Source organism: Ostrinia furnacalis, unplaced genomic scaffold, assembly GCF_004193835.3.
Source record: "Ostrinia furnacalis isolate ACB-3 unplaced genomic scaffold, ASM419383v2 OfSCF1351, whole genome shotgun sequence".
Lineage (NCBI taxonomy): Eukaryota > Metazoa > Arthropoda > Insecta > Lepidoptera > Crambidae > Ostrinia > Ostrinia furnacalis.
Genome location: NW_021131590.1, coordinates 87,688 through 155,857, shown reverse-complemented (window position 1 = coordinate 155,857; position 68,170 = coordinate 87,688). Strand labels below are relative to the sequence as shown.

The 68,170-nt window shown below is 38.3% G+C and overlaps 2 protein-coding genes across 2 annotated transcripts; both read left to right on the top strand.

The window, feature by feature from the left end:
• The first annotated feature begins 9,087 nt into the window (after positions 1-9,087).
• Positions 9,088-39,809, top strand: LOC114352395 (serum response factor blistered). The gene is made up of 3 exons (XM_028303987.1): positions 9,088-9,616; positions 34,810-38,912; positions 38,955-39,809. The coding sequence occupies exons 1-2, from the start codon at positions 9,215-9,217 to the stop codon at positions 35,242-35,244; spliced, it is 837 nt and encodes a 278-aa protein (XP_028159788.1). The 5' UTR covers positions 9,088-9,214; the 3' UTR covers positions 35,245-38,912; positions 38,955-39,809.
• A 391-nt stretch (positions 39,810-40,200) lies between these two features.
• On the top strand, positions 40,201-41,751 carry LOC114352396 (uncharacterized). The gene is made up of 3 exons (XM_028303988.1): positions 40,201-40,440; positions 40,526-40,838; positions 41,535-41,751. Exons 1-3 carry the CDS (start codon positions 40,298-40,300, stop codon positions 41,571-41,573), a joined length of 495 nt encoding a protein of 164 aa, XP_028159789.1. The 5' UTR covers positions 40,201-40,297; the 3' UTR covers positions 41,574-41,751.
• The last annotated feature ends 26,419 nt before the right edge of the window (positions 41,752-68,170 follow it).

Genomic DNA, 68,170 nt, shown 5'->3' with positions numbered 1-68,170 from the left:
TGGTCGCGCGTTCTGTCATTGGTCGCGCGTTCTGTCATTGGTCGCGCGTTCTGTCACTGGTCGCGCGTTCTGTCATAGGTCGCGCTTCCTGTCATTGGCCTATACATGCGCAGTGATCGCCATCGCCGACGCGAACTGCACGCGTTGGTTTGGCTGAAGCTTTAAACAACTACAAATATAATAATTAATTGTATGATGTAATTATTTAAACATGACATACTATAACTGTATACTTCTATAACTGTACAAATGAAATTATTCACTGCCGATATGCAATAATATTGAAATCAACAACTTAAGGACTTTTTCGTATTGAATTATGTCATTATGTATACATTTGAATGTGCGTAATCAGTTCTGTGCATGAATGTACATTTAAATACGACGCGTCGTCTGTTTTGAGCTTCTACCGTCCATAAAGTACGTACCTACATAACTCTAATAAAATGAGTATATTATGTAACATTAAACATTAGAATTTTGATTTTAATAATGTAACATTTATGCACACGACTGTACTTTGCCTAAGAAATAATAATTTATTAAGAACATTATTATTTGTTGATTTGGTTCGTGTTGTATGTAGATAGACGTCTAGTGGTAAGTACTTAATAGTGTAATTTGTTGCGATTATGTACAGCGTGTAAATAGTACACTAAATATACTGTGAATAAAAGAAGACATATCAGTTTGTAATTATGTGTTTTTATTTTTCCATAGACCCATAAGGCCCGGTTTCCACCAAAGCGGAGCGGTGTGTTAAAGAACCAACCACTTTTCATTATTTCCACTTCTCGTCTCCGCTACGTAGAGCTCCGCTATTTGACGACTCTCCGCTCCGCTGCGCCTTGGTGGATGTTTCAAGTGATAAACCAGTTTCATAGGTGTTATTTTTCTTTTTTTTTTTTGGTTTGTATTAAATATTTTATAAAAGGAAATTTATGTAGAGATTTACAAGTTTATCTTTCAAACATAACACTTTATTTCTTAATACATAATATCAATCAGGGAGTTCAAAGCGGTGCACAGTGTGTTATGGGACTGTATAAACGGACATTCTCATTGATTTGATGAAACGTATAGAGCTCAGTTATACAAACATGATAGTAAAACTCCCGTTTGAAAATTCCACGTAGTTTTCGCGGTATAAAAATTCAAAGTTACCTATTTTTTTACTCCAAAATTATGCAAAAATATTCTCACTCGTTAACTAATAACATTTAATTCAGAAATGTTATAATACTTCATAGAGCTNATAATATTAGTTGGGATTCATTTAAAATTCAATGCTCATCAGTCAGTATAAATATTAAAAATGACTGCGAAATTGAGTAAATCATTATTCAGTTTTTTTAAAATTATCTAATAAAAGCTTCTGTGAGTGTCAGAGATTTTGCGGTTTATTAGTTCAGTTAGCCTATGCGCAGACCATCGATTTTTCGCCGGCCGATAGTTTAGTCGGGCAGTTGATCAGTATGGGCATGTAATATGGAAGTGCGCACATTACACCGATTTGATTTGCCCGATTCTTTATACAAATTAAAATCGGGCCCAACTATCGGCCAACTAAAAATCAATGGTCTGCGCCTAGGCTTATAGTTCTTGCAACTGATCGCTATCGCCGACGCGAACTGCACGCGTTGGTTTGGCTGAAGCTTTAAACAACTACAAATATAATAATTAATTGTATGATGTAATTATTTAAACATGACATACTATAACTGTATACTTCTATAACTGTACAAATGAAATTATTCACTGCCGATATGCAATAATATTGAAATCAACAACTTAGGACTTTTTCGTATTGAATTGTGTAGATATACTCGTCGTATATTATGTCATTATGTATACATTTGAATGTGCGTAATCAGTTCTGTGCATGAATGTACATTTAAATACGACGCGTCGTCTGTTTTGAGCTTCTACCGTCCATAAAGTACGTACATAACTCTAATAAAATGAGTATATTATGTAACATTAAACATTGGAATTTTGATTTTAATAATGTAACATTTGTGCACACGACTGCACTTTGCCTAAGAAATAATAATTTATTAAGAACATTATTATTTGTTGATTTGGTTCGTGTTGTATGTAGATAGACGTCTAGTGGTAAGTACTTAATAGTGTAATTTGTTGCGATTATGTACAGCGTGTAAATAGTACACTAAATATACTGTGAATAAAAGAAGACATATCAGTTTGTAATTATGTTTTTATTTTTCCTTAGACCAATAAGGCCCGGTTTCCCAAAGCGGAGCGGAGTGTTGAAGAACCACCCACATTTCATTATTTCCACTTCTCGTCTCCGCTACGTAGAGCTCCGCTATTTGACGACTCTCCGCTCCGCTGCGCCTTGGTGGATGTTTCAAGTGATAAACCAGTTTCATAGGTGTTATTTTCCTTTTTTTTTGTCTGTATTTAAACATTTTATGAAAGGTTTATGTAGAGATTTACAAGTTTACCTATCTCTTTCAAACATAACACTTTATTTCTTAATACATAATATCAATCAGGGAGTTCAAAGCGGTGTGATTTTCAATCCAACACAAAAACTGACTGTCAAATTACGCGAAGAGTTACTGAATAAAACAATCGTTATTTAACTGCCTTTTAACATAAGAAGTTAACTTTAGTGATACCGAATCGGCGGCTTAAATCTAATCGAGGGTGTAATCGGAAAGCGTCCATTATAATTAACATGTATATCAAAATGATTATTTAGTTGACGTAAAAGCTCCAACTTTGGTTACAACGAAAAATGTAATACTTTCAGTTCAGTACCTCGGCGGGACACAACATAAATGACAAAATCTGATATTTTTTAACGAATTACGGAATTTCCTAATTTTCAGAAAATATATCCGACGGTTGAAAAAATGGGCCTAAGTAACCAAACAGTGAAACAGTAGGAGATACTAGAAATTAAAAACGTGACTTTATCCACTCTTAAATCCAAACCTAGGTACTATTAAAAGCTACGCTTTAACCCTTAACCAGGCTCAAAAAAAGTCATTGGTTTTCAACCGTATCTTCACAGCATAAAGTTTAAATTAATGTGGGCTCTATTTAACCAAGGCCTGGTTAAGGGTTAGGGTTGGGAACTTTTTAATACTTAGGTACCTGCTTCCTTAGGACCTAAGACAAAACCTGTAGAAAACATTCCAAACTTCTCGCCTCCAAGATCCCCCCAACATTGGTGCACATACGTTCCAAAAACACAATATTTTAAGAATCATCGCATTACACCGATGAGGCGTCCCGCTGCGTCCACTCAATACCTCACCGCGCGTAAACTCGCGGAAACATGGGGACGTCACGGCACTCCTTTGATATACGCGTATTGGTTATGTCGTTGATATGGGGATAAATTTCACACTGTATGATGTTGCACTTTCCACATTTTTGCAAGATTTTAAGTAGGTTTACTGGTTTAGTCATGCGGTCGTGTCAAATCTTAAGTTGATTTGGCTAGCTTCTTAGATTTTTTTACAAATATGTAGGTACCTTCATTTTGGGCGTGCAGCCCGCGTTGGTTTGGTCGAACCTTGCAAAGCATTTTTTACTATTTTATGTAATTACTTAGGTACTCAATAAAGTAGGCAGTTAGTTAATATTTTTGTCTATTTAAGTGCAATTTTCCGCGTACTTGATTTGAAAATCTTACACTGTTTTTATTATTTTCTAATTTAGCCTTGGTTCATTCAGTGCAAGGCGTTGCCAATACGGCCTTTATCACTTTTAGTTCACTATCATAGCACGTAAGGGCCTCGTTGACTCTATACTAATCCAGTAGTCGTATTTGTCTCAATTTAATTACATAACTATGTATTTTTGTATTTCTGTAAATGCACCGAATTTAGGTTACGCTAAAGCAAACCGAAGTAAACAAATGAAAAGGGTAAAAGTATCGTAAGTCACACAAAGTATTCGCCGCCTCCGATATAAACTTCGGCGGGCCATCCGAGATGGGCCGATAAGCGTTCTCGCTTAATTACAACAGTATTTGATTACAGTATTGTCGCTACCGAATAACTGCTCAAGTGGTCAGTGAATCTGTGGACACTGACATGAGCGGTGACTCTACCTCTGTCAAGTGTCTGTGTAAGGAATGTATGAAGTAGGATAAAACACCGTAGCGTCCGTAGCATCGTAGAGCAGGCAGCAGATAGATATTTAGAACATAACTTTATTCTACACCCACCACACACGACTAAAAAAGAAGGAAATATACGCCTGTATTCATAAACATTGCTATGAGGTCTCACAGTGCGCGTGGACGCACAGGGTGACACAAGAACCAATCACAGAGCAAATGCGAGATGGTCTAACCTTTTTTCAAGGATTTCGTATTAGAAATTAAATGACAGATTCATGTTCCTTGTGTGTTCGTTTTACCATCTTCGTTACGGTAAAATAAGTAATATGGTTCATGTTATAATCACAATTAATGGCACATATTAGGATAAAATATGTGAGTAGGTATCTGCTAATTACGCCCCTAAACAGGATAAATGAACAGTATTCTTAGTGGCCGGTAAGAGCCGATTCAAGTCTAGAAATTCCTCATTAGCTAGAGCTTCGGATTGGAAAAACACTGCGTTAAAAGTTCTTTGTTTGTTAAAAAATATTCTGAAGCAACTCTTTAGATTTAAAGAACTTAGTAGGTAAAAAAGAAATAATCCTAAATATGACAAGCGTTTAGAACTTTAGACCTGCCGCTTACAGTCTTAGACTAGGCACCGATTTTTAGTTGGCCGATAGTTGTGCCCGATTTTAAATTGTAAGAAGAATCGGCCAAATCAAATCGCTGTAATGTGCGCACTTCCATACATGCCCATACTGATCAACTGCCCGACTAAACTATCGGCCGACGAAAAATCGATGGTCTGCGCCTAGGCTTAGACTGCAATAATTCGCACGACAATAAAGCGTACCTACCACAAGGCCCTCCGCCCGCTGCGTAACTCTAAAACTCACTTCTATTAGCAGGAAAAGATGTAATCTGCACTGAACAAAGCGGCCCAGCAGCCATATATCGGTAGTGTTTTACTTACGACTGTACTATCACATTGTCGCGGCGATATATTTAAGGCTTGTTCCTCGCAAATCCTCTCGACACTCTTGCTTTGTGCTCCCGACAGCGCGCGCATTGTACCTCCAGAGGTGTTAATGTCACCCACAAATATGTACCAAGACAAAAACAAAGTAAACCGAAACAAGCACCCGGTCCGCGATTTATTTAACGCGTGCGCTGAAACAATTTTAATTAGTGTGGCAGGCTTTTAAATGAATAGAGACATAAACAGTGTTCCCGGATTCCGATAGTCTCGGTTCCCTATTGCTGCGTTCCCCAATAATTGGGTACGAGATGACGACATTTCTGCGATGCTCGGCATTTAGATTCTATATGTCCAGCCAATTGTTTAAGGGCTCGCCAGAAATTGTATGCGTATTGTGAAAGCCCTATTTAGGTTGCTGAAGGTATTGTGCGGGCAACAATTATTAATTCATGGGTAGAGTTTAGTTATTGGAACAATTAATTGTATAATAATTTATCTCTACATGCGTAGACGTGACGTGGGGAACGCGGAAACGAAGATCTCTTTACGTAGGTTAGTTCGTAAAGGAAAAGATAGTTAAGTACTTAATAAGTGCAACGATGTAGTTTAAACCACAATACTTACTTCTATTCAAACATCAACGTATCCTTCTTTCGGAACGGATGAACCCTACCTTATCGGACAGACAGAACTATCCCTCCATGTAGGAAATCTATTTTCTTCCCATTTTCTCCTGAATTAGGCCTGAATGGACCTACATATTATTTGACATATTGGTTACACAATTACATTAGCTTCTTGATTTATAAAGAAAGCAATTATTTTCTACTTAATGAACATCTCAGATTTATTGATTCTTAATCATAAGCAGGTAGGCATAGTAGGTTAGGTAAGTAGGTGATGTCAAACTGGTAATTCAAAGCCAAGTCAACGACTCGCAAATTCTTTGTCACACAAATCAGCTCTTCGTATGAATTGTTAATTTGATAGACATAATCAGATTTCAATGTTGCATGAAGACAATAGGTATCACCAGTCCGGCGGTGACCAGCGCCAATCAGCCCTAAAATGGAGAGTTCATCGACTTGCCATCTACTTATGACATGCGCGTGCGACCGCCATATTGGCATATTCATTCAAGGGTATGCCAATGTTTGGACTTCGATCACGTTCCTACCTACCTTTAATCTTGTGGGTTTCATTATTTCATCTCAAATAATCGTTTGTATTCTTTTCCTTTTTCCAAAACCTAGTCATCGTCATCAGGTCATCTAGTATGCACTGCAGAATGAGGCTCTTCTAATTTACCAGAAGCAAATGGAGGATTTGGCCATACAGGTCCTTATCCCTTAGTCGTCTGTTATGATATCCATGGGAAGTTGGAATCGGAACAGGCTAAGTACAGGTAGAGACAAAGTTCTAGAAAAATCATAAAACATACCCATAAATTTCAGCGCTCCTAATAGTTGGAAACCAAAAAATTTTACAAGCGAGCGAATCAATAGGCGTAAGAGGTAAGTATTTTTAAACAGTTAAGGTATCTTTTTTCATAATGTTGCATCTTACGAGCGTATTTACAATATACATTTAAATTTCGTTTATTATGAAGAAGTAACATGCATCGACAAGCCTGATAAAATCTGTCTCATGTCGCTCCGACATGTGCCCCCTACAGCTCTGATCTTGCGCCACTGCCATCCCCGATTCACTGCTTTAGGCCAGGTATGCGCTACCGGCTTGCAGCCAAGTAGATGACCATTCCTGACTCTTAAGAACATGGGCATAAAGACCATTACAGTGTCCTGGTGCTGGCTACACTGATAAATATTTCTGTCGATATAAACAGCTTCCGTGCGCGTTACAACAGCTATCGCACTTTTAAGTCTCGCAATTTGTATTAACGGACTAATGGCGGACGCATAGTGTTATTTGTAGCTTGTGATGAGCAAATAATAAATTAATCGCCCTTTTAGTTGAATTGAATTTGATCGATGACTCGTTAACTTGTAAAAAAATTAGGCACCTAATTATTTGTAGTACCTACTTGTTATGTTCATGATACATGCTGTTAACGACTTACCTTCCTGTCGAAGTGTTTTGTTATTCAATTTCGCAGTCATACAAAATGTCAATAATTAGGAACCTAAGAAATTCTTCGAATACTTAGAATGTCATAGCATAGATATTTGGATTACAAACTACAGAAGAAATACAAAACTAACTAATTACAGAAATCTAAAGTTAAATTTAACTGGAACTGGAAGTAATATAATGCAGATAAGGCTTCCCACTCCGCATTACCCTATTTTATGCTTTCTTTCTTATCGTAAAGAAAGCATCATGCGGCGGCCTAGGTGCATAGCACCTGATTTTCAGTGATCGCCTACGTACTTACCTAGGTACCTCAGTAATGGAGAGGCCTTAATTATTTGCCGTAAATTAATATCTGTACCTACTATAAGGTAAAAGGTTAATTAAATGTAGGGACATTTTCATGTAATTTACTTTCATTGAGGTAATTTCAGCATACCTACCTACTGTAACCCTTATTATAGTAGGTAAATACCTAGTAGAGACTACAAATTTAATTTGTCATAATTGCAACGATAATTTTATCATACCTACGTTAGGTATTGAGGTTTTCCTTAAAAACGTATTTATTTATGGTACCTAGCTGTGTTAAAGTAGGTACACACTTCTATTATTCATCATTAGACCGGGACAACTATGCTGAAAAGCTATTATGGTTTATCCTGTATCTTGAAAATAGATGCCTTGAAATATCGCAATAAGATATAAAAATAACTCCAAATCATAGTCAACATTTTGTCTTGCCAGTTCGAATCATTTCTTTTCGCTCTGCTAGCCAAGACTGAATTATTTCAAATATTTCGTTGGCTATTACATGGCTAGCTGTAGTTATTTATTTACCTTCATAACCATTTGCATTAAACAAAGCTGTGGCGTAACGAAAACATTACAGAGTTGAACGCACTGGCTTCGTGACTAAGACAATAAAATCGCCTCGAAAAGGAAAAACGCCGCTCGCGCAGCCCTGTGGGCGGCTACTGTTAGAGAAAACAGTCATTTTTGCTAATAACGCCATAAAAACTAACATAAAATGACTATCAAATTGATATTTTAAGGAAATACAACATTCGCACAATTTGATGGCAAACGTAGGAAACAGCAAAAAAACTACGTCAATAAACTCCAAATAACTAATTGTGCTGGATATTTGTTTGGTTTGGTTATTTCGGAGCTCAACCAACATAAAAGTTGCCAGAACCACCCATGTCCCTCGACTGCGAAAATTTCCCGAGCTGCAGTTAAAGTTGTCCACCTAATAGCGCAAGCGCCAACTTTATGCTGAAACTTGTAGGACTGAAAAAGTTTGAGTAGGTGCCAAACTTCCATGTAAAGTTTTACGGTAGGACTTTTGTATAGGTACAGTAAGTAATTTAACTCAGTGTTTGACGTTAGATAAATTGACCTAACTGCATCGTAAATAATTATGTAAGTAGGCAAGCATTATGCGTAGAAAAAGATCACTGGCATAATAATAAGAACCAATAGGTAGGTTGGTACCTCGCACACATATCCGAGAAGTGACGTGACAAAGTTTTTAATTATTAGATGTGAAAATCGCCAGGTGCAAGTAGGAGGGATTTCAGTGGCCCCCATTTGACCGTCGATTGCCGTATTTGGCATGGCTCGAGTCTAAATATGGCTCGGGCCTGCCCACCGCCCCGCCGCGCGCGCGCTTCGCTCCACTTCCGAGTCTATTATTTCTATTTACGAAATAAACTGAAAATAAAAGCTCTATTTTAATACGGATTTCGGGGACTGAAAACGTTCGCGAGTTCCCGGTGCACCGCTTTTCCTACGGATGTGTCGGGTTACGATCGCCCGCGGTAGCCCCGTCCCTTTCGCGAGTGGTTCTCGTTCGGAACTGTGCGAGCGAGACGGTTAGAGGTGGAGGCGCGCGAGAGGGATCCGCGCGAAGTCAGTCGCGGTCCGAGCGGCCTAGTCGTCAGTCCCGCCCTCGGCTGTTTCGCGTTTTCGGTCAGTCTCCGTTCGGCGTTCGGACGGTGAGGTGTGCATTGCGCGTGCGCGCACCGGTTACTGTGGCGTACTGCGAGGTTATAATGGACGCGCCCGGCGGAGCGCGGGAGCCCCGCTTCGGGTCGCCGTACGGTATGGGACTCCTCGGGGAGATGCCGGATATGTACGGCGCAGGCCGGCCACCGAGCTCCCTCGGTGGCGGAGCCCTACGGCCGGGCATGCAGCAGTGTCCCATGCCCCGCGCCGGCATCAAGAGACCATCAGACCAGTGCTACGACGAGAGACCGTCCCAGAGCGTGGGCCTCGAACACTGCCCCATGCCGGACATAGCAGACGATGGATATGCTTCCCTTCAACCCAAGAAGTCTCCCCCGTCCAATGGCAAAAAGACCAAGGGTCGCGTCAAGATAAAGATGGAGTACATAGATAACAAACTGCGGCGGTACACGACTTTCTCGAAGCGGAAGACTGGGATAATGAAGAAGGTGGGTTGCGGAGACCGCTTTTGGCAATATTCCATATGGGCCAGTCGGGGAATTCTCGTTGTGAATGGCTTCCAACATGTGTGAAAGTGCATACAGATTCTGAATTTCACAATACCAACCAGTGAAACTAAAGATATCTTGTGATTAAATAGGTATTTTAGTTTACCCGTTCAAAGTTATGTGGTGTTGACTTGTGCGAACATCCATATAAAGTATTATTTTTCAAAAATATTTGCTGACAGTTATTGCTTTTATGAGCAGGAATAATTTTAACATACTGCTTAGATGATTATCATCTGATATACAGCAGCAGAAAAGATATTAAACTCTAAAATACAGTAGCGGCTGTGTTAAAACTTCAAAAGCCAAATTAACCTAGTTTCTAATTTAGAAAACTAGTATTTGACATTTTATATGTGTTGATAATATCTGACTCCAACATAAAACTCCTAAGTGGTTTAATTAAATTATCTCTCCATAAAATCGCAAATAAAATTGTGTAACATTTTGAAGAGAAAAACAAATATTATTTTAACTTTTAATGTGTTTTTTCAAATGAAATCACTTAAAATTAAAGTATATATGTGATAAATAGTGCATAATTATCATACATAGTTGAGCCATTCACTTGAAAACAAATTATTTTCTAATTTGTTTACGTGTATAGGTTATGTTCTACTGAGTGACGAAAATACATGGTATATTGCTGGAAATTGGTCAACGCTTTATTTTATACATACTAGACCATAGTTTTAAGTCCGGGGAAGGTTTTAAAGTGAGATTTAACCGAATTTTATGTGATTTTGTGAGCATTTGTGACGAAAGTTTTGACAGGTGTCAGCTGATATGAGGTTAGTTTCGAATCGTTTTTTGGTGATTTTCTTGGAATAATTTGCAATTCTAATTGATAAGCAAATTGAGATAAGATGCATAAAGCTATTATGTAGTCATTCTGCCCAAATTAACTTATTTTCGTAGACGAACAATAGCTAAAAATGACATTTGAGCTTCCAAAATATGATGATAGATGGCGCTGTGTGTTCCGTTTGGTGCGTAGTTGGTGCGACAGTAGGGATGTACTACGAATACTTTTTATGGCTTAATCGATTTTGACAACAATATAAAGTATGTATATTGTGTTAATTTAGGAATTATTTTTTGTTGGAAAATATGATACATTTAATTACATAGAGTCCAACAAAGCCGCTTTCCGCTGTCTTTCCTTATGTATGCTTAGATCTTTAAAACTACGCAACGGATTTTGATGCGGTTTTTTTAAAGATAGAGTAATTCAAGAGGAAGGTTTACGTATAATATAGCCTGACCAGGAACATAAAAACCCTCGCCATGTTGCGGAAAATTAATGGTACTAATTTCTTTTAATGGCAACAGTAACTGAAAACTTCATTGACATGAGTCACCTTGCATGTCAGTCTATTGCTGTCAAAGTGTAAACAAACTTTATTTTAAATGTGCGCAATTGATTTTGTGAATTAAATTGCTAAAATCTTTTATAGTCGTGAAAGAAAAGTGGTTCACAATGTGTTAAAGTATTTGTCGAAGAGAAATACTATGGGTTCGGACAATATTTTCATTGAATAATGTTTCCGACAAAGGTTGTCAAATTGACTGACATGTTTATCGTATAGTACGGTCAACTATGAAAATTAGCTGTGGTTTGTTTCAACTACCTATTTTAAAGTTATTTGTCACTTTGTAAATGTTGAGTTTTATGGAATTGGGAAAGAAGTACCGAGTTTGAAGCGTTCATGAGCAGACATTGTAGTTGAATATTCAAGTTCAGAATTTGATTATTGATGAATAATAATAAAATCCTACTTGCTCGATTGATGGTTTCATTTAATTTATTTAAACCAGTTTACCTATAATATAATATGTTTTTGTTAATTTATGAAAATATTAAATTAGCCTATAATCCTGAATCCTGATACATAAAGTTAGCCTATTAATTTAATACAAGTACGACTGTACCCAGTGTTGCACTATCAAATGCAATTGAAGCGCCTCTATGCCAGGGTTTTTATGCTCCTGGTCAGGCTATACATACAATACAAATTTTAGAGAGAAATTTTGATAATTTTAGAGGTTTCTAATGTGATGTCGTTTCGATTTTATCAGTATCAGCAAAGCCGGGGGCGGTTCGCTAGTTTAGAAATAAACAAACAAAATACAATGGGAAACCGACTGTCTATTGGAGCCGTAATTTTTAAATTTCGATAGATTAATACACGGGAAAGTAAATAGAATATGTAATAGTTGTATCAGGTCAGGTTTCATAATAATGTTCGTTGTTTTCACATACCTAAATAAATTGTTACAACGTTCTTATTAGGATTATCAGATTCCAATAATTATGTATTTTACTTTTCTTCAATTGGATGGGACAATCAATACATACCTACTTATTATTACTTGTGGTCTGCAGATAAATTTAAATACAAGTTTATTAAGTACTAGCTGACCCGGCGAACTTCGTACCGCCTTAGCGTAGAGATTTTCTTAATATTTTTTTCCGTAAGAACCATCCTTGGACTTCCACAAACATTTAAAAAAAAGAATTATCGAAATCGGTTCAGCCGTTCACACGTGATGCCGTGACAACGCGAAACGGGTTTCATTTTTATATATATAGATATAGATACGAAAAACATTTTACCTATAATATTGGATAATTTTGGTTTCGATACGTAAATCGCAAGTCATTTTAGTTTGCATCATGGTACAGCTACTTTNTTTTTATGCTCCTGGTCAGGCTATACATACAATACAAATTTTAGAGAGAAATTTTGATAATTTTAGAGGTTTCTAATGTGATGTCGTTTCGATTTTATCAGTATCAGCAAAGCCGGGGGCGGTTCGCTAGTTTAGAAATAAACAAACAAAATACAATGGGAAACCGACTGTCTATTGGAGCCGTAATTTTTAAATTTCGATAGATTAATACACGGGAAAGTAAATAGAATATGTAATAGTTGTATCAGGTCAGGTTTCATAATAATGTTCGTTGTTTTCACATACCTAAATAAATTGTTACAACGTTCTTATTAGGATTATCAGATTCCAATAATTATGTATTTTACTTTTCTTCAATTGGATGGGACAATCAATACATACCTACTTATTATTACTTGTGGTCTGCAGATAAATTTGAATACAAGTTTATTAAGTATACGAAAAACATTTTACCTATAATATTGGATAATTTTGGTTTCGATACGTAAATCGCAAGTCATTTTAGTTTGCATCATGGTACAGCTATTTTGTAATTGTGCACTTTATAGGTAGGTATTAAAACATTTACTAGTAACAAAAAGCAGCAACTCTGGTATTTCATTAAATTTTAGATATTATACCATATTTTTAGGATTTACAATGCGAAAAGGGAGACGACTTGTTCGAAATAAAAAGAATAAGCGATAATTTATTATTAAACTTCAATGAGCCCTTAGCAAAAAACAGTCACAAAAATAGCTCTTCCTATTTCCATACGAACATTCCAAGCTCAGGTTCATTAAGCTAACCAGACATTGTCAATCCGTGCGTGTGGAGACGTCAAGCGGTCTCGGGACGTCCGTCAAAATCCGCCATTAGGCTATTCGAATAGCTAACGAACGCGGTTTACGCAAAACGATTCACGTTGACAGCCAGTGGGCTTGCGCTTTCTGGGAATGTCATCTTTGTCTTGACCCGTTGATGTAGTTTGTCGTGCTGCATCGATAGATCATCTTTGATCTTATCCAAATTCCTCGACAAAATTTTCTCCAATACCTATGCCTATAGCTCAAATCATAATAATATTCTGCCAAAATTAAAAATATTATTTAGTTCCTTCAAGGATTTGGAAAAAAGGGACTGCAATTTCCATAATTTGTGAAGGCTTGATTTACATATTTCTATTTAGATAGATATTGGATAGTCTTGATAAAATTATAACATATTATTTAACTTTTAGGACAACATTGATCAGAAATAGCAGGCTCTGAATTATGCTGTCTATCGTTGTATAATGCTAGTGCACTTTCCTTTACCAGTAAATCAATTTTATACCAGTATAGAACGATCCCATTTTTATAAAAATCTGTTTCAAGTTTCCGTTTTTTCCGGCAACATCTTAGCTCAATTCTCTTTTTTGTTTTTATGCCTTGCATCTTCAAGATGTTTATTGTCGTCAATATAAATCAAGGTTACTAGATGTTATGTTTTTGCTTAGCGAACTATTAATTTGTGATCCATGTTTTGTAAACGATTAATTATCAGACACTCAATTCTCAAGCCTTATTTTATTAAAAAGCTTATGTCTCGGCAAACCTTTGATAGATCTCATAACGAAAATCTAAATACCTAGTTTCAACTTAGTCATTCCATGTACAAACCGGCACCATTTGTCAATTTCAAAGCGTCTTATCGCCAACAAACATACATTGTGTAAAAACTTTACGGAATATTTGTGGGCAAACATGTCGGGAGTGTACTAATCGCTTTTATCTTAAACCACATCTGCGGCCGCGTAGCGCGCACGCAAGCGGCCCTGTCGCGCAGCGGGCGCTGGTATCAAAGTCGCCGCGTGCTCTGTTGTAAGGATGGGACAGTCAGGGAAAAATCGACTAAGTAAATTTTCTCTTTTCAGTTTTAATCGATTAAGAAAAGACAGATTTTTCTTTGAAAATATAGTTTTTTTGTAAAAAAATATTTTTAAAATTTTTGCTAGTATCTTTCTTCTGTATTATGTTATGGTAATCAAACATTATAATTACCTAAAGTCACAGAAAAAGGAATAGGGATTAAAAGCTAAAATAAAATATACTAATTAGATTAATAATTACTTTGCAATTTACGTCACGCTGCAGACTTTTACTATCCTCATTCAGTGTCGGTAGGGCGGGCTGCAGAAAAAATCTCCACGAATCGATTATCTTCTCACATCCCTACATGTTGTCCATGCGCCCGCGCATCCGTCCGGCCTCGTTATGCTGGTGATGCGCCTTTTTTCTCTCGAAGCAACGAGTTTGCGGTAATTAAACGGGCTTTCTCGATTTTTTCAGTCAATCTCTAATTAGGAGGATTTCGGGGACCGTTATACGATTTTGATTGTAAAATTCGGTGACAGATTGCTATTGGCTTACAATTTAACAAGCTTGCCCAAATACCAATATGTTTAAAATTACTAATTGTTTATTAATTTTCCATTAGTTTTAAAACTATTATCCATTGTAGACAATGTTGATCATGTTCGCTCATTCCTTCTTAAAGTAAAGATAAGATTTTTATGAAAAAAGCTACGTCTAAATAAACCTTTGAGCAAAGTGCAAACATGACAGTTTCCTTTGAAACGTCCGCTTTGTTTCTTGCTAACCTTTTGCCACAGCATTTTGTCTAAGAGAAAACTTAGTTGAATATTAATCATATTATCGAAACTTTAACATCAAACGGATCTACGATGAACTGATCACCTCGTGTTACCTGGACTTTAATTACGACGCCCCGGGGGCCGTCGGGGCAACACGACCGCATTTGTTGTCGGCGTGCCGGCATTGTGCCGACTTTGTCGTGAAATTGCCGACAATATGTTGTTTGGGCTCTTTGATCTAGTAGGGGAACGTCTGTTCTAGACAGTTGCCCGCTGGAGAGCCGGGTACAGCCCTTTGTTTAGATATGGACGCACCAAGTTCTTTATGACGTTCGGAGCGAGCTACAAGGAGTTAATTGGGATCGTGTGCTGTGCTTAGCTGAATAACCACAGGTATTACAGTTTTCATAATATTTTGCTCTTTCATAAGCAGCGTTCTAATAAGCAATCAGTAAATTGGATTCATGTAACTAGTCCTGATAATTCATCCGAAATCTAGTATTAATGACGACGAAATCGCACATAATGGCTTGTATTAGTCAACGATATTCAAGAATAGATTAAAACCTCTGATCAGACTAAATATCACAAAATCAACCAATCAGGTTTGTTTACACTCCAGTTTAAATCGAGTGCTGAACATCGTTTCAGAGCTCGAGTCTTAATCGATTACAATTAAAACGATTGAAGCTCGTCTATGACAACCGAGAGCACAAACACCGTCGCTGGTATTGCATTATTAATCTAAGATACTATGCTCCTGATATTTGCATAGTGGTTCCTTAATGGAAATTATGCAGCAGCATACAAAGTAACTTCCCCATGAATGACTGAATAAGTGGACTCAATTGGTTGTGTATTGTTACTTTAAAATATAATATCTTATTATAATAAAATATGTGATCGTATAATCGAGCGGAATATAAAAGCAGCCTTTATTTTATCTAAGAAAATATAATAGCCCTCATTGTTTAGCGCATTCCTCCAAAGCAGGGGAATAAATTATACAGTCCGATATAGGCGACCCGATATAGTCCTTAAAGAGGACATTTTAATAAATTTTAAATAACGATTATCGTTGTCTAGCGGAGTCGTGATTTCGTTAGGTTCGTGGTTCGGTCCAGGGCCGGAATAAGTCGTCACGAACGATTACTAAATTAATTAGGACCTAGCTCGGATGTAGATTGCGGCTGCGATTATTTTCCCACACGACCTGACGACGTTTAGATCTTAAGATTTTGTTTGTATTGTTTAAATTATGTTCGTACGCCAATATGGTCCTTATGTTTTAGCGTCTTCAAGCTAATATTCATAGATAATAAGCTCATTGAGACGTCGCGCACTTGTCTCGGGATCAGATAACAGAACGTATGTTAGAATATCTAATCAAGTGCTCGTTGTAATTGAATTAGCATGTATTTAATATGCCAGCGTTTAATCGATTGGATTTGTGTTATAAATAAGAAACTGTTAAGTTGATTGTTGAAAACCCAATTAATTATATTTACACTGCAATCCCACATCTTCCTAGATTGAAGAGATTTTGCGCTGCGGTGACAAGTTTAGGTGCGATAATCAGTCTTCAGTTTCGAGTATTCTTTTGTTCATCAAACTGCCCAAATATCACTTCACGCTTCACGCTTCGGAGTCTCCACTGCTGACTTTTTAAAGCCGCTTGCCAATCATGTAAAATTTAAATTCAAATAGTTTATTCAGTACATAGGCCCTTTCTAGGGCACTTATACACGTCCCAAATATAGCTTGCTCTACCTCCACTTCTGGACAACATATGGGCTGGTGCTGAGAAGATGTGGCGGAAGAAACTCAGTCACTTTTGTCAGCCATTTTTTTTCAAAAAAATATTTGTAATAAATCATAATATCACTGTTCCGTCGTAGGTAGCTAATAAACAGTGCTTGTATTTAACTTAAACTCTTGAAATTTTTACACTCCGACTTGCCACCTTGCATTTAAAAAGCAATGAATTGTATCGATATTTAATATCGTTGCGTGCAATATTTTTCTCTTTCATACCTTCCACAGTCGAAAATAGTTTCTTCCGTACACGATAGTCATCTGCAGCCCTAAATTCAATTAATTCCCACAAAATTTCTCAGATGCTTAGCTGTGTAATGGAACAATTATATATTGCGTTCGCTAATTAGGAGGCGGTGCGCCCGCGCATCTGCGACCCATATCTCACGAGCCGTTTTGTAATGCTAATGCGCCCGACCTGTGTGGCTATTTTGTGTTTCGGTGGCTAATCTGACACCGCAGAAATGATAGCCCCGATTATGATGTTCGGAGATTACAGCTTCATTTGTTTATGCTGCGGTTATTTTTGATTTGGGATTGCGAATAATGTAAAAAGATTTGACTTTGGTTTTAGTTGGGTTATAAATAGTAAATATCAAGTAATTTAGAAATAACAACAGCTTAGAAATAAACTATGTCATTAATTTGAATTACATATTTTTGACTGTATTAGCACGGTAATACTATCTATACAGTATTCCAACTCGGCCATATTTTTGAAATAAATGTCAACAGCCCCGCGGTACGTCACGGTATGACAACATGCGATAGGGCTGCTCACTTATGGTACCCATTCAAATTAAATCTGTCCACTAAGAATTTCTGTCTAGTTTTGTGATTGTAATTTTTTTTTTATTTAGACGAACAAAAGACTTTGTGAATGGAATAGGATAAAAATGCGTGTTGTTTTGTGATTAGTAGATTTAATTTTAAAAAATATACTAAAATAATTTTGAATCTACTAATCATAATGAGTACTTAATGACCTGTTACTTTAATTTCGGGCTGGCGAAGTCGTGGACCAAAGCTGGTTTTATACAACACTAGCGGCCGCCCGCGACTTCGTACGCGTGAATCCCGTTTTTCCCGCTAATTCCCGTTCCCGTGGGAATTTCGGGAATTCCTTTCTTAGTGCACCTCTACGGTACCTAAGCTACGTCCCTTCCAAATTTCAAGTGCCTACGTTTAGCCGTTTAGGCTGTGCGTTGATCTGTCAGTCAGTCAGTCAGTTTCTCCTTTTATATATTTAGATAATTTTCATTTCAAATCGAACTGACTGAAAATGACCATTTTTGACAGTTAATGACTAGTTTTTGACAAGTTTGATCGTTTAAGACGGTCAGTCAAATTCAATCACCTTAGTCATTTTCAACACTAGGCCATCGACGTCCGTTCGGCACATTCGCGACACCCCTAACTTCTGGATCTCGACCACGTCCCGTGATTTGAAATTCGAAGGAAAACTCGCGTTTCGTCGGTTTATATGAAGTTACAATACTGTATGATATTATTACCGTGGTATTACAGCCCCCTTAGACAAAACGCACTTTTTGATCTAATCGAAAATCGAATCCGTCAAAACTCCATACAAAAAAGGGGCTTTTCGACCACTTTTCGACTGGTTTGCGATTATAATTTGCACATTGTCTAGACCCACAGAACTGTTACAATAAATAGGTACAGGGACCATAGACACATTTCTGCAATTAATCGGCAATGATAGTGATGCGACCACTTAATTTGAGTCGAGAAAATCATTAAACGAAATTGGTCGATTTTTCTTAAAATATTTTTTGTGTCCTTGCAAATCTTATCGTATTATTTATTATTATTGTGGTTTATCATTATTTTAACTGTTTATCTATAACTAAAAAAAAACCGTCAATTTAATAAATTAGTCTTAAACCATAATGTAAGATCATAAATATTATAAGCAAATTAGTATTTTTTCTTTATTTATAGTTTTCTGGGTTGTTAAAAATTAAAGAAAGTATTCATTATGGTTTCACAAATCTCATTGCCTTGTTCTATGACCGAGTCTTTTTTCCTTCTTCCACAATCGAAAGTGCCAAATATGGACACAAAAGTACCAGGAGTTCATAACCAACGTGGCGGTGGTAGGTACGATACGATTCCAGAGAACCCATTCTGGAAGCCATCTTGCGGCGGTGGGTGGTACTAAGTAACGCCGTGACCAAATTTCAAGCGAAGTGAAATGTAGTTCGTATTCACCCCGTCTCTGTCTAATGTGGCGATAGGGTTCAAGTACCTACTTTTTATTATGAATTTTCCATATTTCTTTAATTTTCTAGGAAGAGTTAGCAAAGATTTTGAATTAATATTCCAGATTACAGTATCAATGATGACGTTTGAATTGATACTTCAAAATATTTTGTAGAACAGTACTTTATAATATTTGTCAAATGGAAAGGTGTGAATGTAGGTGGGAACCTACGTAACAGTCAATAGTCCAATAGCAATGCCAGCATCAAAATTTTCTGGAACGATTCACGCAACTAGCGCTGTCAGCAGGACCGCCTTTGCGCTTTACAGAGCCAGCTACCAGGGCCTCAGTACAGCCGAGGAGTTATTCAAACGCGTCCAACTTTCAAAGACCTCGGGCCGGGGGACCGTTTCCCTGCAGCTAAGCCCGGCGCGGGGGGCAGGGGGGTCACGCCTAATTGGTCGGTGGGAAGGGAACGTGGCGGCCCGCCTCCCGCGACACCTAGCGTGAACGCCTCGCCATCATGCGCCCCTGGTACTCGACTGCCATTATATGCCAGCCGCGAGGTGCCGCTGAATGAGTGATTGATCGAACTCTACTTTTTGTACGTTTACCACTGTTAGCTCTGCAGGTTGAAGTAGAAAGTACGTTCATAATTGAATTACGAGAACCAATTTGAATTTCGCAAGATTGATCGTACCTACTAAAAATCGCGACGGGGGTATTGGACAAGTTGTCATTGCGTTCGTTTGATTAGTAGTGGCGGTTTGTCTCGAGTCGGGGCGACTAATCGTTGGATTTATCGGTCGGACACCAGTTCGTTAGTCGTCGGTCCACATCAAAGGGACCTCCACTCACGACTAAAACGTTCACGAGCGGGTTTTCGAGAAAACTGTGAGCTATGTGCACGAATTATGAAGTAGTTACAGCCAGTAATGATGTCCAGATACGTAAATAAGCGATTGTTGACAATCCCCGGCCGCTTGTTTGAATCTCATTACAATTTGGATTGTTCAAGAAACCTCTTTGTTATCAGGACGAAAAGAAACATCATCAAGATAAGAAGGGGGAAATAAAATAGATTCAAGTAATTAAGCACATAGATTTGTCTCAACCTATAGTTCCTATTATGATGTATCTTCTTAACTTACTTTTCACTGAAAACAATTAATGTAAATTAAAAATGTAATACATCACAAACGACATCATGCAACTGCGAAAACGTGAATTTTAAAATATAAATTGAAATGCATTGCCCATCAAAGTGATAAATTATGTTGTGAAATTAATTTGTGGGCCGTTAACCGCGTAATAATAAATTAACAAACTCTTTAATTACATTTGAACTGTGAACTTTATAGTTATTTGTAATAAAAACCTTTTAGAAGCTATCAAAGCAGATTAATTTGAAATGACAGCTGCATGAATTCGCGTGGACTATGATTCTTTATGTACTATGATGTTAAATAAAATATTGTTTTGATCTGTGTCAGGTCTACTTCACAACAATAATTTATTGACTGGTCCTTGTAATAATAACCATGTTGTTATGCCTGAAAATCTTTAAGCATGGGCTACGACTGACGTACTCAATAGGTACGTTTATTGTCTTTTTCATTAGAAGATTTCCATTCCATATCTCTTGATTTTTAAAAAAAAATTCTTTATGTCAACATTTATTTGCTATGGGATTTTATAAAGTCAATTTTCTTCTAGATACGCTACCATAGTGAGCTCCTAAACGTCCTAGTGTACTTACCAAGTTACTAAAATATTGATCTCATGGAAATTGATGATTAATTTTAGCTGTCAGTTTCGTTTTATCTATGGGTATTAAAATCAATTTCAAAAACTAAATAAGAATCAACTTACTAAAGATTTGGCTGATCTAAAAACATGAACGGGACTAATTCCAATGTAACGCAATATCCTTAATTTCTCAAACACAAACAACTCTACTTTTCATCGTGAACGTAACCGATCGTATTATTATCAGCGAAATACAGTTGATTAATAAATTTAATTAAACAATCTACTGGTTATCACAATGCGGCTGGTGTCCAGCTGGCAGTCATTATTGCCGCGTGTAATGAGCGCTGTGGACAAACAAACATGCGCGTGCGCACAGTATATGAACTGAAGCGGTTTGGACTTAGGCGTAGTCGTAGGTTAATATCCATTGCTAAACTAGAATTTTGGATCATCATCATTCATCATCATTTTAGCCTTATGACGTTGACTGCTGAACATAGGCGTCCCCCATTTTTATTAGGTAGGATAGGATATTGGATCGAAAATACGAAATGTCTTGGGTTCGATCAAGTATTTTTACGAATTTAAAATTGCTCTTTTCTTATCACTCTGTAGTTAAATGTGTGAAAATGAGACTTGGACCTATACATTTTTCTACATAACACATCATCATCATTTTAGCCACAGCTTCAGTTTAGAAGAAATAAACTGATTACAATTACGTAGAAAATCTACATAATTGTAATCAGTTTATTGCTATTAGATTGACTTCATTTGAGCTCTACTCATGTCACTGATTAATTTTTGAAATCATAGATTTTCTTTTTACTCACAATTGAGAAACTTGGCCTGCATCTCACCTGATGGATACCCCTTTTCATATCCTCCTTCAGTCATTTCATTAAATACCATATTCGCGTTCCAGCTGCGCGTCACAACATTCACATTTATTAATTAACTTGACAGTAAATTAATTAGCAAAGGTTCCGGAATTTTACCAGTTCCCATCATAGGTACAGTCAGCTCCGCTTTCGCCTATGCCTGATACCATTTTAACACGTTACCAGATCCAGTTCCAAGGTAGCTCCCGTCAGCCTGTGGGATACGGCCGATAAAGCCGTGTGCTCGCATCCGTTCCTGGATATCAATTAGATTGGGACGCCCTGGACGCGACAAAAATGTATTAACAATGATACTAATGATTAACTATAATTGAAATTAAAACGTCTATTGAAACGTGAAGACTCGATACGGTTGATTTTATTAACTTTGGATTTGTTTTTGTCTTCGAAAAGATGTTTTAATAAATTACAATGAAAATCAATTGTAATTTTACATTGTTTTCAACACTTTTGAAGAAAAATACTAAGCCCTTTACGAAATAGATAAATAAACGTTTTTAGCGCCACATAATACCAGTATTAGAAAATGCAAACTATGAGTATAAAAATACAGCTCAATTTGTTATAATAACCGTAATAATAATAATATTTAAAACTACCTACGTAATAATGACACTCTTGGTACTTAAAGAAAACTCTCCTCCCTTCAGGGAAGAAGACTAATGACAAGAAGTTTGGGACAGTTATTTGAGTTCTCTCTTGTTTTTTTTTACGCTGAAACTTTTCAAATTACGATAGTATTATTGTCATGATAGAGACCATGCATAATTATTTCATTTAGCGATTTAGCCTAGGCGCAGATCACCGACTTTTAGTTGGTCCAACTATCGATATTTTAATTTGTATGAAGAATTGGCCGATATCAAGTCGGTGTAATGTGCGCACTTTCATACATCTCCATACTGATTAACAGCCCGATCCAACTATCGGCCAACTAAAAGTCGGTGGTCTACGCCCTCAGATCATACCCTTCTATGATCTGAGTCTATGCCTAAGCTTAGGCTTATTATACAGTCAGCGTCAAATAGTTCGTGATACCTAAAAGTTGACAACACTACGTTATTCCAATGAGGGCTATCGTTTTTATACTTAACAGTTGGCACCCCTGGCGATTGACAGGACCTTACTCTACAGTGGCGCCATCTTGATGAGTGCAAATGCGATAGTCCTCCTACCACTTTAGCGCTCACAAGTTGGCGCCACTGTCTTCGCTACTAGCAAGTGACAGGACCTTACTCTACAGTGGCGCTAACTGGTGAGCGCTAAAACGATAGCCCTCATTGTAACATGTGGCTATTTTTTGTGTCATGATCACGAACTATTTGACACTGTACTATTTTCGTATTTAACATTGTTCCTTGCAGCTTTATTATCACTCGTCCACCGTGAAGATTGCTTGCTATCTGCATTCCTCTAGTAATTCCCGTATCAACCCTTATCCCCACCTGCGCGTAACGACGCGCCCGCGCAACTGGTTCGATCGAAATAGTCCCAGGTGCCCGACGTGTCACCCGGGCAATAAATTAAGATTGTGCTTCACCAACCGATGCCTGACATTTTGGATACAACTAATTGTTCTTTAGTGTTTCTCATTTACAAACATTTGTTATTAAAATAACTGTTTGTGCATTCCTGGGAAGTTGATGGTTTAGTCCGTCCGTTACATGGTTACACCTTTAGAAGGGTGAACGGGTGAGGTGGAGTGTTTGAATGTTTTAATGCATTTATAAATTATTTTCAGTCCATTTCTATAAAATTACAAAATTAAGAAATCGGCCATAGTTCCATTGTTAACTCTAACCCCCAATCTTTTGATTCCTTCAGTTAAATAGGTATGCATATGAATGTTTTTTTCATAAGTCATTATGTTCATAATATCTATGTAACCCGAAATAATTGCGCCAGTTATTTCTATAATAAAGATCTTCTTTCTAATGAACATCCCCAGACATATGACCTGTCCATAATTCACGATCACAAATAAATCATTTGCAGGAGAAATGCATTTATTCCACCATGTGTCTTAAAAACTTAATGGGATTAGTGAGTTATTTGACCAATTCCCGCATTCGTTAAAATGCGGTCGAAACGCATAATACATATTCTCCGGGAACCCAATTTAAATTGCATTTAATGTTTACGACTAAAGTAAACTTCCATTTTCGAAACTGAATATTTACATCGACTTAGTAAATCTTGTAAACTCCACGGTTATTATTCGCTCGAGATCTTATCGATTAGCGAGCGTTGCGAAAAAACACCCAGNAACACCCAAGATCCGTAGCTACCATAGAGATCGGCGATATGTGTCGTTCTGTCAAAATTTCCGAAAGCCCCAGCCAGCGGGGATCCATCCATAATGTATCGGCATCCAGAATGTCATACATAAAACATTAACGAGTAGGTTTTTATTTGATTGCGGCTCGGGAGCACAACAATTGTCCCTTTTTTACGAGATCAATTAAAAAAAATTGGACAAACATCCAGATTTTGGTGGGAAAATTCTGGTTTAACTTTGCCGACAGTTCCGATTTCGCAGCTTACTGCATTTCAATTTAAGTTAAGCAGGTTTTAAATGCTGATGCGAATCTACACGAGAACAGCGTGTCAATTATAGTGGAAAAGATAAGCGATTAATGAGTGCAGTGTAAACCTTCACACTGTGACAAGCTGTCAAAGTTCCATAGACAATATCGTCAGGTTGGATGCTCGCAGCGCACCCATCCGTGTCAGTGTTGCGGCAGCCGCCCACGCCGGCGNTGCGGCGGTCGTGCGGTGGCACGCAGCACGCAGTCGTCACGTGCGCGCCCACGTCACGCCTACCGACGCATAACATTGCAAAAAAACCTAAATCTCTTAGCGTAACTCCCATTTCAACCTTGAGATTTAAAGCCTTCGTTAAATTACTGTATGTGGGCTATTTAAGACCGCATCATAAGTTTCCTTCAGACTCTTTTGTTCATTGTATTCGTGCGCATTAAAGTCCCCATTGAATTGCGGAATTAAAACTCACGAGCCCCAGTACTGCTCGGAATAGTCGCATGGAGGAATTATGGCGACGATCTGTGTTCACCATTAAACATAATTAAAGTCGAGACAGATTCTAGAACAAGCTATTAACACATTAAAATTGCTATAGAGCGTCTCATAATTGTTCGGTAGGTTCCTCTGGAATGAACGACATGGATAAGCGCAATAACTTTGGTCTCGCGTGTTAGTCGTTAATTAAGCTATTTGTCAGGTGCCCGGACAATTTACATTTCTCCCGGAGTTCTAGGGGTCCGCGGAGCTTGAAAACGACGTATTATTATCCTTTTAGGGAGGGCGGCATCTCCTCTGAAGCATCGGCTTCCACCGAACCTTTATTGGGACCACCTGTGTTTGTTTGGACGTCTGAATTGTCCAGTAAATAAGGTTAGCGGAATATTTGCGTGGTCTTAATGCTATTTAGTGGCACCGCTGTTAATTTGCATACTGAGGAAACTGGAATTAGCATTTAACACGAGATTTTCACTGATCTAAATTGTCGATTGTTTGTTATAGTCTTCGATTGCTAACAAATTATTGAGTTACCCAAGTGGTCAATTGCTAATTGAAGTAATTGCCTTGTAAAATAAGTGGAATTTAGTCGTTTCCTGTATGTAGTAGCGTATTTGCAAGGGATGATTAACTAGGCGAACCTAGATTGTTGATACCGTCGTAAAATAAAAACGTCTTGCAAATATCACAATCGTCGGGAACTCGTTCTGCGGCTGTGACAGCCATCAAGCTCCAGCTCCAGGTGAAGTGTATTGACAACTGGTCTTCCTTGATCCGTATCGGCGTGATGGTATCGGCGGCGGCGCTTCAGTCGGCCCTGTACCCTGGACCCGTTGCATTGTCCAGATCACCGATAAAGCTTGTTTATTTAGCGCTAAAATTTATTCATCCATGAGAGGCCATTAAGAAAAGAATTATTAACAGTCCGACAGGTTTACGTTCATAAGCCCGGGTAATAGCGTGCTGAGTTATAGTCCTTTTTTCGCGTGTTCCAGTAATGAATTGAATATTAATATTTTAGCCCTCGCTAATAAAAATGTATAGTGTTTTCGACCGCCAATTTTGTAGCTGTCAATCGAAGCTTCGGCTGATTTTATGCAGTTTTTCGTAGCCCTATTATTATCGTTAGTGTTGCTAATGAATTCAATTATAATAACCGTTCGGTGGGCTTAATGTGTGGAATAAGCTGAGGCAATTGACAACTTCGGATGCAAATGACCGTTTGCTTGGTTTATTTATGAATGAACTTCATAAATCAAGGTCAAGTTCGTGTCTGCGAAATTATAGCGTGCGGACAACATTCGATAAATGGTAATAGGCGAGCAGGAAACTTATGGAAGTCAGGCGACACAATATATTAAGGACACGACTCGGCCGCCATTCATAAAGCAATCTCGCTTGTTTATGAATGAAACTAGCAGCGAGACTATAAACGTGTAATTATCGTCGCCATTACTATTGATAACAGCGCCATCCACATTTACATTATCGCCTCAGGCTCCATTTAATACCTATCGAACACGTATCTCGGAACTTGACTCGATTAATTCAAGCACATTCTATTGTAAGGTCTATTGGGCATTGTTAGGTCCATTGTCTTTTTAAATCTATCCCAATTTGACTCGCCATATAATTTTAATACTCTATTCAATATTCAGCTTGCGAAATTTATATTTAGTTGTTATGTAAGCTACCGTACTAGCAGTAGCAGCCGTGTTCATTACGGCTAGAAATAAGATAATTAAAACTGCGTTGACCACTACACATGTTTTATTAATATTTATAACCTATGTCTTCTGGTTAGCATTTGCGAGGACGCTTTTTCTGTTTGGTTTCTTTACGATTGCATGAGGTGACTTGGTTATAAATTTAAAATTACACACGCTCAGTGATGCCTTTTTGTTGTGATTAACGGGTATGTATCAAAGTGGCGGATTAAATTTGTGGTTGGCAATTGGAGTTGTGACTTGTTTACGATAACTAGGTCCTAGTGATCGGTAATTAGTGTTTAAGCGGCGTTTAAACTAATCGCGGTTGTCGCCCGACGGCCACTTGACGCCGGCCTGTGTGCAATCTCAGGCCATGTGCTGAATGACAATTTCAATGTACCTATCTCGATACAGATTTTTACTTAATGAACACGACAGACAACATTCACTTATTCGCTATCATAAAGCCAACTTAACTGATACTGGGCAATTAATTGTTTTGCTGAACTAGGAACCGCGGGAGATAAACTAAATGAGGAATTCAACTAAACATTTCTTACCACCCACATTCAAATGCTTCGAGCTCATAATTTGACCGCATAATTGACCATATCGATCTTGGAGATCAAACAATAACTTAGTTCACTTAACGCTTCGTTACCCGACATCAGAAATGTAAGCAATCAAAACATTCGCTGAACATCATACAAATATGATGTTTTCCCTTGAATTTGAATTCCACTCGCTGGCTATTTACATAGTCTACCGTTTACGAAATCGACTGGAAAGTTTATTGTGTCATTGTTATCTTTAATAACATATTCTTCATATGCGCAGGTCGTCAGTTCAATATTCGGATTTATATCATCCCCGCTTGGCATCATTTACATAAGGTCCCGCTATACAAGGAAACCTCCACCGACTGGTTCGTACTGAATCATTATTTTTTCTGTAGTAATCAACTTTTCGGCTCGGACGAGCACTCAAAACAAACAAGCCAAATGATCCTCGTACTTATTATTGCTGGCACGAAGTTTTTTCATCGACACTCGTTATAATTTGTTGATGTCCAGCAGCAAAATTAACTTGGTGATTGTTTTTGCGTAGTTTTAATCGTGATTAAACGCGTGGCTTCCGATTTGGTAGTGGGATAATGAAGCGTGTTCATACTTTCACTTTTCGATCATTACCGCTGACACAATTAATGCGGCGGCTTAAGACACTGTTAATCCTTTAAGGGCCTGAATGTTGTTGGCCCAGAATAAACAAAAGCCCGAGGATTCAGTAACTCTGCACGTGCAGTAAAATTTGCAGCTGCGTGAGCTTAAAAGGTTTTATTCATTGTTAGAAAGTGTTTAGAAACAGGTTGCAAAAGTATGGGTAGACGTTCACCTCGACATTTAAGTCGCGAAATAGCACAATGATGATTAATGATCGAAATAATGCATGATCTGAATTAAATAATCTCATTCAAAAAGGTCAGTCAACTCTGCGACCTTAATGGGAGTATAAAGAATCCTTTCCTTACAGGGATAGTGACGTAAAATCGTCGAGAGCTGGTAAACAAATACAGCCACGTGGCACCGTACGCGGTAGGCAAAAGACGAGCTCGGCCCGTTTAAACCTTTTACGACTAATCCAGTCGAGAGCTGCACACAAATATGGCAACCTGGCCTCTCATAACCTGTTTTTGGGGTTTCCTCAGCCCCTTCTGTGAGACATGCCATTTTTTTTGTACGAACGCCACGTGTCTGTGACTCGTAGAAGCGGCCTTTAGATACTTATGGATCGAACAGATTTTGGACATCGAGGTAGTCCAGTATGGTAGCCAGCTTTTACGTTTGCGTGCCACATTATTCGACATGATATTTTATTAAGATTTGAGCGTCATAATGGGAAGGTAGTTTGAATTCATGAATAATCAGGCGGCGTTTTTGAAAACAAACGTTGTCGACTTGAGTAATTTAACACTCAATTAAAATTCTGCACACAAGATTGCTGTTACGATAGGGTATCTGGAATTAAATCTCTCAATACGTGGTTCTAATAAGCGAGCATCAAATTGGCCACGCGCGTCATTTTCTCATCGAACCGGAGTTTCCTGAAGACTAATAAATGTTAATGATTGGCGTTTAGCCTTGCACCGGCGTCTCTGCAACCCGTCCTATAACCCAGCTGGGTGCACATTGCTTCATTACCATAGGAATTGCCGCTGTCTAGCCGGTGCCACGATAATAGGTAACACCTAAGGGTGTAGTGAAAGTGGTTGTGCTCTTGGACACATTTTTGGGATCAGTTTCATCCGAAACTAGTCAATCTCCCAAAGTTCTTCATTTAATTTATCCTTTTAAATTAAGTGTTCCAAAAAATTTAAGTTTGTAATTTAATCTAAATGATTGGAGCTTACACTTTAGGGTGATGAACTGATGACACACTGACCCATTTTTCACGCAACATTTCTTGAATAAGTAATCCTGGTATACAGTAAATTGATAGTGTATGAACAAACATAATTGTTGTATTACAAGCATCCATAATAATGGCCATAAAATGTTTGCTCTCATTAGCGGCGGCGGTCGTAACGCCTGCTCCAATTAATTACGACTTAATATTCCTATCACGGCCGCCATAATAATTAGACTTAACAACTTCTCGATACTAATGTGTGGTAGGTACGCGCCTTAATAGTTCTAGGAGTCTGTCCTGCCTGCAACAGACTAGCGAAATTTATACCTTAATGATAGTCTTCCCACGTCCGATAAACATTTTGCATTAATACCATTATCAGAAGCATCTGCCATTGAAACTTTTGCGACGGAAACTGATATGCAAATTCCAGCCTTTAGCTATGAAGTTGTTAAGCAAATTGCACAATATAAAACAAAATCGGTGAAAACACGGCATTAACCAATAAAATTAAAATGCCATAAAGCGCTCATTGTGCTCCCAAATCGACACAAGAATCACAGGTTATTCGTTATATTACGTTATTATTTGTCAGTTATTGCGAATTTTATGTATTTTCTGGTTTTCGTTTCGGCGAAATGTGAGTGGTGGTGTGACGGGCGTCTTCAGAGGCAGAGTTTAACAAGACTGGTCGGTAATTAAGGACTGTTTACCGGACATTAATTTTTGGCAATAAAAGACGAGCACGCCTGAAATGATCGGTACGCTTGCGCTCAGATGCTGCGTGGGAAAAGCGGCTGCTTTGTGAGCCATTGTACTCGCAATTAGCAGTTTTTTCCACGTCGATGTCGCAAGTAGCACTTGCCGGAGAAATGTCGCATCTCGTAATGCGTTGTCCCAAATGTTTTTCATTAATTTGTGACTTACGAACCGCTTATTTTACATCGACGCACTTTTTTTTCTGACGACGATTTTTGTTCCTGCATTATGGAGACAATTTTTTGTTTCGACGATTCGTGAGGATCAAATGTGTTTTTTGTGAATCGTAAGTGGTTATTCACGTGTGAGCGGCTTGACTGGCATTTTTCATCGTCGGCCGTTCTTTATCAAATTTCTTTGTATTTTTTTCTTTAAAGCTCATTTTTGCTTGACGTGATGATGGAGTTGTAATTTTATTGTTGTTACAATTTTACTGTTATTTTCATGTTCATCTTCCGACAAATTGCAGCTTGACGTCTGTAAATTATTATCTAGGTTCACATCATTTATCATTTGCGAAACTTTTTATACAGTTTATATTTACTCAGGTACCTTTATGTATCACTGATGTTCTCCAATTCTATCACTATGATTTATCGGTCGTGTTTACTCGTTAATTCATCGTATTCATCACATAACACTGCTCATTACTTTAACCAGTTCATCATCTCATCCAGTATTGCTATCATCTTGAAGTATTCCGAAACGTATTTTTACCTGGTCCTCAGTTCCCAGCGCTAACTAGACGATTATCTCGTTTATATAGAGCTATTAGTCGTCCTGCTATCGCAGTGTGTATCTGATCTTGGCAAAAAGTGCCGTTTTCATCGCCTTGCGATCCGTGGGCCATGCGCTTCGAGAAAAATTGTTAGGGTTACCTTGATGTAGATTACAAAACAATTCTTAGATAGGATCTTGGTTATCTTATGCAAAGGATTTGTTTAGGGTTTTAGGTTGAGTGAGCTAGCCCAAAATTGCATAAAGTGCCTTGAAAAAGCTTTGGGCATATTTTTAAAACAGTGATACCTACTTAATTCCGCTTTGTCTAAACGTTTACAATGTTCTAAAATACTAATTATTGACATCAAACTACAAAAGTAATTATAATGATTTTTGTAGGTATTTCTTCTCCTTTCATCATCATCGAAACTGAGAATTCGAGTTATCGCTAAAGTTTAATATGAAATTTTTAACACTACATCTCAATTACAATTTGAAACATTATCTTGCCATCTTTCATAACAGAAAAAATTGAGCTGTAAAAAACGCAATAATCAGTAGCAATCTTAAGTATCTTGAAACTCAATCTGTTAATTCTTTAGATGGCTTTATGAGAAGTGTTGACCCAGAATATGATAACTGCACAGCCGTAACAAGATGCAAGCGTACATTTCAGTGAATAACTTGCGTTTGGAATCCCTCGGGCCGCGTATTTATGCACCTGCTTCTGTCATATTAAAGGTAATCCTGAAAAACACGCTTTAAATAACGTCCACAGACGTTTCGTATTTACGGAGCCTAGATTATTAAGGATGATGCGTGTTGAACGTAAAACCGATAACTTTATGTTAATCTCTTGTTTATGTTCGTGTCGATTTTTACCCGTTTGTCTTGCGTCTGTGTGAGCGTAAAGAAAGGTTTACTTACACGTTGGTTGGCATAATATTTGACGAATGATTCGTAGTCGTTTGTTTATACTTCGTCACTGCCAGAACGCCATCGAATATTCTTAATTACTGTCTTAACTCTTATCGAGATTTTCTTGATTGTAAATGGCCATCTATTATTAAATTTTTTCCTATTATTTTTTTTTAAACCTATGCCAAGTTTAAGCAAAAAATGTCGCATTACAAAAACTCACTTCCTAGCTAACAAAAACAGCGTCTATTAGGTGGTCACATTTATTATAATAATATTTTCCCGCCACTAGTCGCCCGACAAATCGCCTCGCCCGTACCTGCACAAGTACATGTAATCGCGCAAATCCAGCTTAAGTTGTTAATTAATTTTGTAACAGAGATATCGCCCATTCGCGGGTATTATTACGATCAATTTTGACAGGCCAAGATTGGCTTTCGATTTCTGAAATTCCTGTGGCACCTGCTCGATTGCTTTCTGATTTCGGTGTATCACTGGACTCACAGAAACCCGTTCGGTTTCTTGGATTTTACTCCGCTTGATGGTGTGACTTAAGTGGAGCAGTTATCCGGCGTTTTTTCGCAACGATTTACATAAACCGACGAGCGGATCCGTCAATCTTACCTAATACAAATATAATTATTTGTTTTTTACTAAACGGATTAGGTTGCGTCAGTGATATTAGTTTTTAGGTTGGTTAAAGGGATTACAGTGAAAGTTATTGTGTAAGATTTTGGTTGTTTATAAAGTAAAAAAATAGCTTTAAACCCGTCCGTGGCTTAAATAAAGATGTTTTTTCAAATTCCTTGCATCAGCAACTCTGCAGTGCAGGTCAAGTGGAGTCAAACGGAGGTTAGCCGATTGTTTGCTCGGCTAATCATCCACCAACCCATTGCTTTCCCGACACAAAGTAATTTTAGGTGTAACTGTACATTCAACATTTACTTACCTAATATCCCTTTCTCTTTTGAATTCTAGTTTTTAACTTGATAAATAAAAAACAAGCCATTAAGTTCCGTCTTCTATAAGTATGTTCATGCAAGTGTGCCTCAAATCCAAAATCTTTTTTGAAATTGCCGATAGATTAATGAGTTAATTATTTATAATCTACGCACTCGATTATGCGTGTCTACGATTAAATAACATACGCGTTTACCAACTCTGCATCCGTATGTAGATCTTAACATGTTTTGGTGTTTGCTCGCAGTGTTAATTATTGATTAACTAATTACTAAGTACAAATTATATTGTGATGAATGGGCCATAAAAAAGATTTAATTTCCCCCTTCGGATATCGCCGTTGTTTTATATCTCTAAGTGACCAATAAACGTAAGTAATGAATTAAAAAGTTTGTGTAGAGATTATAAAATATCGTAGATTGAATTACAAGATTGCTATTAATATTTATTGCTTCATTTTATTATAATCGTCACTAGGCAATTCGCGATTATTAAATTAAGCCTACGCGCAGTTTCTTGTCCAATTTAGTTGTTGACGTTGGAGTATTGGACCACATCCTCATTTGAACCGGATCTTTCTAATTTCATAATGCGAGAATGTTGTATAATCGTTGCTTTTGTAGTTTTTTTTATTTGCAAAATTAAACATTTATTATCACGTGGCCCGTGAGATTTAAAATCTTCGTCAGTCCGATTGACCCATGTCAGACGCTTGTGGTATTTGACACTAGGATTGTCGTGACCTTAATTGTTATACACAGAATTAAAATTTCAATACCTTTAAAATTTTTCAAGAAAGCCGAGCCGTTTTGGCTGTCTTGTTAATTTTACTTATCCCTCGCGAGTTTCAGTTTAACCCATCACAATTCATTAACCACTCGCCAGTTTCCGTTAGAGGTTAACCATATCTTTGCCCAAAACGCCTAAATGGTTATCCACACTTCTATATTTGGCAGCAGATTCAATACTGTGACGATATAACGAATGATTCTCTTAATTTCGAGTAACTGTTACTTCATTCTTTTGCAAATTAACCCCCGGGAACTTCAAGAAATTTCACTTCATTAATCAAAAATTTAACAACGAAACTCATTAAAGCAACATTTGTAATTGTCAATTTCGGCAGTGTTTTGACTGAAGACAAGTTGATTCTGCTGTCAGCGATGATCTTGTGGGACTTGATATAGAGGTCATTTTGCAAAGACCCGCCGTGCGGAATGGTGTCGGTGTCACATATGCAAGTAGAGTTGCTAATTACAGTGTTATCATCAATCATCTCGGTGAATGGGCAGGGTGCAAGCATGAAGGAGATGACGACGTCATTTCAGGACACCCAACCCAAATTGGATCTTAAGTTTGGGGTGTTAGACTCGTTATCGATGGTTGCGTCAAATCAATTAAGCTCCAGCGGTTTGATTGTGACCTTATTGGGTTTTTGAGGTGCTTCACCGTTTCATTCTTCGGTTATTGAGTTAAACGTCTGAAAAAAAGTAAGGAATGTTTTGTTTTCATTACTGTTTGTCTTGGCATTTATAAGATACATCGCAGGCGGATTCTTGAGATAGTTGAAAGCGTTAGCAAGTGATTGAATTTCAAATGTAACGATAGTTAACAAGTTGTGAGAAAATAGTTGTTTGTTTTAAGAGAGATCTCTATCGATGGTGCTGAATTCGTTTGCTTTATTTCAACATCAGTCTGATTGAGTGGCGGTGACCTGTATGAACTTAAACTTATCATATTTGTATATCCTTCTAACCTTTACTCTTAACAAATATTTGCCATCATGGACACAGCATTGAATACAAAATATTTTTTTTTGGGAAAATTCAACCATGTAAATACAACCTCTTAACTCTTGCTATCAACAAAAACTAAACAAGCTGCACCTACATCAAATACCAAACTATTGTGTTTACATCGAATCACACGAGATCGTACTACGCAACCGATAAGTGGGCGAATCCTGCTGGCCGCAAACTCATTATGTAATGGAAATCAAATCCATATTCCGAAAAAACCCATCCGAACATTTTATTACTTACGCAGTAAGGTTTACATTTCGTTTAACATCAATTTCGTTGCCAAACATTAGTGCTACTGGAGTTTTGTCAATTGTCCGTGACAAATTGCCGCTGCAGCAGCGGTTGTCACTGTGATCCTAATTCGTGTGTGTTTGGGTCTATGTTAGTGTGCCCGACGGTAGATGGCGGTTAGTTAGTGTGGGTGGCAAGGCGCCTGTGGGTGTGATAATTCGTCGTGCATACACAAAGAGTGCCGTGAGAGTGATATTGCTCCCGAAACGTGTTGAGGTTTACTTACGAATCAAGGGCGTGGGAGAGGTGAAAGGTCGACTTTGGGATGCCGACATCATCTAGGACGCTTTACGAATCTATCTGTAAACCTAATGCAACGTTTCTTGTTTCAAAATCTAGTTTGTATCACCGGAATTTTCTGCTAACATTAGTCATGTCTAAATGTTATTAAATAGAAAGTCGAACAGCTATAAAGTCTAGACTGAAATGTTTATGTTAATCTCCAGGCTATTGTTTGCCATTCCTCCGCCGTGATATATTTGGATGACTATCTAATCAAATTTCTAATTTAACGATGTTTGTCCACAGGCGTACGAACTGTCGACCCTGACCGGGACACAAGTGATGCTACTAGTCGCGTCCGAAACAGGGCATGTGTACACCTTCGCCACGAGGAAACTGCAGCCGATGATCACTTCGGACGCGGGCAAGCGGCTTATTCAGACTTGTCTGAACTCGCCCGACCCGCCCACCACCAGCGAGCAGCGAATGGCGGCCACAGGCTTCGAAGAAACCGAGCTCACCTATAACGTAGTTGACGAGGATATGAAGGTGAGGCAACTGGCGTACGCGAGCTCAGCTCAGTACCCCTTAGAACACCACCCGGGGCTCGCCCCCTCGCCGCTGCAGCAGTATCATCAGCACCCCCCATGCCCCTCCCCGCTACCTCTAAGCTCGTTAGGGCAGCCCTACTCCCACGCACATCTATCCCATCCCCACATGTCGCACCACCCCCAACGGTAGTTCCGATGGTACTAGAATAAATCTTACGGCATCGATTGCTCCTGTTAGGAGATTTCGGCTGGATTATCGAGATAGTCACGTTCTAGGTTAGTTTACCGCCTCCATGGCGTTACGTTAAAATAATGAAGAAATAATATACAAGCAATAAACTATTTTGTTAATATATTTGTAAATACAATGTTAGAGTAATTTTTGATACTAACTTATTGAGATTTGAGGATTTCGTTAGAAATTCGGAAATTTGAGAGGTTTCCTTGTTTTTAAATGTTTTTGTGGAAACTTTTGAGGTCAGTAAGTGATAAGCACATTATGCAGGGATCAGATTGCGTTTATAATTGACAGCTCCATTCAGACGCCGAGTGCCAACGAGCCGTGGACGCGAGAAATGAATGATCGAGTGTCAAAACCTTTCGCTTCTGTTGAGGAAATTTTCTTTTTATATTAAACAGATTCATAACATAATCATAAATCGGTCCTAAAACAAAAAGTAATGTTAACCGACTTATCTATTTGCTCCCGCGTCCAGAACCCAAAATCAATTTAAACGTGATCTTTTAATTAATCATTCAAGTAAAAATCCTATCAATGAAATTGATGATAGTCTTACAGATGTCGAAACCGATTGAGAAGTATTCGGTAGCAAAATAATCAGATGTAAAATTGTTTTATAATTAACGCTAGGAACCGGTTATACTGTTTGTAGTGACGCCTCGGAAGCGGGAGCGGCCGCGGCTGCTCATTCATTATGATCAATGAATCGGCCTTTCATACTAGCTTCTGTAAAAAATACTCCGCGCTAGGAGTGAACGTCTAATAATGTACATTATCCACAAATTGTCGGAAGTCGATCGTATTACATTCGTCTAAGCAACGTCTGTTTTTAGACGATCCAATTAATATCAGTTTAATGAAACGTTCAGCCGTATATCTCGAGTTGATTATATTGTAATATCAAGAAATGTAAAGGTATTGAATAGATTTTTATCGTAGAAGCAGCGAGACAGTTTCCAATTATGACGGGAGCGAGCGCGCTGTCGCCGCGGGCTCTAAGTCCTGCCGCGTGATCCGGATTATTAAGAATCTTAATTGAAAATTACTTTCGGAGGCACGGAGAGCGATTATTATAAATTCCTCTGTCAAACTCCGCGCCCGTCGCCGCCGCCAGGAAAACCAATCGGGTAACGCGGGAGCTTTCACATGGTAATTCATAGATGCCCTCGCCGACGTCACTCGTCACATTTACATTCAAATCTGAACAGTACCGTCCAGAAATTAGTTTGAACTGCCGACGGTTAATCAATGGCCCGTACTACTGCACCGAGCGCCAAATACGGCGAGTTCGACGTGTCGATTCATTGAGCTGCTCAGATTCGATTCGATTCATCCATTAAACGCTGAACACACCTTGCGTCGCTAATCGGACACTATTTATTCATCGATTTGTACCCAGTAGCTGCTCTCGCTGCCGTCGCATCGATTGCACTGAACGATTAATTCTCACTTCTCATTTGCATATCGTTTTAATTTCGAACCCATCCGGCGCCCACTGCGTCTTCGCCCCCGACCTCGAATGCCTCTTGTCAGCGTTGATATGTTGAAATCGATTGCGTCGATTCCCTCGTTTCGCATTCGCATCGATAAAAATCTCGTCTTCAGGTGGGGCGATCCCGCCGTCCAGGTTTGACGCACGGAAATAATACGTCGGCGCCGATATCCATCATTATTGTTCACGCACCAGCGATAAGTCGATCCGATTGAAATATTCTCGCGGTAATTACGATTCCGGGCGATAAGTGCGTCCCGTGATCGCCTCGCTTAGATCTCTATCACTTATTTGTGTACTCTCTATTCATTGTGCATACTTTGAGGGATCGGTCGTTTGATGTAAACAATATTCGTAAATAACTCCACTTTCAAAAGCGGTGCTTTTCGTCTTTTTTCTAGGAATGGTTTCACCTGTCATTGTTGCTTGGTCGTTTACATAAATATAATTCTTTACGTATTCGTCGCATGCAACTCGGTTGTCTGGCGCGTCTGTTTTGTGAATATAAACTGTAATGCTGCCCTGGCGTTTGGCGTAACACCACCTCGTAGGATGCATATGCTCTTGTGCATGATTTAGCGGTATAAATGTGGAAGTCGGTCAATGCCCTCGCGCACCCGTATCCCTAATCGAGCTCGCGTTTCGTAACGTCTCGCAGAACTCTTGAGATTTCGCTTTCAGCGCACGCCTGTTTCTTCTGTGGATTCCGCTGCGGATTCTTTAGTTCTGTTTCAAGGCACGTCGGTCGGTCTCTGGGGAATATCTCGTTGCTTAAAAAAGAATCGTCGCCACTACAGAAGTTGTCGACACGAGTCGTAAATTCTTGATCTTTTTTAGACGTCGACAATCAAGCTTTGGCCCGCCTTTCCAATAGCGACGGTGACTCACGCGCACCCATAACGTATTCCGCTCGCATGAGCCGCGCGCGTCTATTCTCGAGGCGCTCGGTAATCGCTCGTTAGTCTCGCACCTCGGTTTATTAACTTATCAATACTATTGTTTTGATAAACGCCCAAGACGCAATTTCTGTTGACTCATCGTATTGTACAGGCTAATATGCCCACATAATTGTCTGCCTTTAAGCCGATTGGTCGTCTTGTGCAAGCTGACGGGCTCCAACAATAAAGCTAATTTGACTAATAGGTGCGTTGTAATCGTCACCGCGTGTGGTTTAAGGATTACAAGATTATCGGGCCGACGTTCTTTGCTATGCCCGAGATCAGTTCTTAATGAACGTTGTTCTGAAGCTATTGTTCTATAAGCTCCGGTATTGTTTCATTTGTTGTGGCCCTCACGTCGCGAGTCGGGTCACCCGTAATAGAATTATGCGCCGTGTTTATGTCCAACGTTTACTTTGGTCGCGGTGTCGTGTAAGGGAATCCTCAAATTGTTGCCGCCGTAGAGCGTTGCGGCTGGTGCGATCATTAATTTATTATTCCGCGCGTGAACGCACCGCCGGTTCAATTTTTTGTAAATTATTTAATGTTTGCGAAATTCACATTAAATGATCGGTTCTCCCCTGTAATTAACATCGTACCGACCGACCACCCAAAAGTAAGATCGATGGACCCACCGTTAATCCGACATAAGGGCAATATTCGCAGACCGCCTTCGCCGTGTCCACTCGCTGGACAAATGAAGAGATCCGTCCAGCGCTCAGCTGAGGATGCACTCTCAAATTGGTGAAATTTTCGCAGGAGCAATGACCGTCGTGAATTCGGTTCGCAAAATCATTTTGATAATGGATCAGTGCGTTAATTTAGAATCGAAAGAAAAAGGGTTGGGGTGTTCTGTTCAGCGTTCGATGCGCAGAGTGAAATCTTCTGATTCGGAAATTGGGCAAGTTATTTCGAGCGCGGCCATGCGCTTATCCGCGTATTATTTTAGGAGTTCTCCGCGGGCACTCCGTGCACTATTACGGCAGGCCTGCGCCCGCGCAGTTCTGTTGCATAATTCAGACACGAGCCCCGCCGTTTGCATTCCGATACTTGATATGTGCTTTCACATGTATTTATGGACAAGATTTTGTGTCTCCGTAATGTTTGCCGAATAAATAAATTGTGTTTAAGGCATAAATACAATGGGCGAGCCGGCGGCTCCCCTCGTTACGTCGGCGAATGTAATGGTACGTGCCAAGGCTTGGCAAGCGTGTAAACGTACCATAAAGTCCGAGTTAGCTTCTTGGGTTGTCGGCTTGTCAACCGCTGAGATATTTCGCGGGACTTGATGCGCTCGGTTATTTCGTTGTTTAGGAGCTTCGTTACATTGGCGGTTTATGTCCACGCTTACAAATTGGCGTACGGAGATGCATTGGCGTTGCCCATCGCGAAACTGCGGCGAATTATGGCGGTGCAGTAACATTGTTATTCATTCTCGCTGGATGTTTACTTAAATCAGCCCTATTTCCTGTTGCGAGTGAATTTCGCCCGCATCTAACCACTGGTCAGTCATCCTTAACTGTGCGAATGTATTTACGAATGGGAATTTGCTGAATCCCGTCGTTATTTGTTCCTATCGCTGGTGGTATCAAAGAGGATTCAGCTCACATCCCACTTACCGCAATCCTAATGATTTGCAGCGGAGGTCTTCTTTTGTATGCACTCCGCGTGACGGCTTTGTATGCGAGGTGCGACTCCGTTATCCTGTGCCCATCGGCTGCGCAAACTTCCGCGATCCTGATTGCCCTGATTGAAATTTATTCGCGGTCCTCAAGAACGCGCCCTGATTACCAAAACAGTAATTGGCTTAAGTTAATTAAAGAAAGCCTGCTGCGTAATAGCCGTCATCTCTGAAACAAAAGATGCTATAATGGGATTGTGGCATGGACATCATGCTGGGTTAATGGGTGGTGGTAGTTGACAACTATTTATGGTATAGACGACTGGATACGTGCAATCTTCCCTGTACAAAGAATTTAAGCCATCTGCTTGTTTTTGTTAAAAACTTCTCAGGCTCAGCATGTCATCAATACTCGTATCATACAAATTCTATAAGGATATACCTACCTATAATATACTTATAGTTATCATTTCTTAATTTCACCGTAGTGAAAATGTAAAGTTTTTATTAACACTAAAGCGGTGATAATTCTTAATACCCCAAGGGAGCTCACAACAAGTATACCGGTATTAATTTGTATTTATTGAAGTATGTTCATCCTTTATTTAATAAAAATGTTTATTTATTTTATTATTAATTCGATTACATTAATGAATAGGCCTTCAATTGTCAGATGTTTAGTTACGCATGCGCGCGCGCTTATGCGATCTCGTTTACTGGATTGACGCGGGACGCGTCTCATCCATTATAGATTTAGCCGGGAGTATTCGATATATTCTATTCGGTATATCCGACTCGATATGGCGGACGTCTGTATCATTTCGATAATTAGGCCCACGATTATCCANCTTCGCAAGCGGCAAACAGCTCCAAGCCTCCACAAATCTCGTTTGGCGTTTGAAAGGAGTTTACACGCTTGGGAACGCGTCAGTCTGCAAGATAGATCCAAGCATGGCGGACACCGAACTTGTAACGGCTATTGCATTTGGTTTATCGTACTTTTATTTAAAATGCAAGCAAAGTGAAACAAAAAAAAGAAAAACTCGACGACAACGAAGATGGTGGATGAAAAAGATTCATCGAAATCGTACCAGGTAACTACTATTTTGGTGTAACCATTATCTGTTGTAGTTACGTTATTCCACAATATTTACTGTACCTATATTTTATTTGTTACAGACAATTTATAGAAGAGAAATTTAATGAACTTTTATATGAACCTTCTGGCGAGTTTGATAACTTCTGCCGAATGAGCTATACCGATTTTGAATTTTTACTGCAGAAAATTTCACCAATGATATCCAAGCAAGATACAGACTTCAGAGATGCTATACCGGCCAAATTTCGTCTTGCCATTACGCTACGATTTTTAGCATCTGGTGATTCTTACAAAAGCCTTCACTACATGTTTAAAGTATCTGTCTCTATGATATCAATAACCATTCGTGAAGTTTGCCGATCTCTTAATGAAATTCTAAAGGATCTAGTTAAGGTAAGAATAAAAGAAAAAATTGTTATACATTTGTTTAGGTTTTAATTGATTCATAGGAAACTTTTTTACAGCTTAATTATTTAACTTTATATTTAACCTTAAATAAGAATTATTTTGACGACTCAAAATCTTCGAAAGCATTCAATAAAGCTAAGTTTATAATGTTGGTGTCTCGCGGGGGTGGGTTGAGGATTTGGTCCGATATTATACGAATAGATGACAGGGGTGCTGTTGATGTAGAATATGTAGATGGAGCTGGAGGTATTGGAGTTGGTATATGTTCTGTTGTGTTTGGCACTGAATGAGAGGTTTCTGTGTATGGAGAGGGAAAAAAACTTTGAGTGTTATGTATAGGTTCAGAATAAACGCTATTAACTGATGTTGGCCGACTCTGAATGACTTGAGGAGATGGTGTATGGCGTGAATATGAACCAGCAATTGAGGAAGGTCGAGAATAATATTGAGGGTATGGTGTATGACGCTCATTTGATTTTTGACTGATTCTGTTTATAAACAACCCATCTATTTGGTACATCATAATTTTTCGTTCATCATTTGGCAGTTCACGTAGCTTTATAGCCAATAATTTAGCATATAGATCGCAATCATCTTCTTTGTAAGGAGGTCTATTTTCATTCTGTTTTTGACTTAAAACATTCGTTAATTGACCAAAAGCCACGGCCATTTGCTTTTCAGCCGTTTCAGAATCAGAAGCAAGGCGGCGACGTTTATTAACTGCCTGTATGGATGGTGATCTAGATGGTGGTCTGGATGGTGTGGTAGCCGTACTGGTGCGGTCTCTTATCAGAGGATCATCCTCTGTCTGATCTGTAATTTCTTCTATTTGTTGTGATTGCTGCAAAGAATAATATACAGGGTGTTAGGTAAATGGGTATATGAGCCGACACTAGCCCATGTTAACATANCGATAATTAGGCCCACGATTATCCAGTTGCGCAATTCACTAACATAGCAGATCCGCTGATTGACGGCCTGATACTTGCGTCATATGATTTAATCTTATTCCAATTAAGTTTGTATGCAATCAAAGGGATTTCAAGTTTTTTCTATCGATAAGTCAATAATCTCTTAAATTACCCTAATTGATGTTATTTGGTAAGCAGAGTTAAGGAAACTATACGATGAAATGCCTTTCAGAAAATTTGATCAGTACTTAAATTGAAACGATTAGCTACCCCATCATCCATCTTACAAAAATGGGAAGCTCATCTAATAATTCATAATGAAATTCAATGTGTTTGAAATGGGTCGGCTAACAAAAGCATAATTCAGTCGATACAAATTATAGTACGAATAAACCATGCGCAGTCCATATAAGCCCGGAGATTTGACGTCCCGTCGATGGAAGCTGAGTCCCGCTCCATCCAGACGCAGTCTTTAAATCCACAGAGTAATTGAACATGTATTGGGCACCGGGAGATTGATTCGGCGAATCCAGCCGGCCCACTTCCTAAAACTAGACCGGGGAGTAGTGATGTGCAATGAATGATGTTATCGCTATCGATATACTTAAACTGAGTTGGAATATGATTAACATGTGACGATTTGTTGATGAATGAAAGAGACTTTGTAAGGCTTCATTTATGAAATTACTGTCAAAACTAGATTCGAACTTTAGCATAATATTTAATCCCAATCGTTAGATTTTCAATATTTAGACAAATCATTGTTTCAAGACTTTCTTTAAATGTAGAGTCATGTTATTGAAGCGTTAAATTAATGAGAATTATGTAAAATTGATTGTAGCATGCATAAAATAGTTTCTCTTAGTTGGTTTATCTGTCCATATCCCGCACACACTATTTCAGCGTACACTACTGACGTATACTCCTACATAATCGAATCCCCAGAGATGAGTAGTCGATACGATACAATGTTTGATATACGGTATCGATAGTCCACATGCAGCCGCGTAAGGAGCGGCCTCACTATTTGCCGAGACGCAGATGGTTAAAATTAGGCCCGCCCAGAATAGCGAAAACCGCGGACGCGTCACCGGACCGCTCATATTGTGTTACAGTACATTNGGTACATCGGAACTGTATCGTTTATAAAAGCACATCAAACGTACTGAGACACCAGATGGCGGTTTATGGCATATTTGGAATTTTATTACCGACTCACATTCCCCTTTTAATTAAAAAAATAATACAGACATAAAAAGATAACATTCTAAGCCAATTTGATGATTGAAGCCCTACTTAGGAATAATGCAGTCCGTTCTTAAAATGACAATACAATTTATCGTTCTCAAGCGCAGGTCATAGTTCCTCGCGTTATCTATAAAACATGACGTTAACTTTTTAACATTATTGTCCGCAAACTCAAACAATGTTTCCTTCTGTTATTGAAAGAGTACAAGTTATCGGTCATGCTTTTGTATCGCCATCTCGTTGCGGTGTTTCGGCTGTGTAACTGTTAACCATTGTATCTGTAGTTTCGTTTACATCTCTGGCTTCGTAGACAGCGTCCTGGCTAGTTACCGTGCTCGAGTTGATATGGACGCGCTCCAAGGCGAAAGTTCCGCGTCCATAAATTCAAACTAGCGTCCCAAGTGAGGCTCGACCGTTACCGCGTGGGAAATGATTGGGTCCGCTGTAGTCGGTGAGCCTTTGTTAGGACGATTGTCCACTGGAGTGGTGTAGATGCGCCGATAGGCTATGTATAGTGGAGCTGCGCCCGTGCTGACAGCTACGTGGGAACGCAGCGCGCTTGTGTGTAAACAACGAGCCTGTTTGAACGATATCCCCACTTATTAGCAGGTCAAATGCGTCTTCCTTTTTCAAAATTCAACCCTTTACTACTTTTAGAATTCCTTTCCACTTATTAAGAAGAACGTTAATCAATTTAACTGTCATAACCGTTAGCATTTCTTTGTCACAAGTTGAAAAAGCGACACGCTCGGACGAGCTAACTGTGCACCTGCGAAAGGCATAAAGAATTCTATTTGCGAGACGTCTATGGTGCTAGTAGAAATGTTACGTCTCGTATATCCTATACGTGTGTAACTTGTTTTCCCAACTACTCCGCCGCAAGAACCGTGGAAATGGACATCGCGGCCATAATGTATTCCACACGCGTCCAGTACTAACTCGACGGCTATTCAGTTCTGAAAACAAATCCTTAGCTTTTGTGACCGTGCCAATCCATCATCCGAGTTTTTCTATTGACCAATAGTATCGCGAGCTTAACACAAACAAAAAGCTTTCAAATGGAAATCTGGAGTACGTGCCGAGGATTAGTTCCGGAGAGCGTTTAATACGTGGGAAATTGTGAGGACAATGTGTTGCGTTTGTTTTTGAACATTAGCCTTATAAGGCCACCTACATAAACGGTGATATAATCGTCCGATCGGTTGGCTCACGGCGCGTGGGCGGCGTCCTTCCGCGCCGGGCGCCGCGCGTCTAATGCGCGAACCAGTGTTGCCAGTCGGGTCTAGTCAGAAATTACCAGAAATATTAAAGGTTGTTCATGATGGAAAATGAATACAATAATTGATCATCTCAATTCGAGAAGTGACCAGTCGTATAAAAACGTTTCATGGATTTGCGTTTTATTATCGAAAAACATTCGCTAAAACTCATTTTTTTTAACAAATAATAAATCAAATTCAAGTTTAAATGCACTCTATGACATAATTTTTAAATTGTCACTATTAATATTTTTTACTGAATAACCTGTAAAGTTGATTCTACAATTTCTGAAAAATCACCTAAAAGTAACCTTTTCATTAGTGTAACCTAAAAGTAACCACAGCAGTTCAAAAGTAACCTAAAAGGTTACAAAAGTAACCTTCTGGCAACACTGGCGCGAACGCATCCGACGCGTGCTGCTCTCGATCGTACTCCTGCGCATGATTTATGTATGACCGGTATTCCTCGTGTCGGTTCATTTAACTAGATATATTCCGGAATTATTGTGTTCGCAACTCAGCTCTCGTACCGTTCGCGGCGTGTTGTGAATCTAAAGTCGTGCATAATGATACATCGCTCTCATCTGCGAATATTGCGAACGTTCGCTCAGTTCATAACCGATTCCCGTCACTGTCTCGTTAATCAGCCCAGTTACCAAATTGCCTTCATTAACAATCACCCGCCTTTCTTTTGAAAAAACTGTATCAACCGAACCGGATTTTTTTTTCTCTAGAAAATAATCGAGTGTTGCTTTCGGAATTTCTGTAGAAAGGTCCAATTTAGCGGTGAAGTAAAGTAAATTAATGGAACGGTTTGATTCAAGTTTTGAAGTGGGCTGTTTGTCTTTCTAAGCGTACATTGTAGAGCCTGAGAGCAAATGCTGCGGTGCATATAAATCGACGCGGTGTGGTCTTTAATTTAATGCGGGTAGTTATAAATACGGTGCGGACAGGAGCTAGGAAGTCGGTGGTGGATGCCAGGCATTCTGGCGTATCAGGCCCCGATTGGCTCGTAAACTTGCCATGTACGTTACGGTCCGGCTGGTATGGTGTAAGCGAGGGAAGGCACAGCCAACTGAAACGTACATCTGCTGTGCAAGAACCATGCTTGTTATTCATTTGTTGATGGCCAGTAATTTGTTGATATGTTTAATAACAAGACTGATAATATTGAACATATGATTAAAGTTTGAATTTAGGTTTTAAAACCTATCTAGTCAATGACCAGGACTTCAAGATTGCATTAAAAACATAGCTTTAAAAATACTGCTGTAATTTTAAAACCTAGACATCTAATTGTTCTGCCTGTACGTTTCGCAGTTGTGCGTTAAACTTTTAATAGGTTTCGCCTCCAACTGCCATCTGCAGCATTTTATCGTCGGCGAGGTAAAGATCGCTTTTGTTTTTCGTCACGCTCTTTCTCAGTACTTGCGCCTTCATAATCGCACATAAACCTATGAAATCCTGTTAGCTCCGCCGCCGATCGCGCCGCCTAACAAAAGACACGACACTCGGAGACCAATTTTATGGCCGTACACGCTCTTTGTCCGTCCGTCATCTCAGCTAACTCCGATACGCCTATCGATTCCTCGCGTCGTAGCATCGAACGCTTCGAAATTCCTCGTGGAAGTTGAATTTCCTGTATCTCCGCGACGCCTCCCTCATTCGCGGTTTCTATTGAAAAATTCGCACTGACATGATCGCGGGAAATATCGCCCAAGACAGGTATTTCGAAACATGTTTTCGCTCAACTTTTACGATCGATAAGTGTATCAAAAATCAACAGCCCGTCCCGGATCGCTCGATAACTTGGCAATTCATTTAAAGCATATTAATTTCAAAGTAATTCGCCTTTACCGTATATTTATAACAATATTTTATACAAGCATTCATGCCGAAACGTGACTCGAATATTGTAATTTTTGCAATAAGCACTTGCACAAAGTAATGACCATATTTTTCTGAATGAAAGGCGCACGTGTAGCAACTCGTAAGAGACTTCCAATCGGTTGCGTCACGCTCAGAACCGAAAGTGGTCGTAAACTGAAGAGCCTTGGTAACGTTGTATCAAGCTCTGTGATCTGTGACATTGCGGAATTGTTCAATCCGCTGTTCCGTTCGATCTAATGCATGTCTTTGATGTCAGATAGAGACAGAAGGTTGTGCGCTGACGCTCTCACTTCCGCCCGCCCACGGCCAGCGCCGCCTACGCATATAACTTAAAAATCGCAAGCGGTGGTCGCGTCGTGACAATTGTTTCTGACTGTTATTTCCCTTAAAACCACCAGTAAAATTTGATTCTGAATATTTAGATCTTTTTTAAGGTTAACTGTGACAAGAATGACATCAGTCCGTAGGTGGCACGTGCGATAAAATGTGTCCGCGGACAGTCGGTTTGTTGCTCGAGCTTTCGAAACGGCCATCCACTTTAAATTATGACTTAATTCTGTACGTCTTTCTTTTGTGCTGTTATACGATATGCACTGTACGGTATTTTGTTGTAACGGTAACTTTTGTATCACGAAAACTTTCTACAATTAGTTCACTTCTGAATGTCATTCACGTCATACCTTGATTTTGAAATGTGCGAACTCTGAATTTCGTTTTCGTATTTCTAACGCAAATCCTCATAAATCAGATCCTACAACGAAAAGCAACTATGATAAAACCATCATAAATAAATAGCAGATGTCAGAAAGTCAAAACGCATAGGTAGCGAACCAGTAAGATAAACAAACAAATATTGTACTACGGAACGTGACTCGGTTTACCAAATGAAACGAGACGCGAGGCTTAGAATAATAAACTTTACGTTCGCTATGTAAATTTTGTTAATATTGTCGCGTTATTTTTATTACTCGTAAGGTTATACTCTAATGCATTTTACTCAATCGATTCTCAGGCCATTATGCAAGTGCCATCGTCTGTATAGTTTTTAAGTACAACGAGGTTGATATCTGGAAACATCGAATAGATTTTAGGTTTTCCATCACCATCCCTTACCCCCACATCAATTTCAGGTTTTGTTATGTTCAAATTGGTGCTATTTGCTGCAGTGACGATTATATTCTCGTAGGTGATCTCTATTCCCTTAAAATTGTTCTTATTATGAATCTTAATATATTTTAGTTGATTAGTTGTGACGATTCGGAGGGACCAAGTCCGCAGTATATTGATACCTGTATTGAAGTAACGTAACATTCCCAGTTTGCGCTTTAGTGCCTGTAACATTGTTTGTGATCCATCCAACTTAATGAGTACTTTAGCAGAGCTCGTAGGGAGCAGCCATCTTGCATTATAATATTCTTGGAACAGCCGGTGCTATATCCATTTTATCATTTTTCTCTATACGTAGATAGAGTAAGATGGCTGCTCTGTACGAGGAGTTAGTTTTAAGGCATGATGTTGTGTGTTTACTGAACGATTGATACTCTAGTTTATTGACTGACACTTTATTGATCCCAATATCTTCCTTTAAGAAATCCTATTGGTGCTATACGATTTTGATCTATTTATAAATAGTACAACAAGTATTATAAGCTCAATGAAGTTTCAGTCGATCGTAGTTCAATTTTACTAGTAACCAAAATTATTAAACTAATTAGAGTTAGGATGTTCCCGGTGAATTTACTAGTAAAGTTGGATCTCTAGATTTATACGTTGAGACATAATAATAAATTAATATATTAAGTGTTAAGTAACGAATGATGTATCTAGAAGTGGTGATAGTTGCGAGTGAACAGTGTCTTCAAGTGCCTTGAGAATGTTCAGTGTGATTCCGTGGATTGTACTTAAAATTCAAAAGTGACTATTGAATTCAGTATTATTTAGATCAGACTTTGTTGAAATAAAACCGAGCCATTAAGAAATTGATGCCTCTTAGCCCGTTGTGCTGATTTGAAGCCAAAAACGGTTGTGGGCGGAAAAGAGGCTTTGCCCCTTCAAATGAAAATTTATCAAACCTCTGATTAGTTTCCTCATTAGCCCTTTTTGAACACTCAAAATTTAATTAGCACTAAATTATAAGCTAACTTGTCAGAGATTTGGTCAATTTCCAAATAGAATGGGGTCAATCATGTACTTAAGTTAACCAGTCGCTAGTCTCCGCAATTTGCGAAGATCTCATAATGACTATGAAATTTTGCAAGTCAGCACATATCGAGAACCATTTTAGTTTGAGAATTCTAACATCATACGATTTGTTCGTAGATGATGTCACAGATATCTTGGGTAATTGTTTAGTTGCATTGATGTATCGATTACGCGTCCCAAAAAGACTCGAAGACGCAGCATCGATATAGCCCGCACTCGGTATCGTGTATGCGATAGCTATTAATATCATTTATTCATCCAATGACAACGTTGTCATCATAAAAAGTCGCAATCGGCTACTGTGCGCCGTTGACATAAACGCTCGGCTCAACACAGCAAAAAGTCGAAAACATATATTTAAATATGAAATTAAGTTTTTCGACGGCCTTTCATTGCTTTTTGAAACGATTATTCATGGTTCGCTGATAAATGTGCGACGTGCAATAATTCAATTCTCGTTTAAAAGCTTGTCCATGTTAAGGTCTGTACACACACGGGCACCACTCTGTAGTAGCTGTATTTTTGTACGCAATTTAAAGCGGTCTTAATGAATCATAAATGTTAGTGTAACATGAACGCTCATGTGTGTACTCGCTTAATTTATTTAGTGGTTGTAAAGTAGGGAGCCTTGGACTCATTCTGAAGATCTGATTCCTAGATAGTTGTGAACATATTTTTGGAAACTTTTAAAATTGTTGTGACCTGAATTGTTGAGAATATTAAAGATTAGAAATTCGTTCAAGTAGAGTCAATTGCTCGATGAATTAATAAGTTATTAATCTCAAACGTCACTGCTATGGGATCATTGTTAAGCGCAGCCCCAGAGGTGACTCTATGACAATGTGATAGAAACAATACCTAAAGAAGCTAGATCATTGTTACTGTAAAATACATTTTGTGTAAATATGTACAATAAATAACGAAGTAAGCGAGAATAATTTTAAAACTAGATGCAATGTTGTACAAGTTTTTTTTCTATTTAAATATTTTTGAAAGATTTAATCTACTCTATTTTTAATAATGACTTATTTTATCGTTTCGAATAATTTATATTATGTGTTTGTACAATGTCGTAGTTGAATTCGGAGGAGACATTAAAAAAATTATAAAAAATAAAACGTTGAAAAATTTTATAAGGTTTTGTATTGTCACCCGCCCTTCCATCCCCTATCGGACAGTCCCGGGAACGTGGTCCTCATGCCGTCCAGGCCGAGGGTTGAAGTCCCTCGGAGAGGGGTGTGGGCCCAGCAGGTTGTGAGTAGTAAACATGTCCACACCTGGATTCTCGTGGGACTTGAACCCCGGCCGCGAAACTGATGTGTTAGGGGCGACGGCCACAGGGCCCTGGTTAACGTCGCCACTATTCCCCGACATTCGGCACATGTCTTGAAGGCCTAAAGCCATGTGTTCGCATTCGCCGGAATTCTGTCGCACTTTAACTCGGCCGTCGCCGCCGGACCTTAAGGGCCATCCTCCCGCCGCGTTTTATTGCAAACATTGTCGTAAAACATCCAAGACGTTTTTAATTACATCACGATACCAATACGTGCCGTGGGTGTGTCCGATAGTGTTTGGTTGTTATCGATGAGCTCGATTTTCGGGCGTCCTCGAATCGGTTAATAGTTTTTAAAATTCGTCGATGCCAAAAGTTGGACGTCGTACCTGTCCTCGTAATTACCTACAGCGGCCGAGCGGGCGAATATTACAATCATAAACATGCAATAATTGCTCAATGATCCTCCTCCGTGTTTCTTGGGGCACTCGCCCGAGACGGCGGCAGCTTTCTTTTGGCATCGACCGCGTACCTAGAATAAGTTGGCCAACCGACCGCGTAAGTGCCTCAAGATTGTCAAGAAAGAAGACCTGCGAAGACCAAAGGTACGTGCCCGTTTGTTATACCACTCACCCGACTACTAACTGTTTGACCTGTATTGTTGTGTTGTGTGCTTTCCAGGTGTCCGTACAGGTATCAATACGCCATTAAAATAGTCTATAGTTTTTTACAACCGCAATTTCCTCTCGGCCCAGTAATTCGGCTCGATGCATTGATATACAAAATAATGAAGTGTTGAATAATGATTCAACAGTAATATATTCAGTTAGCGTAAATGATTGATAAACATACTTAATGATTATGTATATGTTGTCCGAATGCCTATTAAGACGGAGCCTTTTATAGACGCGTAAAATCTGTTCAGGCACACATCCGGTGTGAACTCCATATTGAATGAGTCGAATATTTTTAAACAACTCATTTTACACTTGGTTACTTTTGTGTTAAATGTAATGCTGATGGGTTTATTTTGCGCTTTAAATCGTATATTAAAGCAGACACGAATATTATCAGTGAGGGGTCAGAGCTTAATGTTCTCGTTTAAAATATTGTGACGTTCGTGAGTAATATTTCCTACGTGCGGGTAATGGGTCCAGTGTAAGCCGACCCGGCCGGGGAGGGGTGGCGAAGCTTATTATGCCAGTTCGGTAATTTCTCCGGATGATGGTCGTTTCAATAGCTAGGATTTATAGCGCGACGAGAGCCAGTAGTTCATCTGTTAGCTGACTTTATTTGGCCGTCAATCTTATAAGCCCGCGGTATGGAGATGCAACAGTCTCACAATGGGGAGATTGAGTTTGTATGTGGGTATTAATTTAACTTAGAAATCGCTTTGAGATGCGCGTTTTGATTATTCGATTGATATTAAAATTTACGAGCTTTCGATTCACACGTGCAAGCTCAATAGTAGCTCGATAGAATACGTTTTATTGGGACGAGTGACGATTATTACCTAATCCATCTTAATTAGCAATAAAGATGTTTACATTGATCGCATTCGTTAAAAGCATCGGTAAATTATTGCAAACTGGATTTCGTTACGTGGATTTATACGACCGTGTATTATAATCTGGTTTAATGAAGCGTTAATTTGCCAAATACTCGAGAGCTTTTATTTGCTTTTACCTTATCTCTAATGATGCAAATCTAAAACGCCTGTCATTTCGAGACATTTATGATGATACCATTTTCGTTTCTTGACTTAGACAACTTTGCTCTTTTCTATTTGGATTCCTTTTGCTTTATAAGCATCTTACAAGTTTTGTAACCGACAATCAAAGTAAATAAGTATTGTGTTCTTAAATTTAAAAATAAAGGTCTGAAAAATGAGGTAAATTAGAGATTGAAAAATACTTAATGAAAAGTAATGGTTGAAATACGAGTAATTCCTAATAGTTTGTTTGACAGTTATGTAAATTCTGGGTTATTCATATTATTCTAGTCTAGACAGTTAACTTTTAAGTTGCATTAAGCATTGTAGCGTTTGCTGGAGTGCAAATTCACTTTTGAAGTTTGCCTGTTTTGAAGTTAAAGTAACTTTTGAAGATTCTCTCATAAACGCACGAAGTGGTAGAGAAACAATACTAGTATCGAATCTGAAGCTTATACGAAAAGGAAGATTCTCTCATAAACGCACGAAGTGGTAGAGAAACAATACTAGTATCGAATCTGAAGCTTATACGAAAAGTTTAGTTAATATTCGAAAACATTTCAGTTATTTAAATAAAATATGACTTTAAACTTTGAATAACCTAGCTTCAATTTGTGAAAGATATTGTACTACTAGATGTGTTCACGAATTCACTTTGAATACCTCTGCCAATATTTCTTTTTGTCGAAATGTCCGTTGAACTGCTTGGATATGTATGTGTAGATGTAACAAACATACAAAGATACTCGCATTCACAATATGAGAATGTTTCTTCGCGTCACGGTATGTTGTGTATGACGCATGATTGAGCGGAGAGTTTTTGTCACTTCTTCATGCAGAAATGCGTGAAAATACACGCAGTGTACAGGGTGGTCCAAATGACAGTGATTATTTTATACAGGCTTATGATATTATCGAAAATCTTAATTGATTCATCGAAAACTCTTCAAATATCGGAACTTTTTAATCAATTCATGTATTGTTGTTAGAACGATCAATTTATTAAACTTTCATTTATTTCTGTAGACCTGACTGACTTCCCTTCAGGTCTAAAGGTCTTGAGTATACCATAAACTTAAGATACTTACATAAACATTACATCTATTACATTGTGATGGTACTTTATGTTTCATTTTAGGCTTCAGATACTTATCTTTATGTATCGATTTTATGACTCTACCTACGTCTACGTCCATCTGACGAACACAGTTGTATGCAGATTCTGTGTGTCGTGACAGATCGCAGTTTGTAAGCAATGGCCGGTGCTATTCACGCAGATATTTATTGGCCGTGTTGGAAATGCCTTAATCGCTACACCGTAATGTGTGCGTTGTGTTGACTATAAAATAATACGGTTTTGCTTTTTTGAAAAAAAAAAAAAAAACAGACGAAGTATTTAATAAGCCAACCATAAAGTTTTCTTTGCTTCATACCAGTTATCAACCCATTAATTGATTTTTACACAACGCTAATTCCATTCTCAATGTGTACTAGCTTTTTGTCTACACCATGTATATGCGCTAAATACTGGAATCCACATAAACAATAAAAAAGTTCAAACGTCAGTTTCAATTACGTTTCTCTACTTTTTACGGAGAAAATATTACTATCCAAGATGTTGTATTCACTCACCACACCTTCAATTTCATTTTAACCCTCGACGTGCACCTCGGTCCGGAAGACCGTAAGGCTGCGGCCTTGCAAACAGCGGGCAGTGACGTAATTGACAGCTGTCAGTTGCGTTGTTTAGCAATATTGGCACGTGCTCTAGTTTTAAAAAGTTTGTAATTTGGTTACCTAATAAATACAGTTTATTTGAGAACTATTTTATCTGATATTATGTAGTAGAGCTTAGACCACAAGATGTAGAGCTGAGGTTGTTTTGTTGAATTGACATTTAACATTGTTATACTTTTACTCCACTTATTCTTTAAGTTTGTAATTCAGGTTCCGAGTCTAAGTAAAGTACTGTTTTATCTCACAACGAAATTAAACGTTTGTCAGCTAAGGACAATACAGTAGGTAACTAAAGTAGGTATAACTATGTATAACATAACAGTATTATAGCTGTTATTAATGAATACGGTAATTCGATATTGGCTATTAATTTATTATCGTTTATTCTCCTGAAGCGTCCGTGGTCCAGTCCGCTCCGCTACCGCGCCGTTTCNGCCGCTCCACTCCCCGCTGCCACCGAGGCCGCGGCCCTAGGCGATACGCGATATTAATGCAAATTGCCACCAGACGGCGCTGTTATCGCGCATTTTTATACGCGACGAGAAATTCCGTGCGGCCATTATGAAAAATAAGGTACGCGGTGCGTTCGCATGGTGCGAAGGTGTCAGGATGAAATAGTGGACGGGCATTCGGTTTTTATGAGGTTAAAATTGCGCACACAAATTGAATATCTATTGCTTGAGTTAGGAGTTATTTTATGTGTCCTTCAGAGGATTAGGATACGCTACTTGTTTATGTTTGCTTACAACACTTCGAAGTTACTACTGAAATGATTAACAACTTTTCGATATCCGATAGGTGATTTTTTTACTTATTTACACTGTTTTTTTTACTTGTAAGTATTGTTTCAATAATGAGGGTTTTCGCGTATGAAAGATCCGCTAGATGGCGGGACGTGGATGTGGGGTCTGACTGCTGCGTGATTGGTGGATTTTGACATATCTGTCAATGTCATGTCAAAAATAACCAATCATGCAGCATTTGGACCTCGCGTCTACGTATTGCCATCTGGCGGATTTTTCATACGCGTAAACCCTCATTGCAGCAATGAGCGTTGATTTTATTTTGAACTGGAGTCACAGTGCATGTTAAGCAATGATTTTAAAATGCAATCAAAAAGATGGGTCTTCATGTTATATCAGCCGACCTCTGATAGCGCGGATTCGTGAACAAGCCGCATTTTCTCTCCCAGAGTTAATATTGAAAAGTTTCACAATGATTACACGATTTGCCGCCAAACCAGGGATGTTATGGATATGAAGTTTCGGTTATGGATACGGTTACGGATATTAGAATAATATTATACCGGTTTTGGTTACGGTTACGGATATGAAATCATTTCGGACTATCCGAAAGTTTCGGATAATTTCGGTTACGGGTATTTTAAATATTTTAAATTCCAATAGCAAGATGCTGCGCGAGTCGCGACCCACAAAGCCACTTTATGTAAGTACTGTAACGGCATCTATGATTAAGGTAAAACAGGCGGGGATATCAGTTGGTGCCAGGGAATGCCAGACAAGTACTTAACAAATATTAAAAAAAATTAAGATTTAGACTCCGCCTATATCCGAAACTATCTGAAACTTTTGAATCTGTTACGGATATTTTTTTATTTCGGTTATCCGATAGTTTCGGATACGGTTACGGACGTCCATAACATCCCTGCCAAAAACCTGTCGCCCAACAATAAGTTCCACGAACGCAGTATAATTTGTCGGCCGTTTCCATAGCCATGCGATTTCGCGCCTGCGCGCTTCGCCAGAACAAATACTACCGCGCATAAACCACTTATCACTTAAATACTGGTCTGCGACCATCAATTTGCGAACCGTGTAATTGAAAAGAAATGCCTGACCGATAATTGAAAAAATGTGTATTGATTTTTTAAACTTTCCAAAATTGCTATAGCGCCAGTTACGCCCTCGCGAAAAGTCCTAGAGGACCGGGGGTGGGATAAAGAATAGAAGCAGTTTTTCCTATTAAAAAGTTTTCAATCGTAACTAAAAAGAAAAATTTTAAAGAACATCTGAACAAAAATGTAATTTTTGGATGTTTTATCATCATCATCATTTCAGCCATAGGACGTCCATGCTGAACATAGGCCTCCCCGAATATTCTCCATGTTGATCGATTGGTAGCGGCCTGCGTCCAGCGCTTCCCTGCTACCTTTATGATGTCGTCGGTCCACCTTGTAGGTGGACGTCTCACGCTGCGTTATCCGGTACACGGCCTCCATTCCAGAACCTTGCTGCTCCATCGGCTGTCAGTTCTGCGTACTGTGTCCTGCCCATTGCCACTTCAGCATGCTAATCCGTCGGGCTAATGGATGTTTTAATTCCACAAAAATTTAATAGCTTTTCAAATGTATTTTTAGCAAACAGGGTTACAGGGTGTACTTTAACTTAAATAATGTTTGGTAGAGAATATTAACTTTCGTAAAGTTAAACGGAAATAAGTATTTTTTTAAATCTTTGAGTTGAATTGGTCGATGTTTTAGAGGGTTTCTGGAAATTGTAAGGTTAGTGATTTTTATAGCTCTACCTAAATTCTGTCTGTTTTTGAAACAAAAATGTGGACATTATTTACTTTACGCCTCTATGCCTTATTCTTGGACTAGGGGGCCTTTTTCGAAACCAGTCGAAGTCAGGTTAAACGCAGTATAATTGAGGCAGAGGTGAAACACAGGCTCTTTGAGTAATTTCCATAAAGTGGTATGTTTGGGGTCCACCGACATAAACACATTTATTTACGGCTTAGGGCACCCGGTCATTAATTAGGTAACACTGGTACGTGAGATCTCCTCCCACTTTTTGAGGGTACTTTGACTTACTACAACATAAATCCAATAGACTTCGGACGCAGGTTGGCCGTAGTAAGGACAATCTGGTCAGGTGGGGATTCTTGGACGTCTCAAACATGGAGTGCAGGTGCGGCTTTGTTCCCCAGTCGATGATGCACCTGATGTCGTGCCCAAGCAACTGCACTCAGAAGGATTTGATGAGTGCTACTGACAACGCCACTCTTGTGGCGGAGTTTTGGGCTGACACTGTGTAGGTTTGTTGTCGACACGAAAAGAAGAAGATAAATCCAATCGCATTGTAGTTTCAGAGGCGTCTTAAGCTTCACACCAACGCGTGCAGATCGCCATCGCCGGCGCGATCATAGGCCAATGACAGGTCGCGCGGACTGTCATGGGTCGCGCGACCTGTCATTGGCCTATGATCGCGCAGGCGATGGCGATTTGCACGCGTTGGTGTGGTTGAAGCTTTATGAAATTATACTCGCATTCGATTCAAACTCCACCATAGACTAAGAATTTCAGACTTGCTTGGTCTAAATAATGGTATTCAAATAGGCGAAGGTTTGAGTCTATGGTGGAACTTTTGTCTCAACTTCACTGTGGGCTACATTAAGCTCTAAGCACGTTCTAAGTTTTGTGACTTTTGTAAAATACGAATTGACTAAACTGATTTGATTAATCACGTTTCAAAGTAGAATCATTTCCGGTTTCTTAAAGGACTCTATGAAATATATTCATATGAACATGGACCTATAAAAAAAGGCGGACGGAACTCGCGCTACAACAAAACTGTGACGCAAAATTTTGGCGTTTGTCTATTGTGTGAGTGAATTTAGGGATGCCATGTTAGCCAAAACATTTTACCCATTTATTTTAAGAAAAACATACGTTTTTTATACTTGGAAATGTAGACAGAATTATTCCGTGCCATTTTAAAAGGATGAAAGGTGAATGCGTTGAGGTAGGCGCGAAATTTTCAATGTTCAAATTTTCTTACATTGTTTGCAAGTCAGTGTGTCAGGGTATGTACATAATGTTGATCAAAAATGATTCACGCAGTTACAAATTACGAATCTTGTGTACATTATAATCATAATCTTATGCATCATCAATATATTATTATTATCTCTGATAGATTTTTTTTAACATACAACCTGACACTGACTTGCAATCAATGTAAGAAAATTTGAATTTCGCAGTTCCACATTTTTGGGAAGGATCAAATTTGCCTATGAAAATATATCCCATTAAAACACAATTATTATGATAAATTATTTTATTTCCATAGTATGCGTAATAAATAACTAAAAAGTCCTAAAATTATTATTAATTTCCCATATTTCGGGTAATTTTCCCACGTAAATAACTGAGAACACTGGTCTTTGACGTATTATTTTTTCGAGTGAATGACGTTTGATTTCAATTAATTTCAATATTTTAATGTCGGGAAATAAGTGATTGGATTATTATTTTGCCTGTGAAATGTGATTCCTTAATTTTTGTTTGTTCGAACAGAACGGTTTTTACACAATTTCATCACACAAGACATGTCGTATTCGTGTTGTTTTTTCGCTGCTTAAATGTGTCAACTGTGTGAAGTTTGCACTCGAAGTGGTGTATCAGGGTGTCAATGTGTGCGTGCCGGCCTGTACGTACAGGCAAGCTGGTGTATCCTAATGTCACAGTATTTTGTTGATGAGAATCCGTCCGACTTTTTTTATAGGTCCATGCATATGAAACTAAAAGTAGAGAGAGTTGCAGTTTCGTGACATTGTGTTTTGGGCCTTAGTTGTAGTGTAATCGCCTTATAAAATCGTAAAATTAAAAAGCCTATTAAACTTTTTCTTAAAAGGCTTATTAAAAAACGAAACATTGTTTTAAATAACTTTTAATTTTACAGTGCTTATTTATTGAAAATTATGTCATAATTTAAGTATCGCGAAATAATCGCGAAACGACATCAAACGCGCGCGCGCATACTTACTCCGCGGCCGGTAATTAAAACTTGCCTGGGTACTAATTTGGTACTTTCATTGCTTTGGCCAATGTAAAAGTCTTTAACACCATTAAAAGCTATTTAATATTGGCAATAAATACCCAATATTATGTGTTAACCACATCGCGTGAGAAACCTGAAAGCGTAAGCATATACATGCATTTATTCAAAAATTAATTCCTTCTAATGTAAGTGTAATCAATTCCGGTCGAATTTATACATTTGCAAATATAGCCAATTATTTTTGGCATGTCTAAATTTAGTAAGTTTTATTGGTCTACTTTCTTAGTGGATGACATAATAATTCAAATTCGAATTCAAATTGTCTATTTGCATCACACGCGGTGAACTGGTTGTTGGTAGACACGTGTAAGATTGTCAAACCAAAATTAATATAGCGTCATTAAAACTTGTTGGCTTTTAAAATTGGGGTCTTAAAAAAGCGTTCTCAAAAAGTGGGCAATAGGGAAGCAGGCCGCATTTTTATTCTGAGCTACCCATTAAAAGTTCCACTTACCTTTTTGTGCTGTTGGCGTTAACTTAGTGCCGGATAAACACTACTACTGCTCCAAATCTTTACCTGTGCCTACTGCAGACTGTCATCAGAAGAACTGAATGAATGATTCATACAACCGATTTCGGTCATAGCGACTATGGCGTCATGGCGCCCGCAGCAGAAGAATTTCAAGTTTAGTGGACTGCAATCGACTAAGTATGCAGTTTCGTTGCAATTATACCAACTGCACGGTATCCCAACTATAATATTGCTGCCAGCGTAAATGCTATCCGACTGTAAGAAGTTTGCCGAAATATCTCTCTAGTTATGTAGTTTCAGGCCTATCATAATCTATCACTGTCTTTCATTCTAGCATCTCGCTTTGCGTGAGAGAGATGGTCAATAGAATGTTGGATAACGTTTTTGGAGCAGCCTTGCTGAAAATCATCAAACTTGCCCTCAACTTCTCAACATCAGTTTAACTTATAAAGTGTCTACTTTTCCCAGAACCGTCTGCCCTACTAATCTTATTTCGTTATTCATAAGATTGTAAAAATCCAAAATGATGGCACTTTTATGTTTGGAACTAATTCCAAGTAAACGAGGTGCTGTTGTATGCATGAAGCTGCGCCGTCGGTCCACGTTGAAGATTTATTGACATAATTACTCAGCGGTGTTGTCAGCCTTGCAACTTAGAATACGTGGAAATAAATGTGCTGTCACGTAGTGCTTGCTCGTGTTTTCTATGGCAACACTATTGGAAGTTGGAGGGTACGTACGAAAGATCTATTGTTGTTATAACCAACATTTTTTTTAATTTTATTTCTTTTTTATAGTTTCTGTGCCAGTCAACTGTTATTAGTTTTGATACCACAAAACTTCATGTAACTATTCTGCAGAGAATTTGGTTTTAGGTTCCGTGTTGAATGTGTCAAGTTCTAGCAAAGGAGTGTCAGTAGAATACAATTGTTGACAAAAATCTTAGTAAAATATACCGACTAAGTACCTCAGATGAGAGTCAAACCCACGACCTATCACTTAGTTCTCTGTACCTCAATAGTAACAACCGTGGGATATTTTTAAACTAACTCAATAAGTTTTAGCTATATTTAGCATAATTAACATTACAAATGCAAACAATCTCAATGAGACAGTAATTATGCAATGTAGAGCAGGTCAAAACGAAAGTGTCGATGTAACGTAAAATATTAAACAGCATTTTGAGATGACATAAATTACGTTCCTCAAAATGTAAATTTTAGAGACACCTGGCAACACCAGCTCGATAACCCGTCGCGCGCGCAATTTTCGCTACTCGGAAGAGATGCGCAAAACAATTTGTTTGGAGATAATTTTCGGGCGTTAATTCTCAGCTTGTCTTCGATAAGATTGACAGAACACACTTAATATACGGCGGCCCCTTTACACCGCGTGAAAGGCTGACCTTTCTCTTTTTCGAGATTGTGTACATAGATGGACCGATAAACATTTTTGGGTTGATGCACTCTTTCGAGATAGGGGTGCTTGAAAGTTATGATGACCTCCGCTAATCAGAAACGATATTAATTTTGTGGTTGACATCAACAAATTGGAGCAGAAACAATTTTTGCCGTGAAAACTCAGTGGATTGGGTATTACGAGTAATATTATTTATTAGTACCTAAATAGTTTGCCTAGTAGATTCTGCCTCATAACAATCCTTTGAGTTATTAGTGGAAGTCATTGGGGGAGGTCTATGTTCAGCAGTGGACGTCCTGTGGCTGTAATAATGATGATGATATTGGGACTTTCATTTTTGTAAAACTCTGCAATGTTTACTTACCAAAACTAGAGTTTTGTTACCCGTTTTCTATATTATCGTCGCGCTAGATCTTGATACTTTCCAGTGACCCTAGGAAACAGGTTGATAAGGTTGTAAACCTGACAATTTTGGATTTTTTCAATAAACCTTAACGACTTTTATGTCCTAAGTCCTAACAACGATGATAATATAGCTTAGTATCTGCTTATTGTAGGTCCGAATTAAAAATAACGCTCAAGACTCGTTTCAATCTCAGATTATGATTGATTGATTTGATTTTGGAATTTCTTTATTTGCATAATTAACATACCTACATACATGTTTAGTTAGTACATGATAACTTAAAAGCTAGCGTTTTTTATAGACTTAATAATACGTCTTTATAAAACATGCAACATAATAACATTATATTTAAATCATAAAACTCTATGATTGGTAAAATATTGAAATTACGAAATAGGTGATGTCAATATTTATATTTACTATACTTTTTTATTTTATTTTTTATGTAGAACAAGGCAGATATTTGACCGGAATCGCATTTGAGTAGTGCGATGCTGTCTAGGAATGCTGATCTGCCCTGTAAGTGCCTATTTACTCTCGGCTTGAAAAGGCCCAGATTATATTATCCCTACTATTAATATTATAAATGCGAAAGTAACTCTGTCTGTCTGTCTGTCTGTTACGCTTTCACTTTCGCTAATTTGTTATGTATTTTCTGGAATAAGAGTGTACAATATACTATCGGACTGGGTAAAGAACGAAATGGTTTTTTTTAAATGGTGTGACCTGTATATTATCAACTAGGAATTGAATCCAGGACTTTCGGATCAAGAGAGTAGCTTTTCAACCACTAAACCATGGAGGCATGGATGATGGAATGAGAGGAATCCTTTTCTACAGAAAATTATAATCCTGGTAGTAATAATGTTTTAAATTAAATAAATGTATAAGAAGTATAACTTTTACGACTCTACTGTGGTCAAGAATATTTTTTTTAATGCTAAATGTACAGAAAAACCAGTTTCTGTAGAGTATTTATGTATCTAATTCTAAATCCTATAAATTGTTTAACCACATGATTGCTCTCTAATTAGCACTTAGTGACACAATTTATCTTAATAAACGGTAGACAGACCAGTCTGAAGCTTATATCGTTAAGAATATAATTGTCTTTGTCTGGTACTTCCCAAGTAACATTTTACTCCATTTAAGAGTTCACATTTAGTTCCAATGTGTACTTAAAGCATTAGTACAGTTCACTCGTGATGTATAAGCTGTATTATTGCAATTAATTACACCTATACCTGTCTAAGGGACTTATAGGAGTGTAGACTAGTGTAGAGTTATACTTTTATACGATTGTTGGTGTTATAATACTCTAACAACTATCCTTTAGTCAGCCGTCTGACTAAGAGCATTATAGGAGGGTAGAGATACGGCAACCGCTGTTTAACGGCCTACTTGTACGATGTTATAGAGCTAGCATTTTAATAGAACACACGTGGTCATTTATAAAGCCAAAGGCTGTTATGTTTACTTGTTTTAGACTGTTATACAGCTAGTAGCTGTAGTAGGACTTGTTTGTGTTAATAAAATAACCTTTTTTTACTATCTGTACAAAAGTGTTTCAATGGTTCGCATGTGCACTGTAGGCTGTTAAAAGGACTATATGTGTTGTCCATTAACATCAATAGCAGTTTATTTGTCCACAAGTACTACTCTTATTTGCTTTAAGCTGAAAATGAATGTGAATGTGATATTCTATTACACTTTTCCCCAAGCCTGTTTTTAGTTGTATTTATGGTGGTTCTGTACATGATGCAGAGGAAAATATTATGCCTGAACCTGAAAGTTCCCTTCAAAATATACAGATATCAGAGTGTGATGATTGCAGTTCTAGTGATAGTGAATACAATTTTGATTTAGACAATTATTTAACCTTTAGCAAAAAAATAAGAACATGGGCTATTGAAAATCGTATTCCTCATTCCGCTTTGAATAAATTGTCAGGCATAATAAACGAATTTAAACCGGGAACACTACCGTCTGATGCTTTAGGTATTCATACTTGACTATTAGTACCTGGGCTAGGCGATTTAACGGACATTAATAATTTTTATTGCGGATCTCTAAAATTTCAGTATTTGAAAGAATTAAAGATACACAATTGACCTGAACTAGGTACATCTTAAAGCTGTACATAAGTTCACATTAGAATAAATTTATAGACATTAGCGCTGTAGTGGTACAAATGTGGAACTTCATATAGATAACAGCATTCTAACAGAACACATGTGAACCTAATATACGCTCACCGCATTAAATTGGAGTTATAACAGTTCACATAGCCGTATTTCATTTCCACCATTTTGTTCTACATAACCTAAAATATTTACCAAATAAATCTCCAAAATTAATGCAGATTTATCACAAAATTCGCAGATAGAGCGATTGAGTTTTGGTTTCATGTTATAATTAATTACCGTAGTATAATTATAATGCCAATACAATATCAAAAACTGAAAATTGTAGATTTCCTCTCAGCCAGTTTTAAATATTTTAAAATGAATATCGCGTTTTTACAGAGGCGCGTAAATATTTTAGCTGTAAATATGTATACATTTCACGATAAAGTTGCATTCCCAATGGCATTAACATTATTAAGTATTTAAAACCCGTGTTATTATTTGCATAAATGATTATCCGCCCGAGTTGTTTCCCTCTTGGCACTCACGTACAAATACCAAACTAATATTAAAATGTGGAAATAATTTAAGACACACGTGAACTTTAGGTAGCATTGGAGTACTTTTGTCGGACTTTATAACTTTGAAAGCTGTGCATTTAGCCACTTGTTACTCTTTATTGTCCTCACGTACGTTGTATGGTTCACACTGCGTCCCATATAGTGCCGTAAGTCAGCCTTAAGTACGATGTTACTACTTAAACTGCTATTATAATGCTATTATACTGCTAATGTACAGCCATAGTGAACTTAAAGCTGTCTAATTTGTGCCCAAACTGGTTCTATAAAAGCATTATAGCAAGCTATACAGCTCGTATACAGCTGACATACACAGCTTGTGGAGTACATGTGAACGACTATTGAACTCTTAAATGGAGTAAAATGTTACTTGGGTTGGCACCATCAACCAATAATCTTGAGTGTCCACTGTCCATGTCCTATCTAATCATATTAGTCCATTTTACTGTAACCTGTACTCGTATTTAAGGTTGAAATTATTTGGAAATCTCATACAAGTATGGTTTTGTTGCAGCCCACTTTATAGAGGCTCTTTCGCGTATAATGGCAGGTAGATTCTTTGAAAAGCAAGAGGGTTAAGGGATATATTTATGTTAGACTTGGGACTTTCTTTTAGAGCTGTTGTGGCTTATTATATTTAACCAATCAATTGATTCACGCTTTATGAGTTGTCAAAACGCGACTCCTCCACAGATTTTGTAATGTTATTTATTCGCCAACTCTATTATGCTGTTTTGAATTTTTAGGCATTATTTTATTAAGTAGGTACTTAGGCCTTTTCTGGCACTCTTGTTCACGTCTTAAATAATATAGCTTTTTCTACCACAACTTCGGGACAATATGGGCTGGTGCTGAGAAGAAGTGGCGAAAGAAAATCTTTTGGTCTCGCTTGACAGGTCAAATGATTGTCTTGCTAGCTCTCGCTATCCCATAAACTGCTAGTTTTTACGCTCACATCCCGTTAGTTTCCCATGAGATCCAAAGCAAATAGTCGGTCCGGTTCGGATGTAACACGATAATCGCGGGTCGCGATTAAAATGGCGGGTCAACGATGCTGAACTGCGAGATGATGGCTGAAGCTATTGTTTTGTCGCGTCACTTTGACAGGTTATGGCGGTTTTTTCGAAGACGGAGCGTTCGTGACGTGTACTAGGCGTTTAGTTCAATAAGGGCCTATTTTCAATTGTCAGATATCTTTTAACTGAAGAATTAACTTTTCATTTTGACATATTTCTATTCATTTTGACATATTTTCTGAAACTGTCAATGTGACAAACTTATTCTTCAGTTAAAAGTTATCCGACGACTGAAAAATCAGCCCTCAGGCATGGACCTATAAAAAAAGTCGGACGGATTCTCATCAACAAAATACTGTCACATTAGGATACACCAGCTTGCCTGTACATTCATANTCTTGTGGTGGAGTTTTGGGCTGACACTGTGTAGGTTTGTTGTCGACACGAAAAGAAGAAGATAAATCCAATCGCATTGTAGTTTCAGAGGCGTCATAAGCTTCACCACACCAACGCGTGCAAATCGCCATCGCCGGCGCGATCATAGACCCATGACAGGTCGCGCGGACTGTCACGGGTCGCGCGACCTGTCATTGGCCTATGATCGCGCAGGCGATGGCGATTTGCACGCGTTGGTGTGGTTGAAGCTTCATGAAATTATACTCGCATTCGATTCAAACTCAATCAATGATTCTGAATTTCAGACTTGCTTGGTTTAAATATTGGTATTCAACTAGGCGTAGGTTTGAGTCTCTGGTGGATCTTTGGTCTCAAAGACTTTACTGTGGGCTACATTAAGCTCTAAGCACGTTCTAAACTTTGTCACTTTTGTAAAATAGGTACTAATTGACCAAACTGATCGTTTCAAAGTTAAATCATGTGTGGTTTCTTATTACTCTATGAAATATATTCAAATGAAACTAAAAGTAGAGAGAGTTGCAGTTTCGTGACATTGTGTTTTGGGCCTTAGTTTTAGGTTTTAGTGTAATAGCCTCATAAAATAGGCGAGTAAATCGTAAAATTAAAAAGCCTATAAAACTTTTTCTTAAAAGGCTTATTAAAAACGCAACACATTGTTTTAAATAACTTTTAATTTTACAGTGCTTATTTATTGAAAATTATGTCATAATTTAAGTATCGCGAAATAATCGCGAAACGACATCAAACGCGCGCGCGCATACTTACTCCGCGGCCGGTAATTAAGGGGGTCCTGCACAGAATCCTTAAAATTGACATATTTTTAAATCACGAGTGCTCTGCGATTAGTGACTTAAATACATCAAAAGAACTTGTGTAGGGTAGCCCAATCCTTGATCTAGGTCGCCGCCTTTTCGAAATTTTAAATAAATACGAAAATATTTGATAAACAAGATTTAAAATGGAGACGTATGGAAAATTTATTTCTTCGAGAACTTTGTTAATTTAACGTATGAAGCAATAATTTTTATATGGAAATGTTTAAATTAATATTTTGAAGGTCGCCCCCTTTTTCGTTTTTTGTATTAATTCATTAATATTGAGAATTTTTGGTTTGTCAAAAAAAACTTTGCCGTGAAGAAATCAACAGGCGTTTTGCTTAATAGTAGCTGTCAAGTGTCAAATGTGTGTTTGTCAATCCTTTACAGAGTAGTATAGAGCGCAGAGCATGCAAATAGAATCTCTTTTGTTATGACTTCGATTGTTACAAAAAATTTTTTTACTTATTTTATCTATAACTACTTTTAATAAATCTGTAGAGAGGTCAATTCTGTACATGAAATATATTTTCAAAATAACTATCATTAGTGATCGATACTGATGCCAAAAATGCAATCAGTAAAATTTTTGTCTGTCTGTCTGTATGTTCCTTATAGAAACAAAAACTACTCGACGGATTTTAACGAAACTTGGTACAAATATTCTTCATACTCCTGGGCAGGTTATAATATACTTAGGAATTCCCATGGGAACGGGAATTAGCGGGAAAATCTTTTTGTATGAAAAATCTAAACCGCTTAAGTTAGACGCTTGAAATTTGGCATGCAGGTACCTTAGTAAACTTAAAGCTTAGTTACGGGAAAAAACATTTGTATGAAAAATTCTAAACCGCGTAAGGTAGATGAAGGGGGTAAAACGGGATCCACGCGTACGAAGTCGCGGGCGGCCGCTAGTAGTTAATATGGCTAGAAAAAAAACCCTTGCAACCTTTCTTTGCCGTTCGTTCGTTTCAGCCGAAAGACGTCCACTGCTGGACAAAGGCCTCCCCCAAGGATTTCCACAAAAACCGGTTCCGAGCCGCTCGCATCCAGGCACCTCCCGCGACCTTCACCAGATCGTCGGTCCACTTAGTAAGAGGCCTGCCCACGCTACGTCTTCCGGCTCGTGGTCGCCGCTCAAGAACATTCCTGCCCCAGCGGCCATCAGCTGTACGAGCTATGTGCCACGCCCACTTTGGTTCTCCTACGGATCTCCTCATTTCTGATTCGATCACGCAGGGAAACTCCGAGCATAGCACGCTCCATCGCCCTTTGGTAAAATAAAAACAGTAATAATGCTAAATAACAGGCGATACTAAAAAAATACATAAAATACTCAGAAAATGGCAACAAATAATAAAAAAATGTTACATTTTGAGAAAAATCTGCATTTTAATTCGTGTTTTTTTTGGTTATTTGATAAATTTCTCCAAATAATGCCCCCATAACAGGTGGTTTTTATTAGTTTGTGTTATTCTTCATCGTATTACCTTTGTAAAACAAAAAATCGCATGTCTATATTATTATCCCTATCACAACGGTTGCAATGATCGTTTGAACAAAGGCCTGCCACCACACTATTCTCTGCTACAGATAGAGACAATTTTAGTTTTTCCAGTTTTAAAAATAACGCAGTTAATTTAACGCTTTTTTCCATTCTTCAGGGTGTGGTTTTGTAAAACAACACCCATCTCAGGGGGATCTGTTTGCAAATTATTAAAGTTTCCCCCCTCTAAAAACTAAACAGTTGGCTTGAAAAATCTGGAAAAATTCGTAATAATACTGTTTTTCATGAACTTTCCAGGAAAACTATAACGGTTAAGATACATTAGTTAGTTTAAGAGTAATAGTCATTTAACTCATGTATTATAAAATTTCTGACCTAGTAAAAATTCCTTAGAAGAAAATATTAAAAGTGACTTTAGATGAAGAAATTGCTTGCTTCCCACGGACAACTACGGAACCCTACACTGCGCGTGGCATGACACGCACTTATCTTGGCCAATTTTTTTTTCCTAATTAAAATATCTAACCATCCTTTATGTATTATAAACTCACTTTTTGTTTAACAAAATTAGTAAAATACGTGTTTTTACTCTGTGTTGAGTCTCTTTTGTGTCTACTCTGTAAAGCAGTTTGTGTGCGATCGTGTTAGTTCGTTGCGCCACCGCTATCTCGGCTAGCAAATCGTAATTTTTCGTCGGCGCTGCACCCCCTTAAAACTTGCCAGGGTACTAATTTGGTACTTTCATTGCTTTGGCCAATGTAAAAGTCTTTAACACCATTAAAAGCTATTTAATATTGGCAATAAATACCCAATATTATGTGTTAACCACATCGCGTGAGAAACCTGGAAGCATATACATGCATTTATTCAAAAATTAATTCCTTCTAATGTAAGTGTAATCAATTCCGATCGAATTTATACATTTGCAAATATAGCCAATTATTTTTGGCATGTCTAAATTTAGTAAGTTTTATTGGTCTACTTTCTTAGTGGATGACATAATAATTCAAATTCGAATTCAAATTGTCTATTTGCATCACACGCTGTAAACTGGTTGTTGGTAGACACGTGTAAGACTGCCAAACCAAAATTAAAATGGCGTCATTAAAACTTTCCTTATCGGAGTCCTAAAAAAACCGTGCGTTCTCAAAAAGTGGGCAATAGGAAAGCAGGCTGCATTTATATTGTGAGCTACCCATTAAAAGTTCCACTTACCTTTTTGTCCCAGTTGGCATTACTTAGTGCCGGATAAACACTATCTACTTTAGCTCTAAATCCATACCTGTGCCTACTGCAGGCTGTCATCAGAAGAACTGAATGAATGATTCATCCAACCGATTTCGGACATAAGTAACTAGTATGGCGATCACTTCGATCTCCTATCTGTCTTGGCACCCGCGGCTAGGGTTGCCAGGTCCAAAAACACAAAAGCCGGACTCTGTGCTTCATTCGGCCGGACATTTACCCT

What these genes read in the sequence shown, in the direction of transcription:
- LOC114352395 (XM_028303987.1), top strand. Translation starts at nt 9,215, where the DNA reads ATGGACGCGCCCGGCGGAGCGCGGGAGCCCCGCTTCGGGTCGCCGTAC. An exon ending in AGACTGGGATAATGAAGAAG is followed by an intron (nt 9,617 to 34,809) that starts GTGGGTTGCGGA and finishes GTTTGTCCACAG; the next exon opens with GCGTACGAACTGTCGACCCT.
- LOC114352396 (XM_028303988.1), top strand. Translation starts at nt 40,298, where the DNA reads ATGGCGGACACCGAACTTGTAACGGCTATTGCATTTGGTTTATCGTAC. An exon ending in ATTCATCGAAATCGTACCAG is followed by an intron (nt 40,441 to 40,525) that starts GTAACTACTATT and finishes TATTTGTTACAG; the next exon opens with ACAATTTATAGAAGAGAAAT. An exon ending in TTCTAAAGGATCTAGTTAAG is followed by an intron (nt 40,839 to 41,534) that starts GTAAGAATAAAA and finishes TTTGCTTTTCAG; the next exon opens with CCGTTTCAGAATCAGAAGCA.